Source organism: Taudactylus pleione, unplaced genomic scaffold, assembly GCF_031769625.1.
Source record: "Taudactylus pleione unplaced genomic scaffold, aTauple2 ptg000130l, whole genome shotgun sequence".
In the NCBI taxonomy this organism is placed as follows: Eukaryota; Metazoa; Chordata; class Amphibia; order Anura; family Myobatrachidae; genus Taudactylus; species Taudactylus pleione.
In genome coordinates, this window is record NW_028284532.1 from 3,578,043 (window position 1) to 3,646,572 (window position 68,530).

The following is a 68,530-nucleotide window of genomic DNA, read 5'->3' on the forward strand; positions in this document are numbered from 1 at the left end:
AAATTGTGTACTCTTTGCTCAACATAAGTGTCCTATTTATCTAATCTTTACTAAATACAATTTATTTATAATATAAGTAGCTCCTATTGTACCAATATGTGTAAAATATTTCATACAAATTGGGCAGCAGGGAAATATTGATTCTATCATTGCTATGTTATAAAAATTATACCTAAATACCAATCGCAAATATAATCTGTACCTAGTATAATGAACCACACTAATTGCTGTACCGTATGTATTGTTTGTTACCATGTGTGTTTTTCTTCCCAATAAATATCGTGTTAAAAAAAGATTCCATACCATGACATTTGATAAGCTGTTTGAAATTGCGGTTTTACGTTGTGCTTTTTAAGGAGTAGTTTGCACAGAATATTATTTAAAGACAATGAGAACAAAGAAAGTGAAATATAATATTATTTCATATTACATATGAGCCAATATTGCCTTTGAACAATTGGGTCAAATTAGGTTCCCCACACCATATGCAGATCCAGGCAAAGCATGACAAATTGCTGTGGGATCATGCCCTTGTTGTGGGAGGCCTCATCGTTTTTGGCATTGTCTCTGAAAATCTTAAATGCTGCCATTTTTTATACTATAATAAGCTCTTTGTACTCATAATTGAAGTAGTCCATGAATAATGTATGGTGAACCCTGGGGCACTATCATAATACAATGGCATCAAATTGTAGATATATATTCTATTGAATTGTAAATCCTAATTTATACAGTATCCGTGATAAGAAAAGGGGTCAAGTAGTGCTCTATGGGGCCTTTTATCAATATTTAAATCCATATGATTAAAGCAATCTTAAGAATTGGGGCAATTTAGCAATAGCTGAACCACTCAGCAAAGTAACATTACAACCGCAATGCTTTTGTTGTCATACAGAACTGCAAACTGGAGCAATTTATCAAGCTGGCTGGGTATACACCTGAATGACTTGTAATTGGACCGATTTTATATCCAATTTCCCTTGAGGCCAGAACATACTATACACAGCTAAATATCACATATGATCAAACTATATATTGTATTGTTTGATTGTATACAATTTATCGTTGCTCTCATACACACTAGAACAACCGTCCTTAGGATCCCCTGGAAATGTGAATAATGGGCTGTACAATGTACAATGGGCTGTGCTGTAAAAGGAAGAAATAAGGAAAACGCCATTTTCTCTGTGCAGTATTGCTGTGTGTTTGCTGAGGTTAGGTTATCCCGCGGAACGCTCTGCATAGCTTACTGCTCTGCTTTCTTTTGCCTTGCTCTACAAAGTGCTTCTTTGCTCTGACAGTATGTATCGTTATCGCTATCAAGCTGTGGCTGCCTATGCTGTCATTGTGGCATCACTCCCTGATACCCAGAAGGTTCGCAAGATGAGGAGAGTGGAGAAGGCATGCTGGACCAAGGAGTGGCTGCTGCAGAGAGACTAATTGGGGTAAATTTACTAAAGTGAGAGCTTTTAGAAGTGAGTTTTAGAAGAGATGTTGCCCATAGCAACCAATCAGATTCTAGCTATTATATTCTAGAAGGTTCTAGTTATATATTAAGTAGAATCTGATTGGTTGCTATGGGCAACATCTCTTCTAAAACTCACTTCTAAAACTTTCACTTTAGTAAATTTACCCCCATGTCTCACATACCCGTGCTCATGGAGATTCGTGAGAACAATCCTGATGACTACAGAAACTTGAGGATGAGGAGTTGCTTGCTCTGGTGGCTCTATATATTGAGAAGTGAGACATCAAGTTCTGGAGGGCAGGAATGGGTATAAAGTCCCAGCAACTGAATATCCCAACGCCGGCAGCCTGAAGGGAGAAGATCCCAACAGAGTAGGTAAGTACCCTATCCCTACCCATCTCCCCCCCTAACCCTAACACCCTAGTGTCTAACCCTAACCTCCCCCAGGGGGTGCCTAACCCTTACCCCTCCTTAATGCACCCTAAACCTAACCATCCTGGGAGGTGCCTAACCCTAACCTCCTCCTGAGGGTGCCTAACCCTCCCCCATAGGGGTGCCTAACCTTAACCTCCCCCACCAAAACCTAACCCCGCTATGCTCCCTAAACCTTACCCTCCCTCCCCACGTGGCTAATGCTAAGGGCAACCCATACTTACCTTGATCGGGCTGGCGTCCTTTGGCGTTCCGGCGTAGGGATTAAGAAAGGCATCGGTATTTCAATGCCTCTTAACCACTTAACTGACTAATTCTTTTTCCAAAAACCGCTCCAAAATTGTCGGTTTCTTTTATGATTGAATTAGGTCACGAACATAATTTTAAACTTATCCATCACTATTTTATTTGAAAAAAATATTTTTTTAAAAACACAGTATACCATAAAAATAGCAATTTTTATATTATACTGTAGTGATGGCCATTGACGGCTGTACCATCGATGGTTCAACCATCGTTAGAAGCCATCAATTGTTTTGCGATTGGTCGAGGAGATCTGTGTACACCACAACTGCCGATGTTTCATAAACATCGATTGAGGGTTGCCATCGATGGTGCAACATTGATGGCCACAAGCAATGGCAAACCACTTGTCTTCAGTCAGACCATCGATGGTTTGCAAACCATCGATGGCCAGTTGCCATCCCTAATCAGAGGCTCTGCGATAATCATCGATCGATATATATATATATATCTATCGATCGAACATTATGTATATATATATATATATACACACACACAGTATATATATATATATATATATATATACACATACGTATATATATATACATACGTATATATATACATACATATATATATATACATACATATATATATATACTTACATATATATACATACATTATATATATATATATACATATATATACATATATATATATATTTACATATATATATATATCTATACATATATATTTATTTACATATATATATACTTATATATATATTTACATATATATATACTTACATACATATATATATATATACATATATATATTAGGGGTGAGCGGGTTCGGATTTCTGAAATCCGAACCCCCCCGAGCCCCCCCGATCCGAGGCCGATCCGAGTCAGGCTCGACTTTTCCCGCCTGACTCGGATCTGAAATCGAGGCAAAACGTCATCATCCCGCCTTCCGAGTCTTGCGGGTTTTGGATCCTATATAAGGTACCCGCGTCGGCGCCATTTTCTCACTCGGCTGTGTACAGTGAAGAGGGAGGGTGGGAGTTAGGGCTGGCTGGGCTGTGTAGTGTAGTGTAGTGTAGTGCAGAGTAGTGTTGTGCTGTGCTGTGCTGTGCTGCGCTGTGCTGCTGTTGTCCACTACTTCAAAGTCCATAGGGGCTGGCTGTGTTGTGCTGTGCTGCTGTTGTTAATAGGGGCTGTGTCCACTACTTCAAAGTCCATAGGGGCTGGCTGGACTGTGTTGTGCAGTCAGTTCTCCATAGGGGCTGTGTCCACTCCAAAGTCCTGTGCAGTGTCCCAGTCCTAAAGGGGTGCTGTAGTGTTGTCCAGGGGGTGCTCTGTCCATCAGGGGTGCTCCCCCCAAGTGCTAAAAAAATAATATTTTTTGTGTGTTTGTGAATTGTGTGCGCAGTAGCCGCACGTGCATCAACAAAGTAGTGCCAAGCGTGCGCCTGTGTCATAAGTAAAGGGCCAGCTGGCTTGACCGTTAAAGGGTGCTGTAACCCCCAAAGTACACTCCAGTCCAAACCAAAAAAAAAATTATTTTCTGTGTTTGTGAATTGTGTGCGCAGTAGCCGCACGTGCATCAACAAAGTAGTGCCAAGCGTGCGCCTGTGTCATAAGTAAAGGGCCGGCTGGCTTGACCGTTAAAGGGTGCTTTAACCCCCAAAGTACACTCCAAACCAAAATAAAAAAAATTTCTGTGTTTGTGAATTGTGTGTGCAGTAGCCGCACGTGCATCAATAAAGTAGTGCCAAGCGTGCGCCTGTGTCATAAGTAAAGGGCCGGCTGGCTTGACCGTTAAAGGGTGCTGTAACCCCCAAAGTACACTCCAGTCCAAACCAAAAAAAAAATTATTTTCTGTGTTTGTGAATTGTGTGCGCAGTAGCCGCATGTGCATCAACAAAGTAGTGCCAAGCGTGCGCCTGTGTCATAAGTAAAGGGCCGGCTAGCTTGACCGTTAAAGGGTGCTGTAACCCCCAAAGTACACTCCAGTCCAAACCAAAAAAAAATATATTTTCTGTGTTTGTGAATTGTGTGCGCAGTAGCCGCACGTGCATCAACAAAGTAGTGCCAAGCGTGCGCCTGTGTCATAAGTAAAGGGCCGGCTGGCTTGACCGTTAAAGGGTGCTGTAACCCCCAAAGTACACTCCAGTCCAAACCAAAAAAAATAATATTTTCTGTGTTTGTGAATTGTGTGCGCAGTAGCCGCACGTGCATCAACAAAGTAGTGCCAAGCATGCGCCTGTGTCATAAGTAAAGGGCCGGCTGGCTTGACCATTAAAGGGTGCTGTAACCCCCAAAGTACACTCCAGTCCAAACCAAAAAAAAAATTATTTTCTGTGTTTGTGAATTGTGTGCGCAGTAGCCGCACGTGCATCAACAAAGTAGTGCCAAGCGTGCGCCTGTGTCATAAGTAAAGGGCCGGCTGGCTTGACCGTTAAAGGGTGCTGTAACCCCCAAAGTACACTCCAGTCCAAACCAAAAAAAAAATTATTTTCTGTGTTTGTGAATTGTGTGCGCAGTAGCCGCACGTGCATCAACAAAGTAGTGCCAAGCGTGCGCCTGTGTCATAAGTAAAGGGCCGGCTGGCTTGACCGTTAAAGGGTGCTGTAACCCCCAAAGTACACTCCAAACCAAAAAAAAAAATATTTTCTGTGTTTGTGACTTGTGTGCACTGTGGCTGCACGTGCATCAACAAAGGAGCAGCGCCAAGCGTGCGCCTGTGTCCCATAAGTAAAGAGCCGGCTGGCTCATTTCTTAAAGGGTGGTGTAACCCACAAAGTGCACTACTCTCCAGCAAAAATAAAAAAATATTTTCTGTGTTTGTGTGCGCTTTAGCCGCACGTATATATCAATATAACATAAATGGAGGACCAAACTTTCTCCGATAAAAATAAAATAGGGAAAGATCAAGAACCACTTCCTCCTAGTGCTATTGCTGCTGCTGGGAGTTGTTCATCATCCCAGAGAGGAAGTAGGAACATCACTACCTTTACTAAACAATTGACCCTCCAACAGTCCCTAGCGATGAGGATGAAGTACGACAGCAGTCATCCTGAAGCAAAACGTATAACTGAGGCCTTGACTGCTATGTTGGTGTTAGACGTGCGTCCGGTATCTGCCATTAGTGCAGTGGGATTTAGACAATTGATGGAGGTAGTGTGTCCCCGGTTCCAAATCCCGTCTAGATTCCACCTGCATCCTCAAAGCAGCAGCGACAAGCGTGCGTCTGTCTGTTAAAGGGTGGTGACACCCTCAAAGTGTGCTACACAAACAATTAAAATATTGTTCTTTTTTTTCTGTCTTTGTGAAATGTGTGGGCTGTAGCCGCACCTGCATCCTTAAAGCAGCAGCGACAAGCGTGCGTCTGTCTGTTAAAGGGTGGTGACACCCTCAAAGTGTGCTACACAAACAATAAAAATATTCTTCTTCTTTTTTCTGTCTTTGTGAATTGTGTGGGCTGTAGCCGCACTTGCATCCTCAAAGCAGCAGTGACAAGCGTGCGTCTGTCTGTTAAAAGGTGGTGTAACCCTCAAAGTGCGCTCCACAAACAATAAAAATATTCTTTTGTTTTTTCTGTCTTTGTGAATTGTGTGGGCTGTAGCCGCACCTGCATCCTTAAAGCAGCAGCGACAAGCGTGCGTCTGTCTGTTAAAGGGTGGTGACACCCTCAAAGTGTGCTACACAAACAATTAAAATATTGTTCTTTTTTTTCTGTCTTTGTGAATTGTGTGGGCTGTAGCCGCACTTGCATCCTCAAAGCAGCAGCGACAAGCGTGCGTCTGTCTGTTAAAGGATTACATCGGTGACAGCATCCAAGTAGGCATGTCAGACAGTCCGTACCTGTACTGGCAGGAAAAAGAAGCAATTTGGAGGTCCCTGTACAAACTGGCTCTATTTTACCTGAGTTGCCCCCCCTCCAGTGTGTACTCCGAAAGAGTGTTTAGTGCAGCCGGGAACCTTGTCAGCGAAAGGCGTAGGAGGTTGCTTCCACAAAATGTGGAGAAGATGATGTTCATAAAATGAATTATCAACTCTTCCAGGGAGACCAGCCTCCAGAACGTACAGAGGGACCTGTGGTTCCAGCGGGGACAAATTAATACTCTGTGAGGATGAGGATGTACACACTGAAGAGGGTGAGGAATCGGTGGATGAGGAGGATGAGGATGACATCTTGCCTCCGTAGAGCCAGTTTGTGCAGGGACAGATTAATTGCCAGCTTGTTTTGTGGGGGCCCAAACGAACCAATCATTTCAGCCACAGTTGTGTGGCAGACCCTGGCGCTGAAATGATTGGTTTGTTAAAGTGTGCATGTCCTGTTTATACAACATAAGGGTGGGTGGGAGGGCCCAAGGACAATTCCATCTTGCACCTCTTTTTTTTCTTTGCATTATGTACAGTTTGGGGCCTAGTTTTTCAAACTGCCATCCTGTCTGACACTGCAGTTTCACGCCTAGATGGGTCACGTGTTTGTGCCGCCCACTCGTGTCGCTAAGCATAGTCATCCAGCTACCTCGGTGCAACCTTTTGGACATAAAAACACTATTGTGAGGTGTTCAGAATAGACTGGAAATGAGTGGAAATTAAGGTTATTGAGGTTAATAATAGCATAGGAGCAGAAAAACCTACAAATTCTATGATTTTAGCTGTTTTTATGCTTTTTTTCAAAAAAATACAGATCCAAAACACAAAACCCAGAACCCAAAACACGGAAGGGTGGTTTTGGCAAAACCAATCCAGATCCAAAACACGAAGAAAGATCCAGATCCAAAACCAAAACACAAAACACGAAAAGTGGCCGGTGCACACCCCTAATATATATATATATACATACATACGTATATATATTTTTTATACTTTTTCAAAATGATTTATTGCCCGATCACTGTGGCCAGCAGTGTTCGGGCACATGAGGACGGGGAGGCGGAGCTGAGCCCGGGCGAACATTGCAGCAGCCGCGGCTACCAGAGCCGCTGTTGCTGCTCCTCCACAGTGATCAAGGTGATCACTGTGGTGCCGGAGCCGCAGCGGGAGCATCTCCCGCTGGCGGCCCGGATACAGAGCAGCGGCGGCGGCTACCAGAGCCGCTGCTGCTGCTCCTACACATCACTGTGGTGCCGGAGCCGCAGCGGGAGCGTCTCCCGCTGGCGGCCCGGATACAGAGCAGCGGCGGCAGCTACCAGAGCTGCTGCTGCTGCTCCTACACAGTGATCGATCACTGTGGTGCCGGAGCCGCAGCGGGAGCGTCTACCGCTGGCGGCCCGGATACAGAGCAGCGGTGGCGGCTACCAGAGCCGCCGCCGCTGCTTCTTCACACACAGTGATCACTATGTGATCACTGTAGTTCCGGAGCCGCAGCGGGAGGGTGTCCCGCTGGCGGCCCGGATAGATAGCAGTAGCGGCGGCTACCAGAGGCGCCACTACTGCTGGTCGCTGAAGGGGGTGGATGGCTGCCCGATCACTGCTGGCCACAGTGATCGGGTCACAAAAGGCAGCACTGCTGCTTCTATGGGAGGGGGGCTACCTACGGTGCCCGATCACTGTGGCCAGCAGTGATCGGACATGCTGGAGAGGCAGCCATTCTTGCAGAGGGACCAGAAGGTCCCTCTGATGTAGGTGGCTGCGGGAAGATTAGCTTCCCACAGCCGCCTAGTGGCCATTTTCTGACTGGTCGTATCAGATACGACCATGTCAGGGAAAGCCCAGCCTGGTGCGGTCGTATCTGATACGACCGTGCCAGGCAAGTGGTTAAATCCCTTGTCAGGTTTTGGATGTCTGAATTGAGAGCGGCGGCTCATAACTACATCCCGGAGGGCCATCCCTGCGGTGGAGAGACATGGGGCAACCCTACGTTTCCTTGCTACTGGCAGGTCCCTGGCTGATCTGAAGTTTTAATCTCTCATCTCTCAGTAAGGTTTGGGGATAATCATCCCCGAGACCTGCAAAGTCATCATACATGTGCTGAAACAGCAATACCTCAAAGGTAAGAAAACATGAGTAGACAGTTTGTGTGTTTTTTTGATTTTATTTAAATCTCTGCAAACTATGCAGCGTATATGAAACCTTGCACTAACAATTGCACAGCAAATATTTAACATAAAGGACATTATGTCCAACAGTGTATAAACGGTATAAGTCGGGATTTTGACCGTCGGCATCCCGACTGTCTAATCCCGGCAAGTGTCTAATGACAGGCGTCAAAATCCCGACGCCTGTCATTAGACCTACGCTGGGACCGCGACACTCGGCTTACCGATCGAAGGTAAGCCGGGTGCAGGGCGCGGACAGCTGCAGTGGGGGAGGGTTAGGTTAGGGGCTCCCGGGGGGGACTTAAGGTTAGGCACCCCCCGGGAGGTTAGGGTTAGGCTAGGGGAAAGGGGGGTTAGGGTTAGGCACCCCTGGGGAAAGGTTAGGGTTAGGCACCCCCTTGGGAGACTTAGATTTAGGCAGCGGGGAAGAGTGATGGAATTAGGACTGAACAGGGTTATCATCCTGTGAGCCAAACTACATACTACTTTTTATAGCTGTATATATGGGAGTAGAGGCCCGCACTGTACTGATGGTCTCTCCACCATAGGTGTGGCGTGACCAGGGCCGCCATCAGGGGAGGACTGCTGGTACTCGCGTCCCGGGCACTGGCAGAATGGGAGGGTGCCCGCGCCTGCTCCTACAACTGCTGCATAGCCTGCATCATGGGGTGCTGCTACCGCCTACCGGTACTCACTACTCGATTGAGTGGACCTGCTCAAACCTGAGAAACCTCCCATTCCTTCCCGATGGACTAATTCCCCTCTTCGGTGTGATCGTTATGGGGGCAGAGCCAATTTGACAAAGTGCCCGTCTGATTGTAATGGGGGGGAGCCAATGCGGCAAGATCTGTCACCCGAACACCCGCGAATCGCGTCATTCCAGAGGGACGGGGCCTAATAATGCAAGGTGCCCGCCACCCATTAGCATCCAGCTGGTGCCTCAGAAGTGTAAGTAATAAGTATGTTTGTGTTTGTATATGTCTGTATGTGTTAGTGTGTATAAATGGGTATGTATATATCTGTATGTGTTAGTGTGTATATATGTATGTCTGTATGTGTTAGTGTGTATACACGTGTATGTATATATCTGTATGTGTTAGTGTGTCTATATATATATATTTATGTATATGTCTATGTGTTAGTGTGTATACTGTATATGTGTATGTATGTTTTAGGGGATGCCGTCTGCCAGAACCCCGGCATTGGAATCCCGAACACCGAAACAACACCGGCGCCAAAATCCAGACATGACTCGGGATGCAGACATCGGGATCCTGGCTGAAGGCATCCTGATCATAAGGACCCTGCGGAAAGGTGATTATCAGCCGTGGGGGGGATGACAGGTTTAGGTGCCCCCTTGGTGTTAGCATTAGGCTGCGGGAGGAGGGAGGTTAGGGTTAGGCTCAGGGCATGGGGGGTTAGGTTCAGGCACCACCGGGGGGGGGGTTTAGGGTTAGGAACTAAGGGGGGAGGGTTAGGGTTAGGCACTAAGGGGGAGGGTTAATGTGTGGGGTAGGGAGGGTTAGTATTAGGGTACAGGAAAGGAGAGTTAGGATTAGGGGGTAAATAGGACAGGGGAACAGTACTCACCGTTTCCCTGTCGGGATTTGAACCTTCGGGATGCCACTCTCAGTGTGATGACAGCCGGCACCTCGTCCATTAGTATTTCATACCGATTCCATGTTTTAGTGTGTATGTATGTATGTTAGTGTGGATATATGTGTATGTATGTGTTAGTGTGTATATATGTGTTATATATAATATATACATTTTTGTTATATACTGTATGTATTATATATGTGTGTGTTTAACAAAACACACGCACACATATATATATTTTTATTAGAACCTCCCCCTCAGAAAATCCTGCGTGTGCCCCTGCTCTTGTTTAATATTTTTTTTTTCTTTTGGAGTTGGCGTACGTGACTTCACGCCACTAGAAGGGAGAGGTCAGATGAGTCGCGGACGCGTGTGGAGCTGCGCCAGCCAGCCCTGGAGGAAAAGTAGTCAGAAGGAAGAAGCACAAGGCGATAAGGTAAGTCATAATAAATTAGATTTAGCGGTAGTGCGGGGGGAGGGGGGGCCCTGCCTATTTGTCAGTCCTGTGCCCCACAATTTCTGATGGCAGCCCTGGGTGTGACTATACCATATGTTTGGGGGGAAGTGGTTGGGGCTGAGGCGGCAGTGGTATAAATGTTTGCTCAGGCCTTGTTGGGAGGTTGGTGTGTTCTGTGAATTGGCCAGCTAACCCTTTCCTCAATAATAAATGAAGCGATAAATGTAAAATTTTCTATGGACCAATCAATCTGCGATTGACTGGGTTGTAATGGCATGCTGTGTCTTGCATGGTATGTAGTCAGGAAGCCGGCGGTCGAACTGTCGACCGCCGGCTTCCCGACAGTGAAATCCCAGCATGGGACTAATGATAGGCGTCTAAAGTATAGGTAAGCCAGGCGTCGGGAATGGATAGCCGCGCCTTAGGTTTAGTGTCTCCTGGGGGATTTAGGGTTAGGCAGCCCCTGGGAGGGTTAGGGTGAGACTAGGGGAAGGGGGGGGTTAGGGTCAGGCACGCCCGGAGGGAGATTAGGCTTATGCACCCCTCCGGGAGGGTTAGGTTTAGGGTGCAGGGGGGGTGGGTTAGGTTTAGGCACCCCTGGGGGGAGGTTAGGGTTAGGCACCCCTAAGGGAGGATTAGGATTAGGGGGGGAAAGGGTTAGGGATAGCCTACTTACCTCCCCTTTCAGGATCTTCATCTGCCGGCCCTCTGGCGTCGGTATTTCATCCGCCAGGCTGACGTCCGGCGGTATAACATACCAATTCCGTCTTGCACAACCTACTACACTCTAAAACCCATCAGGAGAGGCCCACTAGAACATTTATGCCTGATCAACTGGAGCACGCAGATGCGGCGGACAGATGGACATCACTTGATGTTTCTAGTGTGCAAACAATGAGTACACATGCAAAGCAGACACAGGAAGACTACATGGCATTTTTCAATGGGCTAGCGTACATCTCTGAATCAGGCCCAGTGTTCATAATACAAGAGTCTCTGCTGCTTTGTTTCCGTCTACCCCGCAGCCTGCTTCCACACACCCCGCAGTGCACCTGGTTGCAGAGGAATGTACTATAACTGCAACACAGAGGAACCAACCTACAGGTAGCAGAATGCCTACTATACCAACTCTATGTTGTGGTGGGAGGGATTGTTGTACAACTATCTTTTTAAATTATATATTATGTGTAATCAGTTATATTTAATCAGTTTGCTGATTACAGCATCAATTTTACCACACAAACACCATACCACAAACTTGAAAATGTGTTTCACCAGTATAAAAAACACGACTAAGTAAACATTTTTGGTATACAATACTGGTGCCAGTGCAGGAAGGTAACATGTATTGAGAATGCAGTGTACAAGTCGCAATGGCAGTGTATGAAACCGCTTGGGGCATCGTGTCTCTTTAATGTTTTGTACCCATAGGAGATACAGGTACCACTAGTTAAAGTCACCTGCTGAAGGCAAATTAACCATTGACAATGTTTTTACATTATAGAAGGTACAATTTTTTATTGGCATAACCCAAAATAACTTTGCTTGTTACCATAAAAGAAAACTCTTATGTGGAATAGACAGAAGACCCACTTCTGCTACAGTATGTAATGCACAATTATTTTGTAGAACAATACTTCATTTGTGAGATGGACTAAGGGAAACATTGTAACAAGTACAGATTCCACATATAAGAATGAATGTATGTGCATTCACACACAACCAATCGGTTTGGGTATGAAAATCCAGGCACTCGGGATGCCTGCTGTCAAAAGACCGACATCTCGATGCTGATAATATACCGACAGGGGAGAGGTAAGTACTCAAACCTTCCCTCCTTAATCCCTAACCCTCCTGTTGTGCACCCTAACCCTTCCTACCCCGCACCCTAACCCTCCTTGTTAGTGCCTAAACCTAACCTCCCCATTAGTGCCTAACCCTAACCCCCCCAGTGGTGCCTAACCCTTAACCCCCCCCGTCCGTAGCCTAACCCTACCCTCTCCGCTACCGTAGCCCAACCCTAAGGGGAGCCTAAACCTAACCCACCCCGCGGCTAAGACCTGAGGGTTCCCGCTGTATATCTAAAACTTGAACTGTTGGGGAGCCTTGAGTACCGTGTTTGGGAACCTCTGGGCTATTGTATGGCCAGCTAAACAGTTGACTCAAACACAACAATCAAACTTTTTATTAACACTTCTGATGTTTCATTAGATAACTACAGCATGGCTAGAGGGATAACTCAACTGCAACAAAGGCCCTGATTCAGAGATGGACGCTAATGCAATTGCAGCTGCCATTTCGCATGGAACGCAGCTGCAATGCTAATGTTTCCAAAGCTTGCCTGACAGTGGCGTCCCTCCCCACACTGACACCTGGTGGTGGGAGGGCTAGAGTGTGCGCGAGTTCTTATCACTTGGGGGTGGTGGTGGTGGGGGATGCCCTGTGTGCAGTGCCGGCTCCCTCACTGTAACAGGAGCCAAGTGCTGCATTTAGTGCTACAGTGCAGCACCTGGCTCCTGTCTCTGAGGGGGGAGTCTGCACCTTCGTGTCACCCCTCCTGCACCTTGTGACGCCACTGTTGCATGAGCATAGGGATGCCCACTGCTGCCTTCTTATATCTGTCCAACGTAAACATCAGTAACATCGACGCAGATTGAGCAGCCAGGCAGTGTCTCTCCTGACACGCAGAGAGCTCTCATGCTGAGAAGGAGATCTCAATAGCTAATTTATGCACGCCCATGAAAAAGAGTTTCAACGGTCAGACACGCCTGCATTTGCCTAAACACCCCCCCATTACCTCCCAGAAGTGCTGACTACCTGTCACTCACTTTGCGATTGAGTCGTCTGTGCAAGCGCAGTTGCAAATCAATCGCTGTGCATGCGCATTGCGGCTCACATGCATGCGCAATGGCAATCGCCCGATCTGCGTATATATCGGCATTGTGCACATCTCTGTATCAGGCCCAGAGTTTGCTTATAACAATGTTCAACATAGTTCCAATTGCTAAAGCCCTTTTTCACCCCCCCCTTACACAAGGTTTGGATATTTTCCAGCCTCTCTTGTCTTCACATTGGTACATTGGTACTCCCATTCCTTCTGTCACTCCCAGACTCACAAGAACCAAGAGCTGCTGTATGCAACACGCCAAGAAGCTCAGACACTCTATAAAAAGCTGACAGACACCACAGAAATCTCTCTGAATACTATGTGAGAGATAAGGCTTGGCTGCTCACAGTGAATATTACATTTGTGAAGATTTAAGATACCAATAATGTTCTGTGTACCAATCAGAAACAACTGCACACCACCTCTAGCTAATCGTAATTCTAAGGGCCTATTCATTAAGCTCCGTTATTTTGCCCCGTTAACGTTAAGTGACATCTGCTGTCACCACTATTTGCAGTGATAACAGGTTAAAGGGGCAATTTAGCATTAAAGTCAAGCCAGGTCAGTGCATGCAAGAGGCTATTGAGGTGATGACTCGCCCCATTAAAAACTCATTCAATGTTTGCTTATTATAGCTGTGAGGATTTGTCTGTATTGGGCATGCACATACTCCAGCCTGTCAGGGAGAAATCTGAATGTCCATCTACAGGGGAAAAAAATTAAATATGTAGCCTATAGCCTACAATGTCTAATGCCATTGAAAGGTGGCACAAAGTAACTTGTCAAAGCTTTGGAACTTGGTATAGTTCTCCTGCTTTCAGTCTTTGCTATATTGTAGAGGAATGATGTTTCCACATGGTTTCAGGGACTGTTAAGCATGATAAATAATATCTGTTTTATGGGCCAGTGCAGACCACTGCTATTCTTACTTTGTATTTTTTAGTACCTCTATTAATGAAAAATCAGTAGTTGAAATAAAATAATGTAATGCATCTATATACTGGGTCGCTAGCTTTGGTGACCACCATTGCAGTTGTTCTCTCTTTCCCCTCCCTTACCTCAATTCTCACCACCCCCTCCTTTCATCATGCCTCTCTCTCTGCCCCTCTCTTATCCCAACTTTCTCCCCACTTGTCTCTCTGTCTCATTTCTGATCCCCTTTGCCTGTCTCTCACCCCCCTCCACTTCCTCTAAATGTATTAGGGTCTTTGGCAGGTTAATTGTTACTAATTATAAAGTTTATTTTGTATTGAAACCCCAGGGCCTCCATGTAGCATTTGGCATAGGGTTGAGCTGTGGGGGAAGGCTGCATCCATCAACATCTGTGAGGAGAGGGAGAGGCGGTATCTCCTTGCAGCATCAGGCATAGAGGTGAGCTGCAAGAGAAGGATGCATCCATATCAGATGTGAGGGAAGGAAAGGACAGGGCCTGCCTGCTGCATCGAGCATTGGGGAGAGCTATGAGGGGAGACTGGATCCAGTGAGAGATGTGAGGGAAAGAAAGGGACAGGGCCTGCCTGCAGCATCGGGCATAGGGGTGAGCTGTGTGTTAGTTAGAATTTGCAGGCTTCCTATGCAGGAGCATGTGTTACTGTAGGTGTCTGACTGAAATGTGAGAGGTGATGGGTTCGAGTTTAAGGTATGACAATTTTGAGAAATGTCAGTTAAATAAAAAAGGTTGTAATTGAAGGTGCACATATGGTCCTGTGCTTGCAGGAACCTTCCTGCCTGGGTATGACTGCTAATAATTGTGTGCTTTAAAATAAAGGATAAAGTAACTGAAGGACAAGGCTGCACAGCAACTGAGCAGTGGTCAGAATCTTGCAGGCAGTGCACATGTTCCCAGATTACCACCTGTCCGGATTATGGACAATTTGGCGGATTTAGGGACTGTCTGGAGTAATCCCAATGGTTGGTAACCCTACTTGCACCCTCCTCGTTGATGAAAGCTTCGGAGATTGGAAAACCAACTAGCTGTGTGGCAGCATGGAACGTCATAAGGTCCTAATTTTACAGCTCAGCTAGAGCATCAGTAGCACCCCAAGTGTCAGCACCCTAGGCAGCAGCGTTAAGATACCAAATACTGGGCCTGATTCAGGTGTGGATGGTGTGGCACAGCCGCAAAGAAGCAGCTGTGCAATACAGTCCAGCAAATATTTAAATGCTGCAGGAGAATGTCTATAGGAAGCAGACACTACCTCACAGCAATTGCGATCCGAGTTCAGCATCCGTAGAACCTGCATTGGATCATCATCGCGTCCGAAAAGGTCCTGTGCATGCACAGACCCCAAACAATCGGATTAGTATGTAAACCGTCGGGTTTATGTACTAATCTGAATCAGGCCCCCTAGCACTAGGCCTGGCTGTGATCAATTTGTTCTGGTCATTACATTGTTTAATCAGGTCATTTTTAATCATGAATTTTCCAAGTCCGGAATAAGGCGAATATTTCACGGAACAGTTGTGATTAATCTGTTCGAAATTAGCATGACTACACCAAACTGATGAAAGCTGATGATTGATTGATTGATTGATTGAATGATTGATTATTGGCTACAGGACATAACTGATCTTTGCCTAAACTCCTAAGGCCCGTATTCAATTTGAGGCGAAAAGTCCGGATCCGCAATACTTTTCGCCATGACGTCATTTTCGCCTGTTTTGCTTTTACTCCGTATTCAATTTGAAAGACTTTCCGCCTAGTCGGAAAGTAAATGCAATGTAATAGGCGAAAAAGTTTCTCCTATGAATAGCAGGCGGAAAGAAGTGCAGAATTGGGGTTTTGGGGTGCAACATTGCGGGAACCCCCATGCAGCCTTCAGACAGTCCCCCAAAGGTAAACTGTGTAAAAAAAAAAAAAAAAAACACTTAAGGAAACCCAAAAAAATTACTTTAAAAAAGGGGGCGAAAAAAAAAAATGTTTGGGTACAAAGTTAAAAACTAGCAAACTTGACTCTGGGGGGTCCCCAAATATGCCCCAGGTGTTTTTTCCATTGCAGGTGTTTGCGGCAGGTGGATTTTTCAAGATTTTTTCAACTTCACTTTAGCAACTTTTAAATATGCTGACCCCCATTTTCAGGTACCCCAAATATGCTGGGAATAAGTTATTTTCTGGAAAAAATACTCCTGAATACTATTCTGCACCATGTATAGAAAAACACTATTTAGCAGCTATTGAGCCCGTTTAAAAACACCAAATACTTTCAGCAAGCCAAATCGGGCGGTACCATAGTAAACCCCCATTTCAGAGCATCTTTTGGGGGGTTTCAGGCTGATTTCCCCAAATCTGACAGTACTTTCCGCCTGTTCAAGTTTTCGCGTACTTTCAAATTGAATACGTGGTAAAGCGGGCACGCGCGCGATACTTTTCCGCCAACAAAACAGGCGAAGTAGGAGAAAAGTCCGGGATGCGAAAAAGTATCGCAGCTCGGTTCAAATTGAATACGGCTCTAAGTGTTTCTAATAATCAGAAAACACACCTTACATCAGCTGAGTAAAAGTTATCTTTGATACTCGTACAATCATCATGTGAATTTTTTACATTTTTATGTAATTCTATAGCACAGAGACTCAAACTCAGCTGTTTGATCTGTATAACATGTCATCAAGAAACTATCCTACAAACATGGGAGTGTCTCAGCTGTCTATAATGGAGGGGGAGGTCATACTTATTCTATGTTACTGTATGTGTAGCACTGTAGTTTATCTATATGTACTACAGATGTATACACTGTTATTCAATCTACAGCAAATAGCCCATCTCGCCGTGACCGGCAAGTGTCTTTCTTGCTTAAATTGTACATATAATTTGCATAATTAAAACAACTGTAAGCGACAAAACTACTTTGCTAGATTACAGTGATCAATGTGATGTGCAACATTGTACATCTGTGTGCGACTGAGGGGCTGATTCAGAGATGGGCCTTGTGTGGATCAGTGCTGTGTCTTCAGTCTTCGATGCAGCTGCTTTATTTCCCCATCAAGTTTAGTTGGGCTTCACCTACAGATACAGTATGTATGGTATTGCACAGCCGAAGTGAGCGGCTGCGCAATACCGTACAATTAATATGCTGCAGGAGGAGTCTGAGGGAAAAAGAAGCCTCTAGCTGGCACCGCAGATCCGAGTGCTGTGTCCAAAGATGCGGCATCAGATAAACATCGTGACCATTGGTTGCAAATTGCAATGTTTGTAGCATCGGCCATCTGAGTAAGTCAAAGCTTACTGAGACTGGCCAGCTTCTGGCGCTTACATGGCTAGGGGATCTGTGTCCCCCAATGCGACACGCCCCCATTTCCTTGAACGCAGGCTGGGGTTCATCTTAAGTTGGGTTCACACTATACAATGTATCATATGATTTATCGTCCTGACGCAGATTGAAACGCTACAGTATATCATACACATCGTCTAGTGAGTACTCTCGATCCGTAGTTCCCGATGGTCGTTCATCGCTTTGTCCCATCTGCTGTCCTGCACGTCAGATGGGATGATGCGATGAATGACGTGGTGCAGTTGCATGCAGCATGTAACGATACAATTATACAGTGTGTACCGCGTGTGCAATATATATAGTTACATAGCATTGCCGCGTCACTGAGTTTCACCAGCGTATATTGTGTTCCCAGTTTTAGGGTTACTCAGTTCCAATATCATCCCATTACATGAATTGTACTCACTTTTTAATTAAAGGTATTTAACACATATATTTTAACACAATTGGACACAATGCTTAATAAATTTATGTAAACATAATAATGCTTAGGATATATTTTGCTGCCATGTCTTAGCTGATCTCCTGTCCTTTTTGAACTGTCACAGTGCGTCGGCCACCGGCTGTCACTTACTGGGTCCGGCAGCAGTGGAGTCCCAGGCTGCAGGTCAGTGGCCGGTTTGTCCCCGACGTCCGCTGCCGATGTGTGTGGCTTTCCAATGTCGCGTTGCGCGGGACACCGGCTGTCACTTGCCGGGGCCGGTGGTGATGGTGTCCCAGGCGGCAGGCAGTGGGCGCTGGGTCCCCGGCGCCCGCTGCTGAGGTGTGCGGCTCCCCCTGCTGTGCGGCTGTCAAGCTGCAGGCGGCCGCAGCTCTCCTAGGAGCGCGCGTGTCGACCTGCAGGAAATTTAAAGGGCCATGTACACCTATTGGTGACGTCACAAGTAGGCACCAGATTCAGGCCTGCCTATTTAAGGAAGTCCCTTGGAGCACTCCTTTACCTTATTCCAGCGTTCTATTATATAGTATCCTGTTCCTGACCTTGGCTTGTTTTCGTCTGATTCTCCTGGTACTGCGTTGACAATCTGGTTTGGCCTTGGCTATCCTCTGAGACCTGTATTCGTCTGCCCCCTGGTACCGTCTTGACTGTTTGGTTCTGACCTTGCTGACTACGCTGAAAGTCTTCCCCGCTCCATCCAGAGTTCACCAGCACCTGTATAGGTGAACCTATTCTGATGACTGCGACCTGTGTGTCCGACGCAGCCAAGTCCAAATCTTCTTGTGAGGGTTCCCTGGTGAAAACCTCCGGCACATTAGACTCAGCGCCTCAGAAATAGGTCTCACCAATCCATAAATATGGGTTGCATCCAATATCTACCCGAGAGTTGCGACATGAACTTTCTGTGAACGGATCACCATCTATAAATAGTATACTTGTTCAGAAATTCATCCTGCTAATTAAATGAACTGTGTGAGCAAACAAATTGATTCATATGAAAATGTATTAACCGTAGAACCAGTGTTGGAATGGAGCATGAATGGCCCACCAGGGAAATGCAATGGCAGGGGTTCACTAAAGGGGCATTACCAGCCATTGGGTCAGTGTGGTCATCAAATGGAGGGGTGTGGCTAGTGTCAAAATATTTCATGAAGCAGCTAGTAAATTACCAATGAGATTGCCAAAATTATATCCTGGTAATGTTATTAGAAAGTATAATTTGTAAATACAGTGCTCCCGACACCACAAATGTGTTGAACACACTGTAGTGCCTCCAATTCACATGAAGCTACTTTGTAGTGCTCTCAGGGCCTGATTTAGAGCCGCTCGCAAAAAGCGAGCGCTCGCTCTGAATCAGGACGGCCGCTGTTTTTAAAAAATCTGGCCTCCAGGCTGCTCGCCTAGCTGTGGGTGACCCACAGCTTTTACGAGTGGCCAGGTGATGGTCGCGATGGTCGCGACCATCGGGCTTGCGACGAGACCCTTCTGCAAGCCCCAATGAGCCTTCAGCTCTAATAGAGCCGGAAGCTCACCACTAACATCACTCATGATGTCAGTGGGGCCGCCCCCAAACGGCAGGCGTTCCTCCAGGAACGCCTCCGCTTGTCCAGCCAACCCCCCTGCCCGCCTCCAAAACGGGGCGGCTGTCAACATCGACAGTCGCCCCTTTTGGATGCGAGTGCCGGAGCGAGTGATTTCTCGCTCGTTCCGGGGCTCGCGCATGCGTGGTGCACGCCGCGCATGCGCACTGCCCAGCCATCGACCCACTTGTGAGCGTATAGCGCTTGCGAGCGGGTCTGAATCAGGCCCTCAGTTCACAATGCTATTTTGTAGGGGTCCCCTTTACACATTATTCCACATAGTGTCCCCAGTTAATTTTCGGCCATATAGTGCCTCAGTTCACATTATGTCACACTGTGCCTCCAGTTTACAATAGCGGCACACAGTGCTACAGTATTGATTAGTGCCAGAAAGTGCCCCCAGTTCATATTAATACCACATTGCCCTTAATTCACATTACTCCACACTGTAGTGTCACCAGTTCACATTATTCCACACTCTAGTGCCCCCGGTGCATATAATGCATCTCCACTGCTACACACTTCCCTTTGTGTGGCTGGCTCCTGCTGAGTCAGCTGATTAGGTCTCAAATATTGCAACCTGCAGGCTGCAGCAGATCTCTGAAGGAGCATCTGCTACACTGCGGCAATAACACTTGTGCCACCCAAGAACCTTCTTGTATCCTCCAACCCACGCTGACAATGTTGCCTATCTCTGCATCATTTGTTGCCGCCTGCATTCCTCCTCTCACAATGTTAGTACCATGCCATTCAGAGGCTGGTGTCGCTATGTGTGCCTTATATATGGTGGCCCCTGGGTGACTACCCCACCAGTTATCCACACTGTCTGAGAGGCTGGGTACCATCAGTCCTTGGTAGAGGGCAGGGCTGGATTAAGGGATTGGTTGCCTGGGGCAGTTAAGACAGAGAGGCTCATATTGTCCAGGATCACAGAGACATGCACAGAGTCACATAGACATGCACAGAGTCACACAGACATGCACAGAATCACATAGACTGTAATAGCAAGGTGAGATCCAGGTGATAATTAGTCCAATAGGGAAAACAGTGTCAAGGCATACATGCCCAATCCGTAATTACGAGGAAGGGGCTTCCTGGTCTCCTGAAAGAGTTGGCCAGTCTCCCGGTGCCACCTACTTTCAGACTGAACTGGATGGCTGGGAGGTTGGATCACATGATTCTCTTTGAATTGCGGAATCCTAACCGCACCCCACCCCCGCTATAAAATACAGTGATTCGTGGCTTTAAACAGCAAGGGGAGGGTTTACAAGAATGTTTCCTTCCAGTATTTTACAGGAAGGAAAATACAGTATTACTGGTGTTTCCTGCATAAAACAGACACAGGGCCTGCTTCAGACCCACTCGTGAGCGCACAGAGCTCGCAAGCGGGTCGATGGTCCCCCACTGCGCATGCGCACGCCGGAGCTGGCTCCGGCGTGCGCATGCGCGAGACCCGGCCAGCGACGGGCGCTCCGTCGCTACGAGTCTCGCACCAAAACTGGGCGGCTGTCGATTTTGATTGACAGCTCGCCCCGTTTTGGAGGCGGGCAGGAGGGGTGGCTGGCCAAACGAAGGCGTTCCCGAAGGAATGCCTGCCGTTTGGGAGCGGCCTTAGTAGTGAGCTTCCGGCTCCATTAGAGCCGGAAGCTCAAAAGGGTCTCGTGGCAAGCCCGATGGCCGTGACCGTCGCGACCATCACCTGGCCGCTCGCAAAAGCTGTGGGTGGTCACCCACAGCTTAGCGAGCGGCCAGGAGGCCGACACCAAAGAAAAATAATTCCGCCCTGATTCAGAGCGAGTGCTCTGAAAGAGCGTCCGGCTCTGGATCAGGCCCACAGCGCCCCTAATGTCCGAGTTTGTGACAAAGGTATCAGCCTATAAAATTGCATGTTAATATATGTTTTACCAGTTTCTAACTGATTAAAAATAATGTTGTAAATATATTTAATCATTAAAGGTAATGAAATGAACATCTTAAAAAAAATGCTAAGAATGCATATGTGGACAATAAGTTTAGTGTCCATTTATATTTTGTTTCTTAAATTATATGTGAAAAATATTATATGTAGGGCTCAACCAAATTCGGTACGTGTTTTCGAATGCGAGTTTGTTTCATGAAACTCACATACATTGCCCGACTGCTAGATCCAATTAGAAATGGCAATTCTGAGATATCAGGACAATATAGAAGGCTGTTAGTGGCCTATGGGAGGTTATTAAAAGAGATTTTTAAAAGATGTCAAATGGATGATTTTTGCACTTTTTATTAATGGTTGAAAAATTATAGCAAGCAAGTGTTTCTCATCAAATTAAATCTTTCCAGCAATATGGAGTGCAGAAAAATGTCTTTATAGTAGTTTTTCAGTGTTTTGATATGTTTGTAAATAGAGTAAACACTTTTACCTCTCACCTGCATGTTCAAATACCCCTCTCCCATCAACACACCTCCACATACCTGTCCCACATAATTTACACCGCCAAATACCTGTCCCACCAAATTTACACCTCCACATACCTGTCCCATATCATTTACACCTCCACATACCTGTCCCACATCATTTACACCGCCACATACCTGTCCCACATCATTTACACCTCCACATACCTGTCCCACATCATTTACACCTCTACATACCTGTCTCACATCATTTACACCTCCACATACCTGTCCCACATCATTTACACCTCCACATACCTGTCCCACATCATTTACACCTCCACATACTGTAACTGTCCCACATCATTTTCACCTCCACATACCTGTCCCACATCATTTACACCTCCACATACCTGCCCCACATCATTTACACCTCCATATACCTGTCCCACATCATTTACACCTCCACATACCTGTCCCATATCATTTATACATCCACATACTTGTCCCATATAATTTACACCTCCACATACCTGTCCCACATCATTTACACCTCCACATACCTGTCCCACATCATTTACACCTCCACATACCTGTTCCACATCATTTACACTTCCATATATCTGTCCCACATCATTTACACCTCCACATACCTGTCCCAAATCATTGACACCTCCACATACCTGTCGTCCCACATCATTGACACCTCCACATACCTGATGTCCCACATCAATTACACCTCCACATACCTGTCCCACATCATATACACCTCCACATACCTGTTCCACATCATTTACATCTCCACATACCTGTCCCACATCATTTACACCTCCACATACCTATCCCACATCATTTACACCTCCACATACCTATCCCACATCATTTACACCTCCACATACCTGTCCCACATCATTTACACCACCACATACCTGTCCCACATCATTTACACCTCCATATATCTGTGTCACAGTGCGCCGGACACCGGCTACCACTTACCGGGTCCGGCAGCACTGGAGTCTTCGGCGGGCAGCGGGCGTGGAGTCCCCGGCCCCTGCTGCCACGACGCACCGCTCCTGGTCCCCCGCATGCCTGTTATCCTGCTCTTGACCTTGGCTTTTTTGTGATCAGAATTTGTCTGACCCCTTGTACTGCTCCTGATATCTGGTTCTGACCTTGGCTGCTCCCTGTGACCCTTTTAGGTCTGCTCCCTGGTACCGTCTCATCTGTTTGGTTCTGACCCGGCCTGTCGACTACGTTTATTCTTCTGCACCTCATCCAGTGTCCATCAGCACCTGTATAGGGGAACCTAACCTGAGGGCCGCGACCTGTGTGTCGGACGCAGCCAAGTCCATACCTTCTTGAGAGGGTCCCTGGTGAATACCGCTGGCACATTAGACTCTGCGCCTCAGGCATAGGTCTAGCCAATTCCCTAAATACGGGCCGCATCCACAATCCATCCGAGAGTTGTGACAATCTGTCTCACATCATTTACACCTCCACATACCTGTCCCACATCATTTACACCTCCACATACCTGTCCCATATCATTTACACCTCCACATACCTGTCCCACATAAATTACACCTCCATATACCTGTCCCACATCATTTACACCCCCACATACCTTGTCCCATGTAATTTACAACTCTACATACCTTTCCCCATCATTTACTCTTTCAAATACCGGGTCCTACATCATTTATACCTCCTCATATCTCTCCCATATCATTTACACCTCTACCTATATGTCCCACATCATTTACATCTCCACATACCTGTCCCACATCATTTACACCTCTACATACCCGGCCCACATTATTTACACCTCCACATGCCTGTCCCCCATCATGTAAACTTCCATATACCTGTCCCACATCATTTACACCTCTACATACCTGTCCCACATTATTTAGACTGCTACCTGTCCCACATCATTTAACCCATGTTTGAGCTATTTATAGAAATTCCCCATAGAACTGACCTACAGTGGTGCTTGAAAGTTTGTGAACCCTTCAGAATTTTCTATATTTCTGCTGAAATTTGGCCTAAAACTACCTCAGATTTTCACAAGTCCTCAAAGTAAATAAAGAGAACCAAATCAAACAAATGAGACAAAAAAATAGACATGTTCATATTTTTTTTGAGGAAAATGATCCAATATCACATATCTGTGAGCGCTAAAAGTATGTGAAAGTATGTGGACAACCTGTTTGTGGAAGTGTATCATTCCACGAACAAAGGAGATTTCTGAGGACCTCAGAAGAAGAGTTGTTGATGCTCATCAGGCTGGAAAATGTTACAAAACCATCTCTAAAGAGTTTGGAATCCACCAATCAGCAGTTAGACAGATTGTGTACAAATGGAGGAAATTGCAGACCATTATTACCCTCCCCAGGAGTGGTCAACCAACAAAGATCACACCAAGAGCAAGGCATCTAATAGTTTGCAAAGTCATAAAGGAATCCAATGTAACCTCTAAGCAACTAAAGGCCTTTCTCACATTAGCTAATGTTAATGTTCATGAGTCCACCATCAGGAGGATACTGAACAACAATGGTGTGCATGGCAGGATTGAAGGAGAAAGCCGCTGCTCTCCAAAAACAACATTGCTGCCCGTCTACAGTTTGCTAAAGATCACCTGGACAAGCCAGAAGACTATTGGAACAATGTTTTGTGGACATATGGGTCCAAAATAGAGCTTTTTGGTTTAAATGAGAAGCGTTATATTTGGAGAAAGGACAACACTGCATTCCAGCATAAAAACCTCATACCATATGTGAAACACGGTGGTGGTGGTATCACAGTTCTGCCTGTTTTGCTGCATCTGGCCTAGGATGATGAATTTTGAATTATACCAAAATATTTTAAAGGAAAATGTCAGGACATCTGTCAATGAGCTGCATCTCATGCAGCAAGACAACGACCCAAAGCACACAAGTCATTCAACCAAAGAATGGTTAAAGAAGAATAAATTTAACGTTTTGGAATGGCCAAGTCAAAGTCCTGACCTTAATCCAATCGAAATGTTGTGGAAGGACCTGAAGCGAGCAGTTCATGGGAGGAAACCCACCAAAATAACAGAGTTGAAGCTGTTTTGTACGGAGGAATGGGGTAAAATTCCTCCAAGCTGATGTTCAGGACTAATCAACAATTACCGGAAACATTTAGAAGCAGTTATTGCTGCACAAGGGGGTCATACCAGATACTGAAAGCAAAGGTTCTCATACTTTTGACACTCACAGATATGTGATATTGGATCATTTTCCTCAGAAAAAAAAGAAGCACGTCTAATTTTTTTGCCTCAGTTGTTTGATTTTTGGTTCTCTTTATCTACTTTGAGGACTTGTCAAAATTTGAGGTAGTTTTAGGGCAAATTTCAGCAGAAATAATATAGAAAATTCTGAAGGGTTCACAAACTTTCAAGCACCACTGTATCTTTATTGGCCAAATTATGCTATTTAAACCCCTCCAAGTGCATTATTATTCAATAGGAGGGGCGCATCAGAGGTTCTGCAGTATGTCCCAACATTTTACCTTAAAAGAAAGATTTTCCCTACTTTTTCACCTTCTCAGGGGGCTGCGTACATAAAAAAGCGAATTAGAAAAAGCAATGTGAGTTTGCAGTTAGATTGCAAATGTAATTCGCAGTGCGAGTTCACCGTGAGAGCAGCTCGCAGGACCCAACTTGGACCCAATTCATTTTATTCTTGTATATTTTTGTTAAAGCTTGTTTTTATAGGACATTTATGTCTTTTAAAGATAAAGGCATCTAAACATGTTTTCTAATAGCGATTGTATTTATTGCAAATGTTTTGCTTTGCAAATGATGGGTGTACAAATAATGCAAATAAATGGGCTGCTAGGTGAAGAATGACTGACAACCACTGCATTACATCATACATAAACAGTAAAGTCCTGGGACAAGTCATCTCATTATCCACATAGACAATGTTACCAATCACTATAGACCAGGCTACTGTCTAATTCAGGGGGGAGCACGATCTTATGATTTCACGTTACTCTGCCCACATAAACTTATTCTCAGTAATCATAACGGGAACCTGGTGTAACTGACACCCACACGCTGTCGCTGCTGCCTTGTGGACCATGTATTGATCTCTTGCCGGCGTGTTGTGGGCGCCCCCCGCCAGGCTGTGATGGTGTGATCGGGTGACGTCACCTTTCAGCTGTTGTGGCCGGGGAGAGACTACTGGGGTTTGAGCTAGTTTGAACGTGGTCAGTCACATCGCTGTATGGGGGAGATGGAGCCTGTAGCGCTGGATTGGGACCCTCAGATAGGGAGTTATCATTAGTTTAGTTATATCCAGCCGCCTCCCGTCGGGAAGTGCTGCTTTGTATTGGAAGCTCTCTAATAAGGGAGACTGAGCCTTCAATATTGTAGAGTTGCAGTTCCAAGCCGCCGCTCCCCACCCCCTTCCCTCTCTCCGATCCCTGGCCCCCGGAGGAAGTGACAACTTGCTGCATGCAGAGCATCTTCCACCGACCTGCAGCGATCTGGTAAAGGAGTATGCTATGTACTATAATCCTAATGACCTCTTCCCTCATGTGCTTCTCCTTACACTTTCTTCTACTCCTTATTCCTCACAAGGGCACCTAACAAGTCTCTGCCAACTGCCTGCTGCTTATTGTGAGTGTTTTAATCACTATTGCAGCAATGTATATAATGTCCTTCACTGTACTGTAAGTTACTTTTTTTTATTGTTTTTTTGTTCACTTATTAGTTTTATGTACTACGTAAGGCGCTGCGGAACACTTGTGGCGCCATATAAATAAAGGATGATGATAATAATGATGTGTAAGGTGACCCCTGGGCTGCAGAGGTGACTGGCTATGGTGCTGCTGCAATGGTCCTTCCTTGAGGAGCTGAGTTTGTCATGTTTGTGTCATTTAGTGACTGTTATTCACCAGGGTAAGGATTCTGTTCTATAGTTTTAGTAAAAGATTGAGCTAGTGCTATTATGATATTGTCATAATTCACTCGCTGTTATCCATTTTGATCTGTGTCATATATAACTTTATTTTCTTGTGTCGCAGAAAAATAAACTGGTTTATGTAATGTGAACGAAAGCTGATTGTGGTATTGTAACCAAGAGATTTGCTAAAAAGAAATATGTTTATTTTAAATATTGTTTTTGTATTTACTTTTATGCTATTTTTATTTAGTAACACTACTACAGTCCCTGACACTCTGTTTATTAGTAAAATACAAATCTCTAAAATAACATTTGCAGTAGAAAAGCCCTGGAGCTTTCTGCATATCCCATGTTCTAGTAGTATCCAAATACAAGCATAACATTGATGTAGCCTTTTAGATTACTTTTTCAGGTCTGTCCTCCAGATAATCCAACATGTTTGGAGAGTTTCAGTGTGAAAACCTAAGGAACAATTTCTGGCCAGTCAGTTTGCATCTCTGATTAAGGATATCCTGAAAACATGGCGTGTTGGGAGACTTGAGAGAGCTGTGAAACTCTGCTTTGTAATCTATTGCACCACCCTCTCTCATTAGCCTATGTGATATTTGCATATTTTTGCTTTACAAATGTTAAAGGATGTTTTGGTATTTGCTCATATGTATACACTTTGCATCAAGCAAATGAGTTAGAGTCTGATCAGCAGCCTTGTTGTAAGAAATGACCATGATGGTAGGCAGGGAGGGCATTCTTCTCTTTGGTGAACTCTCACAACATTATCTGGTGTGTTACCTGTCTCTTGCAGTGCTATACACAGCTCCCTGCATAGCATGAGTCTCCAGAGACTTGTACTACTGCTTAAAATCTGTAGGAAAACCATTCTATGACCAGTACGTACTTTAAATATTACACTTGTTGCAGGTTCAGCCTTTATATACGTTTGGCACTGTCATTTTAAAAGCTTCAGGACTTAAGATTACTCTACAATTTGGTGATTAAAGCTTGAAGGTGCTACAGCAGCTCACGTCATTTGCATGTTGCTTTGTCTAATGATTGATGGTCTGGCCAAAAGCTGTATTCTGTTTCCTGAACTATGGCCCTCATTCAGAGCCGCTCGTTAGCGGCAGTACGCTCGTTCCGAGCGATGTTTGCACATCTGCGCATGCGTACGGTTTTTAGTACGCATGCGCGAACCAGTCAGTGCGGCCAAAAATCGTTGGTACGCAATATAGCGAGTGCCTGCTATTTTGAGTGACAGAATGAGGCGTATGTGGGTGGTAACAGGGGAAGGTGCTTGAAAATGGGGAGTGGAGATCCGAACGCAGGCGTGCTTAAAGGTCAAAACGGGCGTTTTATGGGTGTGTATATTTAAAACAGCAGCGTCATTGTTCACGTCACTGGGTTATTTTATAGCCAGAACTGCTCGCAAATTTGTGGTAGCAAACACCAACCACAAGAATAGCGAGCAGTTCATACGCTGGTCGATGTACTCGATTAATCTAATAAATAGCGGACATGACGTAGGATGCGAGCGGCCAGGGGGCGTTTTTAACAAATAAACGAGCGTATGTTTTGCTCGCTCGTTCAGACTTAGAGGTGTGAACAGACTACAATGTGCGTACGGATCAATTCGTTTAAAAACAAGGGGTGGCTATTCAAATGATCCGTACGCACATTGTAGTCTGTTCACACCTCTAAGTCTGAACGAGCGAGCAAAACATACGCTCGTTTATTTGTTAAAAACGCCCCCTGGCCGCTCGCATCCTACGTCATGTCCGCTATTTATTAGATTAATCGAGTACATCGACCAGCGTATGAACTGCTCGCTATTCTTGTGGTTGGTGTTTGCTACCACAAATTTGCGAGCAGTTCTGGCTATAAAATAACCCAGTGACGTGAACAATGACGCTGCTGTTTTAAATATACACACCCATAAAACGCCCGTTTTGACCTTTAAGCACGCCTGCGTTCGGATCTCCACTCCCCATTTTCAAGCACCTTCCCCTGTTACCACCCACATACGCCTCATTCTGTCATTCAAAATAGCAGGCACTCGCTATATTGCGTACCAACGGTTTTTGGCCGCACTGACTGGTTCGCGCATGCGTACTAAAAACCGTACGCATGCGCAGATGTGCAAACATCGCTCGGAACGAGCGTACTGCCGCTAACGAGCGGCTCTGAATGAGGGCCTATGTCTTGTATTTAGCACTGCATTACTTATAATCTGTGACTGGATGTATGAGTCTGTACCATTAATAGTGTGGAGAGATTGGGCAGCTCAAGTGATTCTCTAAGCATGATTCCGAAGTGGACGCAGTGGAGCGATGTCGGATGCTAGAGGGTGATGTTTTCAGTCTGCGTCCATGTCGCACTGTGAATGCGTCCTGATGGTTATCGCCAGGGGCTGCTCAGAGAATTTGGATGCAGAGAGAGGCAATTTCAGCAGGCCTCCCTGGGTGGTGACTAGCCAGATGGGGGCATGATGCGGGCAGTGACTGCATCTTCTTCTGCAGTTGCACTGATCTCTGCAGCCATGTTCAGATGGACATTCTGCACCTCCATAGGGCTGGTGCAATATACAATGATGCGTCTTTTTTTACGCACAGGGGCGAATTAGCAAAGCTCCTGCTGGGCGTCAAAGTAAGAAGCCCATCGGCATAGGGTTGCGGAAACAGAAGCAGTTGCATCGGGCCCGCTGTATGCTATAGTGTTGGACTAAAGAAAATCTTTTCAGGGTAACATGGCTAGCAGGGTTTTAATACAAAGTTCTGTTGCACAGCGTCACTTATACCCCTTTTCCACTGCCAGCAATGACCCGGGTTTTTGCACGTGAGCGCGCAGCAACCCGGGTTATTGTGCTGTGTGAAAGGGCAGGGTTGAAATAAGCCGGGTTGAGTGACCTGACATTTCAACTGGGGTCACGAGCAGGTTTGAACGGGGGTTCAAACCGGCTCGTGAAGCAGTGTGAACAGGTAACCTGGGGCGATGTGACCCGGGTCCCGTTCTCTGCACAGGAAGAGTCGGCGCTTGGAGATGAAAACATCTCCAAGCGCCGGCTCATCATGTGACGCCAATGGTGTCATCGATCCAGTGCCTGGTTGGGCCGCCTGTCTGACAGGGGTCTCAGCTGGGTCGCTCCCGGGATGGGCGCGTGAACATCATCCCAGGTGTGACCTGGCAAACTAGTGGAAAAATGAGTATCAATTTTGTGTATTGCGTTTCCTAACAAATGTATACAAGAAAACAATATGTACTTGGATGTTAAGGCAATGGTAGGCAACTTGATACATTTCAATGGCCGTAGTTTGGCCATATAACCTTTTTAAAATGCCAAACAATAGGATTGGTCTCAGTAATACATTTAAAAGTATACATTTAATCAAACAAAGATACCTTCTAGGTAATAACACAACAGCAGGCATTTTAATGTAAGATAAACGTTACCAGCTATAGCAAACAAATTTGACAAGTCAATGTCAGCTCTGTGTGACCAGATTTTCCACCAACTTTTGAAAGTTAGGCGCAATACTGGAACCGGTACAGCACGGTTCTTCATCCGTCAACCTTTTGCTCTAGTTGTTAGTTTTTTTTTTTTTCTCTTCATGTGTAAGATTAAGGAAAAATAGGCAACTTTGTAGCACACTGGTGCCTAACGGAGCCTGCCTAAATATTCCTCCCTTAAATAAGCAGGAATTGGATAGGATGGTGATAATGTAGTCCAGATCAGGAGTCCCCCAGAGAGAGGTTAGGGTTAGGGGGGGCTGTAAGCACCTTTGCTATGGGTCCCCCAAAGAGCTTGTTACGCCCCTGATACCGCAGGTAGGTGCACAGCATGGCATAGCCTGGATGGAATCCGTATGTTTGACCACCGGACGTGAGCCCGGTGTTCAAATCCCGACGCCGGCAGCCTGATGGAGGAGATCTTGACAGCGGAGGTAAGTTTACTATTCCTAACCCTATCCCAACCCAACCTTAGGGTCACCTAACCCCCCCTCCCCCCAATCCCCGGCTACATAGATACTTACCCTCGGCGTAGGATGATCGGTCCAGCGTCCTGTCAGAGTTTCGGCGTCAGGATTAACATGGGCGTCAGAGTTTCAACGCCTCTGTTAGATCCCTTGCAGGGATTACACTGTCGGTATTGAGACCGGCGGCCATGCGTCTGGATCAGCCATTATTCATACAGCCAGACTGCCCCACATGCTTTTGGGAACTTTTAAAGGCATCCCAATCAATTTCCAGTCAACAAAATGGTGTTTCAAAGCTCAAATAGATTCACTTTATTCTATTCATTTGAGCATTTGAAGTTCGATTTCCGTTTGATTTGCAAATCGAATGTTTGTAAATGAAGGGATCCTGTATTTTACAATGGAATACATCGATGTTTTGCCTATATTTAATTTTGAGTGAAATTCAGTTTTCTGTTCGATTTTGGCTTTAGTAAATGTCCAATATAAAAATCTAATGGGAATCTAACCAAATTCGAATGGCAAATTGAACAGAGGCCCTGATTCAGAGCCAGACACTCTGACAGAGCGCTCACTCTGAATCAGGGCCGGGCTATTTTATTTTATTTTTTTTAGAGCGGCCTCCTGGCCGCTCGCATAGCTGTGGGTAACCACCCCCAAAGCTATAGCGAGCGGCCAGGAAGATGGTCATGATGGTCAAGACCATCGGGCTTGCGACGAGACCCTTGTGGTAGGGTCTCGTTGCCGCAAGCCCCAGAGAGATTTTGGCTCTAACAGAGCCGAAATCTCTCCCACTGACATCACTCGTGATATCAGTGGGGCCGCCCCCAAACGGAGGCGTTCACATGGAACGCCTCCATTTGGGCAGCCACTCCCCTGGCCCGCCCACCAAAGGGGGCGTGTTGGCACTCAACATCGACAGCACGCCCCCTTTGGTACGAGACCCGGCGCGACGGATTGCCCATCGCTATCTGGGTCTCGCGCATGCGCATGACGGAGCCGGTTCCATTGTGCGCACTGGCCCACCATTGACCCGGTTGCGAGTGCACAGCGCTTGCGACCCGGTCAGAATCAGGCTCAGAATCCCAAATTGATCTTTAGTGTGTTTTAAAAAAAAAAAAAAGTGTGTGTGTATATATATATAATGTGTGTGTGTGTGTGTGTGTGTGTGTTCCATATCGAGTGGCACTACACACCAAAAAAGGCCCTGGTGCCCTCCGTCAGAGACCAACTCGAGAAGGTCCCAATATATCATCCACACCGGTGGCACTCGGGTACATAAAGGCGTCTCAACACAGGGGTATATACTCTCTCTCTTCAACCCCAAACAGAATCTACTGCTCACCAACGCCATCTCTGGTGACACTGCCACTACATACATACATACATGTTTCTAATTCAGCAGCATCTATAGGATCAGGCACTTTCTCACACTGGATGCCACCAAGAGACACATCCAGATATTCCTCCTTTCCCATGGCCCTATTTCCTCTTGTTCTCCCCTTAGCACTAACCATACTACCTGTGCTCCTTGTCTTTTGTCTCCAAATCCTGCAATGCCACTCTGATACTGTGTGTGAAGGGTCTTCTAATGGGCAGTAACTGTCTGACCCTGCTTAGCCCATTATCATGGTGAAGCAAGTCCAGACACCAGCTTCATGTATTAAAAAAAACTTTTGCCGAAGAGGGAGAGTGTTAATTCTCCTCCTCTATGGCGAATTGCACTCTCTCTCCATCGGCATCTAACCGGCGCCTGCAGTGAATCTGCACATGCGCTGTCAAAAATTCTCAGCGGCCCTCGTGGTTTAGAAAAAAAAAACAAAAATATATATATATATATATATATATATATATATATATATTATATACACACACACTTGCTGTCGGGACAGACAGGGGACAGTGCTTTGTGGTGCGGCAACAACAGCTGCCGAAATCGATGGCTGCAGTTTTTGGAATGGTCAGTGTCACTGACTGTTTATACATTAGGATAGCGGCGCCAATAGTGACGGATGCATAGTGGGGCTTGGCCTCGTGGGTAGGGGACGTAGCCCCGCGGCTCGAACACCCGTTTTAGTCACTCTGGGAAATACAAAATGATGTTGGATAACAGGGAGGTCTTGTCTCTTTTCCCTGCAATGGGTAACACAATTTCTCATGTCACCCTGATCCAGAGGCATCCTAAGAGTAATGTGGAATCTTGTCCCACCTGGCACAAAATGTGCTTCCCATATCAAATTGGTTATTTGTTGGCCAAATAATTATTGACTGATGCCAGACTTGGTTTTGTCCTCCCTCTGATCCCTATGTAAGCGTGGGAATGGCAGCAGCTGGTGAGGAGGTTTGGCATGTGGTAGTGAGTGGTCACATTACTCCTTCCTATATGAGTTCCTGCCCTGTCTGTTCCTTGCATTACTGACAAATAGCTGTCATACTTTCTTCCTTTTATTTATTTCTCTCTTCTTTTTTGCCTCTTAAGCTGTTGGCACTTACAAGTAAACTGTCTTTGTCTATACATGTATTTTTCTCTGTTCCGTGTCTATCATTCTGCTCTGCCATTCATCCACCTTCAATCTCTTTCCAGGTACTATTCATTCTTTGTTTGCTGTGCCCACATTTAGTTTAGCATATGTTTCCCTCTGGCTTCTTACAGTTCCTATTTTAACCTCCCATGAATGCTTTCTATCTGCTGTATCGTGTTACGTTGGTGCCTCTATAAGCCTTCATGATCAATGGTGCTGGGAAAAACACACGCCTAAATATTGTCTAGCATTAGGACTTCCAAGAATCCATACCACCCATTGACGTGTTACCTGCTTTCATTGGTCCATGTAAATAGACCTCAAACATTTCATGGATAGCCATAGTCCTCAGTGTTCGTCCTCAGTGCTTTAGTTGTAGATGAACATGCATAGTGGTGTAGAAACACTTCTGCATACCCGTAACCGTGCGTGCACCCTTAGGAGAAATGTTAGATACATATGTTACAAGCTACAACTGTTTTCCTTTTGCTATCTGTCAGAAAATATGGTAGGGCTGAAGTGAGCGTGCAATTTAGAACTTTAAAAGTCCAAGTGTCTGTCAGTAGCAAAATATATTAATAAAATAACCTGACTTGTTGCTTTTACTGAACTAAGGGCCCTATTTATCAAGCCACAATTATGCCGAAATGACTGTGGGCCTGATTCAGAGTTGTACGCTAACCCCATGGTTTGCATACAACTCCGATGGCAGGCGATCACTGCATGTGCAAATCAGTGGCTGTGAGATCGCGCTCAGTGCTGCCTAACCCGCAGCATGATCGATTGTTGTGGCCGTTTTTGGGGACGGGGAAGGGGCGCCGATGGCAGTGTCCCATGCAAGTGATCCGATAGCTGCGATACATCTCGTATTCCCTCTGCAAGTAGCCATTTTGGGGGGGATGTAGTTGGCATCCCGGCATGCGGGATGCCGACTGTCTGTCAGAAGACCGGTGCCGAAATCCTGTCAGGTCAGGATCCCAGCACCAGTATCCTGACCGCCGACACCCCGAAGGTAAGTATCTGCGAGGTTAGGCATTAGGGGGGAGGATTAGGTTTAGGCACTATGGGGGAGGTTAGGTTTAGGCAAAGGGTAGGGGTTAGATAAATACTTCTGGCTGTCTGGATGCCGCTGTCTGTATTCTGACCAGTTGCATCCCGACAGCTGGGATTTCATACCCAACTCATTTGGGGGCTTATGCTTTTATAGTTATCCCTTAAACTTACAAGGAACTTTGGTATCACTGAGACATGGGGTCCTTGGCTTTAACTCTTAGCAAATTCATAGGCTCCATATTGGCTGAATCCAAGAAAAAGGCTGCCTCTGTTGTGCGTGACAAATCAGGTTTATTTTCTTATTAAAATCTATAGCCCAAAATACTTATTTTCCCATAATTTAACTCACAGTAAACAGATGTAATATGTTAATATATTGGTTTTACCATATTTGGCTTTTAATTTCAAAATGATGGGAAGATGTGTGTGTGTCCTGCATATTAATTTCTGTCACGCTTCCAGTGAATGATGAGAGAAGGGCTTGTTAGTATCGCAGCTAAATGGAGTTGAATGTTAATTCCCCTTTATTTACTGTCTTACTTGCTTTGCAATTTATTTGGCTTCAATAGTTTTCTTTTTTGAAGGGTGGAAGGAGGGTTTTTCCAGCTCTAGTCTCATAAAGAGTGATTAACATCTCAATGTGAATAGCCCTGGTTGCTGCAGCAATTGTAAACTAACAGCCGGTCTATTTTATAGAAGAAGCATATGAGACGATCTAACATATAAGAAAATAGCAGCTTGTGCACAAAATCCGTTGGGGAGAACAGATGCTACCATTGGCTGGTTCCAGTTTGAAAGATGCGGGTGTTCAAAATCCAGACCATGAGCAGCTGCGATAATCTGCTGGTTAACCCCTAATCCAGCATTGCTTGACTCTACTTCACGGCATGTCCCCCATGTCCCCCCATAAGAGCACTATGGGAAGTGAAGGAGTTAACTGTCATCCCTAATAAGAGCCCTTCATAGCTAACAGCTAATGGAACTGCCAGCCTTCTCTGCAAATATCTTACATTCAGCTGAGGCCAGCGGGTCAGGGCTGAATGTTTGTAGGCAGACTGGAGAAAAGAGTTGGGGTTCAGGGAGGACAGAAAAGGGGGCAGTAAGGGAGGTGCACGGGGGCACACAATTAGCACTTTCTCTTTCTTTCTGGAATGCAAGGAGTGAGCATGACCTAGTTATGAATAAACATCAATTTTCTCTCACGAATGAAAATATAATTTAATTTTAGGCATGTTCTGCTGCCTCTAATATTCTTCCCAGCGACAAGTGGTTCCCTTCAACTCTAAAACTCCAATAATGCAGAATAATGTTGTTGCCTCACAGGCTGTATCAAATAAAGCACAGTATTATATGGTGTAGAAGATAAATGGATATACTTTTAGGTCATGTGTGTGGTTTTTTTTTTTTTTTTTTTTTGTAATTGGGCTCTTTCTGTAGTGATAGACTTTGTACACAGATATTTATCATGCAAAGTTTTCTTGTCGCTGAGTTTGGATGCATTTATGCCCGAATTTGCAGATGTTAAATTTGTTCACTAACGAGGCTCAACTGCGGATATATTCAGAGCTGCAGGATACGTGACTCTTTGCTCCAGGAGCCTATGCATCAAGGAATACTTCAGATAAACTGACGTCCAATTCTTTTGCTATTCAATTAAATTACACCAAGCCTCTGGATCACATCGGGTATAACTCTCAAGTCTGTGTAGGAGGAAAAAAAATCTTCATTAAATACATTCACAAAATCCTATAATAAGTGCAACTTCATCTGTGAATTGGCATCAGCCAATCAAAAGCAACTAGCTAGTGCTGGCGACCATCGTCATCAGCCTGTATCTGCACCAGTCATCAGGCACTCGCAATAGATTTGGCTTTGACAGGTGTATATTGTGCCCGCTAGGCTGTTTTAGTGTGCCCTGCCCTTTTAGCGGCGCTCCGCTAAAGCAGCCACTCTGTGCCGTGCCCACCTGTGGGCTGCAGTGTGCCGCGGGTGGGAAAAATTGCAGTTTCTGAGACCCGCTGGGTGAATAAATCTATTCACAGTGAAGGGAGAGCTTAGGGGAAGCCCAGCATCTCCGTAAGTGCTGGACTCTCCCCCAAATGTGACAAATGGGGGGGCGTGTCACGAGGACATGCCCTCCCAATAGGCCACACTCCTTTTTGGGAGCGCCTTCAGGAGCACATGCAGTAAATCCCTGCCCGCACCTCAGCATCCTGCCCCACCCCTGGTCTGGCGGGTTCACTAGGTGTACAGTATGTATCTCTGTGCGGATCTGCCTCTGGTCCTAATTAAGCAAAAATGCCCTTAGTGTTGCCCGCCTACGTTAGACCACCAACTTCCTTCCTCACCCCACAGCTCTAGTTGCAAGTGTCAGATGCACGCAAATCAGCATACTTGCATTTATACAGTGCATCCGGAAAGTATTCACAACGCTTCATTTTGGAATAAGGCTGTAACATAACAAAACAAGTGGAGTGAATTCATTTTTGTCCTCAAAATGCTACACACAATACCCCATAATGACGTGTAAAGTTTGTTTGTTTTTTTGAGATTTTTGCAAATTTTAAATAATCACTAAGAAATCACATGTACATAAGTTTTTCACAGCCTTTGCCATGAAGCTCAAAATTGAGCTCTGGTACATCCTGTTTCCACTGATCATCCTTGAGATGTTCCTACAGCTTAATGGGAGTCCACCTGTGGTAAATTCAGTTGATTGGACATATTTGTGAAAGGCATACACCTGTCTATATAAGGTCCTGCACTTGACAGTGCTTGTCATAGCACAAACCAAGCATGAAGTCCAAGGAATTGTCTGTAGACCTCCAAGACATGATTGTCTCGAGGCACAAATCTGGGGAAGGGTACAGAAAAATATCTGCTGCTTTGAAAGTCCCAATGAGCACAGTGACCTCCATCATCCGTAAATGGAAGAAGTTCAAAACCACCAGGACTCTTCCTAGAGTTGGCCAGCCATCTAAACTGAGTGATAGGGGGAGAATGGCCCTAGTCAGGGAGCTGACCAAGAACCCGATGGTCACTCTGTCAGAGCTACAGCATTCCTCTGTGGAGAGAGAACCTTCCAGAAGGACAACCATCTCTGCAGCGATCCACCAATCAGGCCTGTATGATAGAGTGGCCAGACGGAAGCCACTCCTTAGTAAAAAAGCACATGGCAGCCCACCTGGTCTGATGAGACAGATTGAACTATTTGGCGTGAATGCCAGGCGTTCTGTTTGGAGCAAGCCAGGCATCACTCATCACCAGGCCAATACCATCCCTACAGTGAAGCATAGTGGTGGCAGCATCATGCTCTGGGGATGTTTTTTCAGTGGCAGGAACTGGGAGACTAGTCAGGATAGAGGGATGGATGAATGTATCAATGTACAGAGACATCCTGGATGAAAACCTGCTCCAGAGTGCTCTTGACCTCAGACTGGGACGACTGTTCATCTTTCAGCAGGAAAACGCCCCTAAGCACACAGCCAAGATATAAAAGGAGTGGCTTCAGGACAACTCTGTGAATGTCCTTGAGTGGCCCAGCCAGAGCCCAGACTTGAATCCAATTGAATATCTCTGGAGAGATCTGAAAATGGCTGTGCACCGACACTTCCCATCCAACCTGATGGAGCTTGAGAGGTGTTGCAAAGAGGAATATGCGAAACTGCCCAAAGATAGGTGTGCCAAGCTTGTGGCATCATATTCAAATGGACTTGAGGCTGTAATTGCTGGCAAAGGTGCATCAACAAAGTATTGAGCAAAGGTTGTGAATACTTATGTATGTGTGATTTCTTAGTTTTGCGATTATTTATTTATTCAAAATTTAATAAAAAAAAAAAAAACTTTTCACACGTTGTCATTATGGGGTACTGTGTGTAGAATTTTGAGGACAATAATGAATATATTCCCATTTTGGAATAAGGATGTAACATAACAAAATGTAGAAAAAAATGAAGCGTTGTGAATACTTTCTGGGCGTGTGCAGACCCATTTTACGTGCTTTTTTTTTTTTTTTTTAAATTCAGCTTGGTATCATTAGTGTTCTGAACTTGGGGGCTAATAGTGGATGCTATAGCCCAGCAATGCAGCGGCTGTGTGAAACTAAGTCGCAGGAGGAGTCTTGAGTAAAAAGATGCCCACCGCCGGCTTCTCTGATCTGCTCCTGCATCTGAAGATGCAACATCGGATCAACTGTGTAAACATCGGACATCTGAGTAACCCTCATGTTACTCAGGATTTCTGGTGTAATCACGCTGCCGGGGCCAGTGAAGCTGCATCCGAGGACAAAGCCACTGGTTTCGGCATGCCCAGGAAATGGGGCTGACACTCCCCCCGTTTCCTGGAACGCTGGCTGTTGCGCCCTCAAACACCAGCAGTCTATCATTCAATGCTGCGGCTTTTAGCACACTGCGACTGACTTGGCAGACACAGATATGCACTTGCGCAGTGTGGCAGATCCACAACCATTGGCCAACTACGAAAATAAAACAAAATAGCGGCCACCTTTAAATCTACTATGGTCCAACTATGGAAACTGTACTATAATACATTTTTGCTGTTGAACTCTTATACTATATAAGTTGAGGTGCATTTGTTAATTCTTTGAGACTGGGTGCACTCCCAGATGATCGCCCTTTTCCACAGTCCTTTTAACCCCATCGCTGTCTCTAAATATATTGTTATATTAATAGACCGATCGTAATATTACTGAGGATTTCACTGAGTATTTCTGTGCGGTATAATATCACTGAGGATTTCTTGGCAAACCTATAAATACGATGATTGCTTTTGCTGTGGACAATTCTTAGCACAATGTCTATCGAGGCACGTTATGGAGTCCGTCTTACAGATCAGCGAGTTAGTGAAGTATGCTGCGGTTTTCTCATCAGCACTTGCAGCCTGTCTTTGTACATCCAGTGCCAGATGTTTTGGAGAGGAACAAGATACTTTCCATCTAGAGCCTTAATAGACTTGTCACATTTTCCACCATCCGCATAATCCGTGACTTTTCCTAACTATTTAACTGCTGGAGAAAGTTAAATAGAATGGAAAGCATCATGGTCATCCAGCATTTCCTCTTTGGGAGGACTGCAAAAGGGATATGCCAGACAGTTTGGCTAATACAGATCTGCACACAGTGCAATTGTAACTACGCCGAGTTGGAAATCTGAGTCTGACCCAGCACGGAGAAGGCAGGGGCAGTTGTTAGTAATTTACTATACATTATATGTGTTTTTAAAATCTATATCAATATAGGCCTATATAGATGTTAAAGATGGTCGTGATGCATAGTTTTGGTTAGTCCTTTTGTGCAGTATTTTTATGTGACCCAAATAAAGTATATATTATTACAATTTAGAAATTCGTATTAGAATGGTGCTTTGTGTAGTTTTTTTTTTTTTTTTTTTTTATTTAAATGAGTATTTGTTTTTTAAACTACAAGCTTATTGGGACAGTAAAGTCTACTCTTTCATGCACTTCTATTATTTTGCATCTTTAGTCCAGGGGCATATTTATAATGGGTGCATACCCTGCACTCATATTTAGTTTATACTCCCCTTTCCGCGGTCTTTCAAGTGCTGCTCTGCATTCGGGGTAGGCAAAGCTCTCTTCAGCAGCAGCCACTCTGCCTTGTCCGTGACAGCAGCGCTGTCACAAACAAGCGGCTCAGCGGTACCGGCGGTAGGTGGTGATTTAACTCTCCTCCTTTTGGGACTATCCCCTTTGTTGCCAGCAGTCCAGTCTTCCTCTCGACTGGGATCTCTTAAGGCGGCAGCAGGTGGGAACGTTTTACAGGGTAGGCTCCTTCCTTTAAGTCCCGGCAGCACACGTCTCCTCCAGGGGTCTTCTGCTCCGCGGGCACTCCTCCCGTTAGCCCTCAGCCGATGGGGTCTTCCTTTTAGGGTCCTCCGACAGTTCAGTAGGCTGGTCCTTCCCAGCAGCAGCTTCTCTCCCACTGACCGTTCTCCAGGATCTGGACCATGGCAGACTATACCCGGTGGCGGGTCCTCTCTGCGGCTTATAATAGCAGGTGAGGAGCTGCGGCACAGATAGGGTCCCGTCCCAGGGCAACAGGCCGTCTTCCCGGAGACGGGTATCCCCTTTACATCAGCGGCATTCTCCTCAGCACGCAGTCTCAGTGGCGCCGCTCCTTCATAACCAGATCAGCAGCCCACCCCCCGTCCTCCCAGGAAACCGTTATTTTAATCTTCATTGCCAACAAACCCAACTCCCCGGCTTGGTCCAGAAACCGAATTGGCTAGGGGCCCCAGTAACAGCCCGCCACGGGACAGATGTCCCCGTGAATAAGGCGCAGGCGCCATTTTCCCGGAGATCTGCCTATGCTCAGTAGACTTTGGCATTAAGCCAGAATCTAATGTGCTGCCAGAGGAGGGGTCTCAAACGGAGGCTGCACACTGGCCCCGTCCTCTCTTAAAATGCCCCTGCTTTAGTCATTGTTATGGGAGCTACAGTGATGAACTGTAAATTCACTTTTACAACTGATGTGTAGAGGTGGTGCTTGACCTATCTGAAGGGCAAGATTTGTATTAAATGTACTTAAAATGCAGCTCGAAATGGTCTTCTCCCACAGAAGTGCAAGTGGAATACATAGTGCATTGTCATATTTATAAGGATGATGCCTGATTTATCCCTTATTTATATGGCATCGCCATATTACACAGTGCTATCCAGAGAGAATATGTATCATTCGCATCAGTCCCTTGCCACTGGAGTTTACATTTCTATAAATGCAAGGGTACATTTTCGTTGGCAACCAATTAACCTACAAGTATGATTTTTGGATTATGGGCCTGATGCAGCAAGGATCGCAGATGCAATAGCTATTTCGAACGCAGTCTCACTGCAATCATATGCTAATCCACTTCGATCGCTATGCTGTCACAGCACAACATAAGGACGCCTGCTTTACCTTACACACATCCATAATACTTACCAATGGTTTTATAGTCTTGCTAACATCGAGTACCATCGCAGTCTCACGCACACTTGCACTAGGTCAGACCTTATTTCAGAAACTTCTAACCTTCTGGTTACGCAGTGAGAGCTCAGGCTGTGTGTGGCATCGCAGTGGAAGGATCTCCGTTGGCTGACAGATTTCCTGGTCTCTTGCTCGCAGCTGCGACGGCCGGCTGTGACCCCATGGGTCACTTTAGCTGGCCTATGGTCTGTAGAGTATCCGATACTGCGTTGGACATTGCAGCTTGGATATGTAAGGCAGCAGGGGGCCTGATACCTCCTGCTGCATTACCATATCAGCACGGACTGAATTGCTAAGCTGCTTGCGAGCAGCTTGGCTATTCCGCCTGAAGCTGAATCAGGGCCTTAGAGCGCTTGCGAGAGCCACCGATTGTCATTAGTTTTGAGGACTGGACTTAAAAGGGGCAGTAGTACATGCAAAATCAGGCGTGTTTTGTGTATATTACTATTTCCCTTTTAAATACAACTCTCGATGCCAACGATAGCCTAAAAAAAAATCTATACTAAATATACCCCTCGGTAGGAATGGTCTTTATTTACTTAACTCTTCGCGTTGGCCAGTAAAACACCCCTGACTATGGCAACACTCTGATCAGCTCGCGCATTCATGTGTTTGAACGCATGGCAGACACTGAGGGCAGTTGTAGGGATGCAGAGGGGCTGGGAGGTGCCTCTGCCGTTGGTGGCTGCCGGAAGTGTGTTTCAGACTTGTCACACTGTTCATGACCATGTCTGGTAGCACACCGCCTGTTGTGGTCACAAATAATTCAACCATGCCAAGTAAGTGGTTAATCATGTACAGGTGAGTTAATCTATATTGCTGGGTCGGTAAGTATCCCACCTGCTTCCACAGATAGAAATCCTCAAACCATGACCTGTTGGGCTGAGGTTAAGAACCACTGATCTAAAGCATCAATAGGCAACTTCATAGTTTTTAAGTGAGTCACATATGGTCACACAATTTATTGGGCGGAATTCAATTGTTTGAGTCCCCCTTCGTGCCCTACGGTGCTATTCAATTGTTGCTACTGTTGGGTGCGATCACCCGCCGGCGCCGGCATTTCAGGTCGTACCCGTCGGGGGGGGGGGGGGGGGGGGGGGGGTGCGAGCTGAAATGCGTGAAAACTGACCCATTTGGTCAGGTATAGTTGTTTTACGCGGCTAAACCCGACCTCCCATGGGTGCGATAATCTGCATTAATTGAATAGTGACCTACAATCTCCCGTCACTTTAGATGGTAGATCGGGCATTCTAAAACGATTGAATACAGCCCATTGACAGATGCTGGAGATATTGCATATACCACTACATCCGTAGAGCATCACTGTTGAATAATCTGTTTCTTATGATATGTAAAAGTGGAAATAATGTACAAAAGCACTTTCTGGTTTGGAACACTTTACTTACAGCTTTGACGGTATGCTCAGTCGACATGACTCTTGTCTTTCATTTTGTGAATGTGATATATTGAATTCCATGGTACTGGAGATGGCTCATTAGATTCTTTCTCCTCTTTATTTCTAGATGTTCCTGGCCTCTGAGTGATAAGCCACTAAAAGCTACTACAGAACAAGTTCGGTGAGTACTGGTACTTTGTCTAAAGGGAGTAAAACCTCTTGTGAGCAGGGCTACAGGTTGGCTTTGTGTTGGTGGCTGTTATGTAGCGGTGGTAGAGATGTCCTTATTCCAGCTAAACATCTGGAGGTGCTTCTACTACACAGTGCCTCCTGTAATACAAAATGCTGAGTAATTTTTCCCTGTAGACTTCTGCAATTATTTTGAAGTTATTTATTTAACACCTACACATTACACAGCGCTTTACAGAGAATATTAGTCTGTCCCATTGTGACTTGGCCTCTAAGGGGAAAATGTATCAAACCTTCTAAAGAGTGGAGACTTTACCCATAGCAACCAATCCTTCTTTTTTTTTTTTTTTTTTTAATAGAATGTACTTGATAAATGGTAGAAGCTGATTGGTTGGTTGCTATGGGAACTTCTTCGCTTGTCCACTTTTCCACTCATTAGAAGGCTTGCTGCTTCTCCCCCTATATTCCCTAGCTTACACACCAGGGTGAGTTTTGGCAAGAGCCAGATAAGTTGCCCGTATGCTTTTGGAGTGTAGGAGATAAATGGATCACCCAGAGGAAAACTACACAAATATGGGGAGAACATACAAACTATGCACAGCTAGTGCCCTGGATTCCGTCAAACCTATTAAACTTGTCACAGGTTTCATAGGTTTAATGCAATCCAGGGCACTAGGTTGCCTGTGCTGTGAGCTAGCGATGCCAACCACTGCGCCATAGTGATGCCAATAAACGGGATGAAATTTATTTACTGGCATCCGGAATGCCGGACGGGGGAATCCTGACGCGTACCGACTCCTATCTTTTGCCAGACGCCGAAACTCCGGCATCCTGAAAGAAGCTAAGCGGGGACTGCTAGCTGTTAGTCGTGGGGGGGGGGGGGTTAGGCTAGGTTAGGTGCCACTGGAGGAGGTTCGGGTTAGGCAGCCCCCCCCCCCCCCGGTAGGGTTAGAGTGCGGGAAAGAGGAGTCAGGGTTGGGCACCAATGGGGGGGAGGTTAGGGTTAGGCACCACTAAGGGAGGGTTGGGGGGGGGCTGACAGGGGATGTTTGAGTACTTACCACCCCAGTTGGGATCCTGACGGTTTGGGCTTCCAGCGTCTTTATTTAGTCTGCCGGCAATACATCCAAAGGCATTACATACCGATTCCGATAATATACCTTGTGCTAGCTCTTCCACTTCCCTGTTGCATTCCATAGTAACTGTACTACTTTCTTCTGGTGAATTACATGGTGATGAGTTTACTATCTGACTGACTTCCTTTGTTAATAAATGTTATTTATTGTTTTATGCATTTTTCTTTTTTTTTTCTTTTTCATCTTCTAGCTATATATAACACACTGGAAGTCTAATACTTTGTATTTAGAAAATGGAATGTTCATATCCTATATAACTTAATCTATGAATAATATATCCTGGAGCAATTCACCTATGCTTGTACTGGATTGCTGTGCTGCTCTCTAGGGCATATATTGTGTTTCAGGGCTGTTACTAGCTCTCACGTTTCATGCGGGGGGCTGCCCACTGGTCCTGCTTGTGCACCAGATGTGTAGCTGGGATGGGCTCAGCAGCACACACACACTGTTGGGATTCCCAGCTGCTACCTTGTTCTCCTTTTTCATATCTTGAACACAAACATGGACTTCTGAGCGCCGCTAGAGTTTTTATATCCTGACGAAGATTTATCATAGTTGTCAACTGTCCTTAACTTCCAGGTCCTTGAAATTAGTGGTACCTGGAAGTGTCCGTGTTTTCAATATTGACCAACCCACACTGTTCAAATCATGCTGTTTGCTATATTAAATGCAATTCAACGTTCTATTATTTTTTCCTAAGTTTAATAGGTTTACTATAGAGGAATATTTAAAATGCAAAAGAAACAATAGCTCTAGCAACTAGTCCTCTTGTGATGGTGATTGTAGTGCACTAGGGGCCTGATTCAGACCCACTCGCGAGCGGCTGTCTGCTCGCAAGTGGGTCGATGGTGTGCACTGCGCATGCGCACGACGGAGGGAGCTCCGTCGTGCGCATGCGCGAGACGCGATGAGCGAAGGACTTTCCTTCGCTCGTTGTGTCTGATCAAAGGGGGCGTGCTGTCGATGTTGATTGACAGCATGCCCCCTTTGGTGGGTGTGCCGGGGGCGTGCCTCCCAGACGGAGGCGTTCCCAAGGGAACGCCTACCGTCAGAAGCCGGCCCCACTGACATCACTAGTGATGTCAGTGGGAGTGATTTTGGCTCTGATAGAGCCAAAATCACTCCGGGCCTTGCGGTTGAGAAACTCAAGCGCAGGCTTCGGCTCGCAGTGGCGATGGTCAAGACCATCGCGACCATCATCCTGCACGCTCGTATATGCTGTGGGTGGTGACCCACAGCTATACGAGCGTCCAGGAGGATGCTCCATATTTATGGAGGTGGGCCCTGATTCAGAGCGAGCGCTCTGGTCAGAGCGTCCGGCTCTGAATCAGGGCCTAGATTATTTATCTATACCGTACCACAAGTCATATGATTTAGATACGTCTGCCAGGTAGCAAAGTCAGAACCTCTGTATCCATTATGTTTGGCGTATCCCACTAAGAGGACTAGTTCTTACACCCACTTTCCATAGAAACGTAACAGAATATCTTCTCTTCCAAGGCGCAAGATTAGCACTGTTTAGTAGGCTAAATTAACCAAATTGCGGAATGTTAAAGTTTTTACGGCTCTTACTACTAACACATGGATATCAAAATTAGCGGCCATAAACAGTCCAGCTAACCTGCTAACTCGTTTCTAAAGGCAGTAGGGGAAATAGAGGCTAGGTCCAGTCTCATGTATGGACCTAAAACACTTCGTCATACAGAAGCGAAGCAAGACTACCGTGTAAAAGTTACTTCTACTGGCAATTTGAACTCTGAGTTAAAGTAACATGTGGGATGGTCCACTATGTAAACCTAGTGAAATGGCATCAATGAAATGTGTACAGCTGTAACAGGCGGCAATGGGGACGTATGCTGCTCCTCAAGCTTACACTTGCAGGCCCCAGCTCCTTCCTGCTTTGTTATATATGTTTGTTTTTGGTGGTTTTTTTTTTTTTTTTTAGAATGCTTGTTTAAAAGGCCTGCTGGTATATGATTACATATAGGTGTATTTTATTGCTTAAATGTTTTCATGTAACTTGCTACTTAGATTAATAGTAAAGTGCGCCCATTTTGAAGGCTATAGGGAAGCCGTGTACGGCCACCTAAGTGTATCGTGTTGCCCATCACTGGGGCACAGCCATGTTAGATATTGGTGAGATGTTACTTGAAGTAACCTTGGTGAGGAGGAATAGATCAGCATAGTTAAACATACCAAAAAAAATCTTAAAAGTGCTGCATATTACACAGAGAAAGTTATTCCAAATACTGTACATATACATACTATTTTAGTAAAAGTGGAACATGTTGCACTTTACATAATTCAGGTGATATGCAGGTTAAGGAGATACACTACTATTATCCACAATTTTTGCATATTTTTTGTATTGTCACATTGGGTCAGTGCGTCCATAAATAGTACAATCTGTATACATGACAGTATAGCTCTAATCCATAATGAAAAAAATACTATAGTAATCATTCGCTAACCAATGTAATTAATTCAAGGAACAGTTACTTCAAAATCTGAATTTAAAGGTGATGGTATTCAAGCTATGTATCCCATCTCATTTCAGGCTTTGCTTATTTAGATTTATTATTTTTTTTTTTTTATGTTCTGGAATAATTTAAACTGAATTTTATTTTTTATATATTTTTTTTTAGGTGAAAGCATTTTCATGATTAGTTTTTGAGGATTTTTTTTTTTCTGTGTTTTTATTTTCTAATTCTGTCCTCCTGGAAGGATTTCAAATGAATGCATGCTCTCATCTAAGCCCATGTTGCACATTCAGTGATGGCGTTTGATTCTTCAGCCTTTGTCCTGCCTGGCGTACTGCAGCACTACAATATTCAAACTGTGGACACTGGGCAAGAAGACCCTTTCATGGACTTGTGTAGCCTGGAAAATGGAAGGCATTACGATGTGGTTCCCACAGTGGTGTGCTCATTATGCTGCCTCTTTGGGCTTGTGTATACTTTTTTTGGTAAGCTAGAGAACATGTAAAATACTGTTATTATTTCGATAATATACAGAGAAGTGTAGTTCATCGCTTGATAAAAGATCTGTGAGAAAGCATTGTCGTCATAGTTTAGGTTCTCCAGTGAATTGTATGCTGTCATGTCATTGTCGGGAGTTCCATAGCCGCTGGTTCAAATCCTGACGCCGGAACCCCGAACACTGCAGATACCGACAGGGCTCAGTGCGTTGACAGAAAGGAGGGGGCCCAAACGGAGGCTGAACACGAGCCCTCTCCTCTCTTAAAACGCCCCTGGATAGGGTACTTACCTCCCCTGTCAGGATCTGCAGTGTTCGGGGTTCCGGCATCGGGATTTAAACCGGTGGATAATAAGCCGCCGGTATTTCATACCACTCCTGTCTGAGCAGAAGGTTACACTCAATAGGAGGCAGCGTAGTAGTGTAGTGGCATGCATTCATGTCATTAACATTATTTTTAGAGTACAGTTACTACTCCCTGCCACCCAAATGGTGTAATCATGGTAAGGTAACTAGTATTTCATGCTTTATTGCTACTCTTCATTTTTTTTTTTTTTGGTGCATTTCTTCTCTCATGTAAGCAGTGTTTTGGAAGCAGTTCTTAGTGTTGATAAACTACAGCAGTTCACTAAAGCTTACGGGATCTGCTCTCTGCTGGCATGGTTTCCCAAGCGTTAAATGCTACAGGTTTGCATCTGGCACATATTTTAAAAAAAAATAATAATTCTACAGAAATATATACTGTGTGTATATGTGTATGTGTGTGTGTAAATATAATATATATTATTATACATTTAAAAAATAAAGGCTTTCTCAAAGTACAGCTGTGAAATCAGCATTCTACTCATTTGGTTATATTTCAGCATTGATTAGTGTAATCAGTTCACATCTCATAGTATTGTGTGGTGGTGGTGTTTATCATTATTATCTTTTATTTAAATGGCGCCACAAGACTTCCATCGGGCCGTACATAAATAGAGTATGCAATCAAATTACATAATACAGGGTGATCAAACAGTACAGAAAAAGTTCACAACTTTACATCTGTATAATAACAAATAGCAGTAGTTTAGTTCTTGCTATTGTTAAAGGCCTTATTTAAGCTTAATAATGTGATTTTCTAGCTTTGAGTATTTGTAACCATAGCTTTTTATCCTATCTCTTTGCAGGTTACAGGTGCTTCAAAGCCATTATGTTTCTGTCAGGCCTGCTGGCTGGTTCAGCGGTCATCTTTTTACTTTGTTACAAGGAACGGATCATGGACACACAACTGAGCCTGGAGCTCAGCGCAGGCATCGCCTTGGGCATTGGCCTTCTCTGTGGACTGGTCACAATGCTTGTGCACAGCGTGGGCTTGTTCATGACAGGTCTGCTTCTTGGACTGCTGCTGGCCACTGCCTGCCTGGTGGGCCTGGAGCAGTTTTACCACCCTCCTACAGCCTGGATTCCAGTAGGAGTTATGATGGGGTCTGCTATGCTCTTTGCTCTGTTGAACCTGCAGTGGCAGAAACTTTTCACTGTGATATCCACTGCCACATTTGGAGCTACCATCATGACTGTGTGCGCAGATTATTTTGTTGAGATGATGCTGCTAGTACAGTATGTATATGACCGGCTTCGTCTGGAAGCCTCGCACTCCCTCTGCTGGTTCAGCTGGGTTGTCCTTGGTATGTGGCTAGTGTTGAGTATTCTAGGAATTGTGGTCCAATGGAAACTGACGGCTGAAGGCTTCTCTCATACTGATGGTAGGTACACCATTGCTCATTTAAGCCATGAGAAAAATGTGCATGATATCTATTTGTAACAAACTTTCATCCATACGTGATTTGGTCATTTAAAAACCCTTCCAACCTTCTTAACGTTACAGAAACACAGCTTACTTCCTACATGTCCATATTCCCAGTCTCTGAAACAGACATGGATGATGGAGTAGTCATTCTTCTTTCTCCATGTTGTACTTTACAGAACCCTCTCTGTCTTTAGCTTCCTTTTGAAGTCACGCTATCCATTTGTACTCCTTTCCACACTTGCATTGCTGTCATCTATAGCCCTCCTCCAGCAATCCCAGGTCCAGTTTCCCAATTCCTTAACAACTTTGTGGAAGGGCTCACTTATTTTCCTATACTTTGACCACATACTAGGTGATTTCAACAATTCCATTGATATCCCCACTGCTGACACAACAATTCTTTCTTTTGGGGAGCGAAAGGTAGACTCCTCTTTTTTGGGTGGCACCCTGTTCTTCTCCACGTCTTTCACTCCATTGTCCTTTGTGACACCGATCTTTAGTGTCTCTACCCACTAGCACGTCCTCCTCCACTCCTATCTGTTGGGACTCACATGGCGATGTTCTCGGCTCACTTTTTTTTTCACTGTACACCACTTCTTTTGAATAACTAAAGTGCCCATTCAGTACCACCTTTACGCTAGCGACGCTCAAATATACTTCTACTACCCCTACCAGTCCTCTTCTATACTGTCTTGTGTAACCATCTGTATCCCTATCTCCACTTTGTATGTCCCAACACTATTTAAAGCTCACTATGTTCAAAACAGAGCTCCTCTTCTCTTCAACTCTCCCAGAATCACCACCTTCATTCTAATCTCCTCATGTAAGGTCAATAACTCCACAAGCCTGCTGCCTTGGTTTTGTACTTGACTATTAGGGGTATATTTACTTAAGTGCAGATTTTTAGAAGTGCAGATGTTGCCCATAGCAACCAATCAGATTCTACTTAACATTTATCTAGCACATTCTAGATAATAGCTAGAATCTGGTTGCTATGGGCAACATCTCCACTTCTAAAAACCCGCACTATAGTAAATATACCCCCTTAGATTCTATTTCTGACCTGCCCTCACCTTGTCTCCGGTAACCTTCTTTCTCCCGTCTACAAGCTTTCGCACATGCTGTTACCCAGTTTTGGAATTGCCCACGCCAAATGAGTCTCTCCCAAATCTCTATATTAGAGCTTACCCTACTCCCACCTATGCTAACCACACTAGTGCACCCTCACAGCAGTTCCAATCTCTACTCGCATCTCTTGTTTTGACTTACAACTCAACAATAAAGATATATGAAAAATACATCATTCTGGTTCTGCAACATATTGTATTAGCTGAATTGTCTGAGATAAAAAGGTGTGTTATACCGAGTCAGTCACTAAAACACAACTGTTGATGGCTAGCGCATTCTCTGGTAGTGCGTGACTTTAAGGTCAGAACCAAGTGTTTAATATACTGAAAATAATGGAAGCGCTAAAGTAGTTTCTTTGTTTTCTTTCCTTACCATAGTAATGGTACCCTATGTTTTGCCGCAAAGCCATGCTTTAGGCTGGCTGGTGCTAAGTGGCTCACCCTGTACAATGAGTATGAGATCTATAGAGACTTAAACCTGTTCCCAGCCGATAATGATCAGAGCTGGTACTCTTCATAAACCCTTTACTGAAAATAAGATATTTTTTATAATATTGATGTGTGTTTGTTTTCTCTTCCCCATGGTCAGGAAAAAAGAGGAGGCTGCTGTTTACCCCAGTGTCCCTGGAGGGCCACTGGGCTATAATGTTAGCCTTTCTACACTGTATTGAGTTGCAGGGATGGCCATAGCCATTTGTGATGGACAGGAAAAGCTATTGGAAGTTTTAACTTTGCAGTTTTATATCAATTTGTTTTATGAAAAGTAAATTAACAATCATTATTATCGCTCAAACAATATGAAAGTTTGAATTGTCCTCAGGGCTCATAGCTGTGTTTTTATAGACTGTTCTGACATGTAAATATTTCTTATGCTATAATGTGCTAATTGTGTCTGCAAAATATAAGCTACATACTGTATTCAGTTTGTAACAATAAGCTCTATTACATGGGCGTCTGCAGACCATGTGATACTCATGACTGAGTATTGAAGTTTTTACGGGTTAGCGATTAATGTGAGGGGATAAAAAGCTACTGACCTTCTGCTGTAAGACTTCCATTGACCACTAGACCTCACATATTGTACATCTGCAACAATTCACAATGAATGTATGCAAGATTTAGAAGGGGGTTAGACAAAATCTCCTGCTCATTGCTTGGGAAATTGCTGACCACCCATTTTGCAGTAAAAACAATCAATCCATTTCTAAAACTAAAGACTTCGCTGCTGACGCAAATGCCACTAAATTAACCCCTTGGAATTAATAAAGGAGTTTTTAAAATTTTCATTGATGTTCACATTGACCATAATGTCCTCGGACTAATCTATCATAGTTTCTTTACATACAAATGTCCTGGAACTTACTCGGGTATTGTTGCTCTGCTTTCCAAAACTGTACATTCTTGCTTTCTGGTACCACTCAGTCTTTTTCTTAATTTGACAGTGATACTAAGCAGACGCCAGAAACGACTACAGCTTCTTAGAATTCGTCAGAAAGAGGCCAAAAAACGCCAGAACGTTACTTCACAAGACGGGTCGTACCGACGAAAGGCCAGCACTATGAAAAGATACACTGGGGACATCCTTGCACCGGTGAGAGAATCCGCATGCTCTGATTTGCAGCTGAATTTTCATTCACCTAATGAGACCTGTCTGCAAAATGAAGGCTTTCTAAGCATTCTATATACCTGCATGCATTACTTTCACATTCAGACACCACATATACAAAGGAATACCAATGAATATAGTGCCATAGAGCAAGTCCCCATAACAAAGAAATATTTTCTCTTCTCTGTCGATCTTTGTGTCTGTGACGTAGAGAATAAATAGCTTACTAGTGCACAGTGCTGCATGTGCTGGGGTACACTGTAGTGCAGGACGCACATATTGATGGAATAAATAAGAGACCGCTGCTGCACAGCTGATATCGTACCCAAGGGCTTCACACCCCTTTATCAGTAACAGAAATAAATGCACAATATAGTTTCTGATATGCCACACTTATTGCATTCCCATAGCATTTCTCTGCTACTTTTATTGAAACCAGTAAATGAGGAGCCATTCGGTACACTTGGTTTTAGCTTTGCAGTCCTTTTTTTTTTTTTTTTTTTTTTTAATAATTATTTTGTTAAAGCAATCTAGCACAGTCTCTGCATTTCACACTTTAAAGCAGTTCAGCCCAGTGTATGACAAACACTTTCATGATGATAATTCTTCTTGGGTTGAGCTTAATATAACTAGATTCTAGCAATAGTTATCTAGTAAGTAATTAGGGGGTGATACTTGCTCTCCTACAGATTGTAAAGTATGCAAACTAAACACACAATTCCTAACAGACAACTTTGGTGTCATACATAGTATATATATTTTTTTTCTCGTTCCACTGTTCTGTTTACAGCTGATCCTCCTTTAATGTCACATTCTTATCATTATATAGCTTTCGTTACCTTACAGATTACTGAGATTGTTTCCTCTCTGTTACAGAGTTACTTGCAGAGCCTAAGAGAGCGTCAGACTGGTACCGGCACTTCCATGAGCAGCCTAAGCACAAACATGCAGACTATTGTGGACATGGACTATGAGTGCGGCTCCACTGTGCCCCTTACTGCCACTACTCCTGTGATCCGTGTCTGAGGTTGTCTCCCTCTTCTCTCGCACCCAGGGAGCACAGCTATTATTGCTGTATATGTCAGGGCAGCATCTTGTGCCTTACACGATGGCTTTTCGTACATCTCGTCCTCTCATTTGCCAGAGCCACTGCTCTCATCTCCTGAAGACTCCATATGAAGGAACAAAAGCCCCAGCAGTTTGAACTGTGTGCGCAATCTTACTTTAGTTTAAATTTTATATTGTGCCTGCCATATAGACAAATGTTGAATATGTGCCTTTTGCAGGATCAGCACAGAACTTCCTCATGGACCCGTGAAAATTAGGTCTACCTTCAGGTCAAACAGTGTTCTCCAGGGCACGTCTTAGCTATAAAATAGTCAATTTAACCGCAACTCACTTGGTGGCAGATTCTTTTGAATACTACATTTTAATCCCATACAATGTACTGTAGGTGTTTGAAAGGGAGTGAAAACTACAAGTTTCTGAACCTCTATAGAAGTCTCTGAGCTCTAATACACCCTTGAAGGCTGTTAAAGGGCTCTCTTCCGTTTATGGCCAAGTCCAGCTTTGTGGATGGGAGGAGGGGGGGGGTTTAATTGTGGTATATTTAGTTAATTTGTTGCTTGGCTATTTGACGGTTAGGTACTCTCTGTAATAGTGTGTCTAGAACCAGTTATGGTTAGGATACCGGATCCCAACACCTGTAAGTATCCTAACCCTACCCTTAGACCTAACTCCAGCAGCCTAACCCACCCACCTCATGCAGCGTAACCATACCCCCTTGTGATACCAGGTCTCTGATGGAGTTGGGATTCCGGTGCCAGGAATTCTGAGCACCGACAGCCAGGGTGTCAACTACATCCCGTTATCCACATTTATGGGCAAGAGAAAGCACAACTAGGTGGTGTGGACAGGATAAATATTGTAGATTAATTGTTCAGCTCATACAGTGTTCCCGTCTCAGTAGGCACATGTTTAGTACTGCTTGGGTTGAGAATCCATGGGGCTTGAACCCAGCTAATTCTGCACTTCTTACAACAGGTCAGGAATATATATCGGTAAGGGTGAAATTCCAGAGTTGCAGAATGTATATTTGGAGGGGGTTGTTTTTTCTTTTAGATTTTATGAGTCAAAGGACTTGCTGTGCTGACATTAACAGTGCATTTGATACAGGATTAGATCCTCAGATAATGTATATTTTATGTGAATAATTAGTTAATGTAGGTATATTTTAATTAAGGCATGACATCAACCCACTCCAGTGTATTATACTATTCTATAGATAACCAGGCATGGTGTCTTGGAATTGTAACAATATTGAAACTATTGCACTTTATTAAATATCAATATGAAGTTAACTAAAATAAGAGGGAACACAAAATAAGTAGTATGGTCAATCAAATTGAATTTATCTACAATAAAAAAATTTTTTTTTTTTTTTTAAGGGCATGTCCACCTCTGCCAACCCAAATCCCCAACCCCTCAATCCAGTACACAATTGTACACCGGAAGTCCTTTCCTCTAACCAATTCCCCTACCTTACTAATTGGTGTTTTGCTTTTGTTACATTCCTTCTCGGTAGCTGTAATAGTTATGGGACATAAATGGTTCCCCTGAATATGCTATTACCTAACCTCACAGAATCCAAAGTCAAATTGCAAAAAGCTTGCAGTAAGTTTGAATGTGGGGTGTTGTGTAAATGGTGTTGCCGGGGAAGGGTTTGATCTCAGGACCAGCTTTCTGCAGGAGGCAAAGGCCATTTAAACCTGTAGTGTAGCTATAACTAGAAAACCCAAGCAGACCGAAATCATGGTAGCTCAATGTACTATGGGGGAGATGTAGCAAACCTTCTAAAGAGGACAAGTGGAGGAGGTTTCCTTAGCAACCAATCGGCTTCTAGCTACTTGTCCTCTTTAGAAGGTTTGATACATCTCCCCTGCAATTCAGACATCTGTTATAATGGGCTGTGTGTCAAATACAGAGACACAGGTATTCTTCATCTTTTCTATAACTGACTGTAAAAACCTTAGTGATGGAATCCAATTAACGCAAATGTTTCCCCACTCCCATATTTAGGTGGTTGTATATATGAGCTATGCCAGCATGTATAGAGAAAGGAGTTTGATGATTACACTGCCAGGGTGCTGGAAAATGCCATGTATTAGCTCTGTCTAGTGTAATATAGGTAAGCCCCAGTGCAGCTGTGTGCATTAGCCTGAACTTGGTGTCCCTGGGAAGGGAAGGGAACAGCACAGCATTCGTAAGAGCCGAGCTGCTGCCTTAGTGACAGATTAAAGTGAAGGGGAAATACTCCTGTTCTGTCACACAAGGGAGAATAGACCCCGCAGACACTACATGCTGAAACTCTCATATAACAGTAAGGAGCGTTCCCTCTTAAACCTGTGTTATTGGTAATATTTTAGCTGTTATGAATGCGGCACTGTTCTAAGTGCAGGTGCCATCGCCCAAAGGCTGATAAAATAAAATCATTTAAACAAGTATAGATTATTTCTGAGGATATGTTGTATTTTTTAGTGTCTTTATACCTCAAATCTTATGAATGTCTTTTTTTCTTAAAAGGATTATCATTAATTTGCTCCTTGGCAGTTTTATGTCTTGTGTGTTTTATTATGCATTTTATTCATCATATTTTCAGTGTCTTTGAGGTTCTACCAAAGAGACAAAGGTTGAACAACCCTGACTCTGTGCACTTACAGTACACTGCATTAGATTCTGGCTCTGTTGCTGGAATTGACGATTGATCGGTGGTTACAACAGTGTTCCAGGCACACTGGGGCTTTGATGGTTGTCCATCTGCAATTTTATGCAAATGCCACTACACAGCCCTTCCCTGGCGTACATCGGTGCATCTGAATGTCCAAGGACTGAGACGCCCACTGTCAGTTTTCATAGACTCTAAACTATTACTTGGTGCCTCTTTGGATGCATCATTGGTCATACAATTGAAATTTGCACCAGCCCTATGCCAGGTGCAGTTTCTCCGTCCAAGTATGGTCTCCTATGTGAGTGGTTCAGCGTCTCTATGCAACCACTTTCATTGTTGTCTGCAACACACCCATAATACCCCCATAAAATGGAGCATCCGCTAAGCCCACCTCCCTGTCATTGCCCAGGAAAGCTCTGTACATTTTCAATACCTTTCTGAGACAACGCACTTCAATCGCAATTCTGACCATGTGCGCACACTGTCTGGATGCATGCTCAGTAGACATAAATCACTCCGCTGCCTCTGACATTGGCAGTGTGTGTGTGACTCAGGTCCTATATACTCTTAGTAACAGATACAGTTTACCCGGTGGCTCACAAATGTTAACTGCTGTGGGCAGATTCAGCTTGAAGCTTTAGGAGGTGTGAGCAGAGTCCCAGATAAATGGGCAACGCAAGCTTCTGACAGCAGCTCCTGGCTAATGAATACACCTCATACTGTTCCTCAGTGTCTGCTTACAAAAATTAGAATTCTGAAGGGATTTTATATAAAACTAGCTGAAGTACCTGGTGCTGCCTGGGTTTATATTAGATTTTTTTTAGGGTTATTATGTGATGTCAGCCAAATCCATCCAGGGGAAGGCACAGAACAGGCTCCCTGGTTCAAAATTTTACCCGGCGCACTCTGCTGCGTGGTCTGACCCGGACCCCAATCACTCCATTAAGCATCCCAGACCTATTGCCACTTCTCTGATGTTTTCATCCAAATCCATCCAGTGGAAGGCTTAGAACAGGCTCCCCTGGTCAATGTTCTGCCCAGAGTACACCAACAGGAGGTCCGACCGGGACCCTAACCCCCCCCCCCCCCCGAAAAGCTGGCCAGGATCCAACTGGACCACCTCGCGTTGTTTCATCCCAATCGGTGCAAAGGTGTCTGAATGCATAATCAGACAGACAAATAAACAGACCAATGAATTTTATATATAATAGATTTTCACTAGTTATGTACTCGCATTTCTTGTGTCTTTTCAATGGGGCTTTCCTGATTTTTGCTGTCCTTGTACATGCACAATTGCTATAGACCTCTGTGGATTCCAATGTACAGTAGTGAGCTGTGTTGTATCCTGGGGCAATAAAAATATAAACTTTCTATATAGGACAAATGGGTATTTTATGGGGGAGAAACAGTTTCTCTATGGGCAGCTGTCAAATGTACAAGTGTTAGCTAAAGCATATTTGGTCTTCGCACTAGTTCCTTTCATACAAAAACCACTGCTAATGCCTTCTGTAAAGTGAATACATTCAGAAGTGTATGTATTAAACTTTGATTCTCAGCTTTAATGTCCATTTCCAAGGCAACTGTAGAAATTATATCTGTTATTTATCAACCCAAGGGATGATACTTTACATAATGTTACATTGTTCAATAAGTAGCATTTTATATGAAGGTATACACTGAATACATCACATTTACATGGTAATGCTGTGCTCTGTTTTCCAGCTGAGAAGCTAGATCTTTTATACATCATAACTAAATCGTATACAAGTGTGTTTTCCTAATGTATTGCAGATTCTTCAGGAACTAAATACAGATACACAATAGATATAGCATCTATTCTGGGCTGGCTTCTATTGATCTTTTTTTCCACTGTAGTTGATGATTGATAATATTTAACAGATGTTTAAAATAGCTTTTAGCCGTGATTTATGCCTCCCCCTTGTGTTCAAAATGCAAACGGACCATGGGCATTGAATCTATAAAATGTTATATATTTTTTTCATTTATACTTGTGCTATGCGATTAAATCTGAACACCACAAGCCATCCATAGAGTAACACGTATGTAGAGATTTTTTCTGTTTGAAGTTAATTCTGTTTCTAGATTTGGCACAAAATATAATAAGTTGAAATATTTTTCACCAGAGATGCCTAAACCACCGCAAAGTCTTACTTGAAAAGTCTTGCTCTGGAGTCCTGTACAAAGTTTAATGAAAGTTTTAATAGGTCTGTTTACATGTCATTATTTTCTGTACAACTGTAATAAGTTAAAAATTAAATGTTTTTGCTACGTGTTTATACTTTGCAATTCCTAAACTGGCTTTGCAGTTTTGTATGAACAGATGACCCAGCCCTCCGTTTACACAGGTAGATGTTTGTATGGGACACACAAATGCAAGTGTACCCAGAATCCTTTCTAAATTGGCTTTTGACACCAATGTGGCATAAAGTGTACAAAACTGTATATAATATGTATTTTTGTTCGTCTGCAGACCTGGCAGAAAAAATCAGTGTATTGAAGGATCGTTCTCTGACTTTTCTGCGAATGCAGTCAGACCCACGCTTGTACTATTTACGGCTTTGGTGAGCTGGGTAATGGCCCACATCCCACATCTCTCTACCACCTCCTTACCCTCCCCAGTATCACACATGGCTCCTCTCCACGCTGCCAGTGTACTTTCCTCTCTGGTTCCTTTCCACTGGTTATGTCGTACCGCTAGAGGAAGCAGAGAGCCGGGAGCCTTCATGGACGTGTCTTGCATTCTTGGTGTTTGCGCCAGTTGCACCATCCTTAATACGGCCTTGCAGTCAGATAATGTTCTACTTTTAGCAGCAATTCCCAGAATGACCAATACTAGATGATTTAGGAGTCTATTTAAAAAAACAAGGGGGTTTTCTCCAGCATTTTAGCTGGAGAAAACCTGGAACCATGCATGTGCAGTTGTGATGTTGTTGCAGTGGTAATATGCAAATGCTAGTTTCAGCCTTTCCCTTGTGTACTAGTCTGCACTGGACAGTGCAAGTCCTCAGACAACCACTTTCAATGCCTGTGGACAGTGCAAATCTACCAGCGGTTCCGGTTCCAAACACACCACCATCCGCACACCATCGCCGTCACCAACGACACTTGTGTCTCATTCTGAGCCCTGGCTAAACATGGCCTCTGGCTGCTGCTCTACTATCTGAGAACGCAGCCACGTTCACTAACACGCCCAAGACACACCCATAACACACCCATGAGACGGCCTTTTTTTGCAGACCTTTCAGGCCACCTCCCAGGAACACCCATGTGTTTGCCTCACTGGATATAATGCCAGCTCCTCCGTACGCAGCAGCAGACTCTGTAATGCATGCGCCATAGGACTTTTCGCACATGCGCAGTAGCAAATAATCACTCAACTGCGCAAACTTCTGCATTGCATCCACCTCTGAATGTGGTCCTCTATCCCTATATTTAGCATGGAAAAAAGTGCACAAATGAATAAAAATGCAGAGAAAGTCACTCAGCCCTGCAGCCCCCATAGGTTTCAATGGGGGCTGCCAACAATTCATATTTATATAGATGGGAAAAGTGAAGCTTCTTGCCAAACCATAGCCCCATTGCTGGATGGTGTTATGTCTGACTGCACTGGAGAAAACCAGGGAAGAGACTGTTCTCTTTGTACTGGAGTGCAGGGTTTCCGCAGGTCCCTCAGACACATTCTGTGCATGGGCTAGGAGGCGCACGTGCACGGTGTGGATTGAAAGATCCTACGGCCGTGGCCAAAAGTTTTGAGAATGACACAAGTATTGGTTTTCACTGCTGCTTTAGTGTTTTTAGACCTTTTTATCAGATATTACTATGGTATACTGAAGTAAAATTACAAGCATTTGATAAGTGTCAAAGGCTTTTATTGATAATTACATTAAGTTTATGCAGAGAGTAAATTTTTGCAGTGTTGACCCTTCTTTTTCAAGACCTCTGCAATTCGCCCTGGCATGCTGTCAATCAACTTCTGGGCCACATACTGACTGATGGCCGCCCATTCTTGCCTAATCAATGCTTGGCGTTTGTCAGAGTTTTTGTTTGTCCACTCGCCTCTTGAGGATTGACAACAAGTTCTCAATGGGATTAAGGTCTGGGGAGTTTCCTGGCCAAGGACCCAAAATTTCGATGTTTTGTTCCCCAAGCCACTTACCGAAGTTATCACTTTTGTCTTATGGCAAGGTTCTCCATCATGCTGGAAAAGGCATTGGTCGTCACCAAATGGTTGGGAGAAGTTGCTCTTTGAGGATGTTTTGGTACCATTCTTTATTCATGGCTGTGTTTTTAGGCAAAATTGTGAGTGAGCCCACTCCCTTGGCTGAGATGGACTTCACTGAAGGATATCTTTCAGTGTGTACACCCAATATCGTTTGTCCTGCACTACAGAAATTTCATGGGAAATCTTTCACCAATATCATTCATACAGCACATCTTCTAGTATGTATGAGCCACAGGCAATAGGTCGACGGACTAAAGGTTGACACACAAAGTCGACATGTATTAAGGTCGACAGTTACAAATGGTCGACAGAAAAATGTTCAAAACATATTTTTTCCTTGTTTTTCTAACGCTAATCTTCACCCTAAACCTCCCCTCCCTCCTGGTGCCTAACCGTAACTGTCGGGGTCGGTGCCTGACCCTAACCTTCCCTTCTACTGCCTAGCCTTAACCCTCCAGTAAGTGCCTAACCCTAATTGTCGGGCTAAGTGCTTAACCCTCCAGTAAGTGCCAAACCTTAACCCTAAAAAAAAAAAGTTTCAACCATTTTTGGGTCTGTTGACCATTTGTACCTGTCGACCTTACACGTCTACCTTTAGTGTGTTGTCCTTTTTTCCCTGTTGACCTATTGACTGTCTAACATCCAGTGTCTATCTAGACATTGTTGACCTTTTTTTTTTTTTTTTTAACTATAGATCTATAGACCGGATCCCCAGGTGCACTAGGACAAAAGTATATGATGTCTCTTGCATTTGTGAAAGATGTCAAATCAGAACTTATGGATGGTGCCAAAGGATTACCCAAACTTGCAGCCAGTGGAGACCCCTGAGGGGAGGGGGAGTGGTTGCTATAAAAACAAGGTTTTCTCTGGTGTTGGAAGGGTAATGTAAAGCTTAGTATGGGAAATTGTGTTTGTGACACATGAATGGTGGAACTGATCTCTTTATCACCAATTTGCTGAGCTATATAAATGAAGACTGCTTAACACTGATTTATTGGTCATTTATATAGCTCATTAAATTGGTGAGTAAGAGAACTGTTCCACCATTCATGTGTCACAGACACAATTTTCCAGACTAAGCTTTTAATTACCCTTCCAATGCTGCAGAAGATCTTGTTCTGCTAGCATTTGTGAAAGATGGCAACTTTCTCCTATTGGGACAGGTCCTTTTGACTGTCCTGACAGGTAATTCAACATGCAGTAAGTATAGAAAAAAAAACAAATGTCAAACGGCTGAAAATGATCTGCTTTCTGTAGCTGAGTTTACTAAATAGACACCTTAAACTTTGTGTATCCGTCATCTACATTAGAGGGATGCATTAATTTTGTACTAATATTTAGTTTATCAATTCACAAAAAACTGGTGATATAGCTGAAGGATTATGTGTTTGGGTGATGTCTCATAGCAAGTGAATTCACTGGCTGCATTTCCATAACCACTGGGTTCTGTCTGCAAAATATCCCCTCCTACTTTCTGTACACTGTAAAAGTAATTGAATAAAAGTGTGTTGGAGGGCTATGTAATGAGTGTGGCAAAGAGCTGATCTAAATAAAGCATTTATTCATTACGGATCGCTAATGCGATTGCAGCTGCGATTATGTATGCAGACCCGCTGCAAAAATATGCTAATGACTGCTATGACACAGCCAGCATAGAGACGCCCACTACTGCTATCTCACATCCGTAATGCCGTGCAGTCCTGCGACCAATGGTCAAAGACCATCGCGACCATCGGGCTTGCGACGAGACCCTGCGGTAGGGTCTCGCTGCCGCAAGCCCAGGAGTGATTTTGGCTCTATCAGAGCCAAAGTCACTCCCACTGACATCATTACTGATGTCAGTGGGGCCGACTTCAGACGGTAGGCATTCCCATGGGAACGCCTCCGTCTGGCAGCCATGCCCCCGGCACGCCCATCATAGGGGGCGTGCTGTCAGTCACCATCGACAGCACGCCCCCTTTGGTGCGAGACCCGGAGCGACAGCTTGGCTGTCGCAGTCCGGGTCTCGCGCATGCGCACGACGGAGCTCCTTCCATCGTGCGCATGCGCATTGGGGTAACATCGACCCTCTAGCGAGCGACCGCTCGCGAGCGGGTCTGAATGACCCCCTATGTTAGACCTTGGAAGTTTGCACAAATTGGCCACTAGTTAGCAGACCTACAGTGAATTCACAACGCCGCAGAATAAATTGAGAATAGGTATTTTATCGCTTTTCATAAACTATGAATTCTGTGTCTGGCACTAAAATTACCTGTGCATTTTGCCATTCAGCTTATGGACTTTCTGCACCTATTCAAATGAATTGTCAATTGAAATGAAAGAGAAATCTCCCTGCAGAATTTCAGGCTAGCTTGACAGTCCAAAACCAGCTAAAAAAGGCTCTGGTCTGTCAACACTTTATTACATACATAAAATATATGAAAATATTTTGTGGAAATCATTAAAACACAAGAATACACAAAAGAAACAAATTTTAAATTACAAATTAAAACTATACAAAAATAAACAAGTGTATATTGCACCTAATGATACTTCTAACTAGACAAATAGTATGACAAGTACCTAAGACCCTAGAACAATATGTTCATACATAGATACATCTAATACCTCACAAAGATATACTAATAAAATTACTTGAAGAGTGCCTCAATAGCAGAGAAGACTTAAGCTTAAATATCTACTATCTGGACTGATGCTAATAACAATAATAAAACCTACACCGTAGTAAAAAAGAACAATGGAAACTGCCCCATTCAATTGCAACATAGCACTTTAGATACTCGTATTGGCAAGAATTGTAACTGTTTTTAAAAATAGTTCTGTGTCCTTGTTTGAAATAAATATTTTTGAGGAATAGATAGTTTCAGTAAGCCAATAGAAACAAAGTATCCTTATGTCTGTGTTGGCTCAAGCAGATATCGTTAGTAAAGTTAATAAGTTAGTAGCTCAAGCAAAAGTAAGTCCAATATTATTAGGATGGTAATCGGACTTATAATAGCAGAAGCTGTGGATTATTAGGTGTGAGTAGTAGGGAGAGTTTAGAATAAGGTATCATGCATGCACAGTAATATCTGTCCCAAAAACTTGGATATTACTGTGGTTGCATGCATGTTATCTTATTCTAAACTCTATTAAAATTGTATTTTCTAATTTTCTCACAAAATGATGCACTTTTTCTATTTGTATGTATTTAGGGAGATATTGGGGCTGATGGAGCACCCACACTGCTCTGGTCACATCCGCACAGCACTGGTCACAGCTCCACCCCTTCTTATTATAGGACTTTTCACATTTTTAGCCCCAGACCCATGTGGCCATTAATTGGCAATATGGATACTGTGGTGGAGGGTCAGACCCATGTATCAGTGATGTGCCGTGAGGTAAATGGATGGGGAGGAACTGGCTAGTATCCAAGCCATAGTTACAGATACATAGGTTCATGTGGACATTAGACAAAGGGGCAGCAGTACATAGTGCTGGAAATTTGGTGTTTTGATCAGGGATGTGTGGAAAAGGTAGACGGGGGAGGCAGTGCCTCACCTGCCATACACTTTTTACTTCAGAGTTTGACCATAACAATAACAATGATTAGAATAATACAAAGATGATATTTATATTTTCTTTCATTTTGTTTTTATAGTCAAAACACTGGAGTATACTGAAGTGTGACCGGAAAGGCTCTGTCTCACCTGACCACACATCACTGCCTTGTATGTCTACCTGAATTTCAACCATATTCATTTCTACCTTGGTTCCCCAGCTCTGTATACCAGTACACAATGGCTTCAAGGTCTGATGTGTGAGACTTCTGCCCATGTGTGAACAAACCTGTTCATGCTGACCTCATTTGTTACTAGTGACTCATATCCTTAGTCCTTATCAGAAAATGCAGTTTATTAGATGCAGAATCCAGCAATTGTATCAGACACTGGGTGAGACCACATAGGTATTTTGAGTGTGAAATAATTTCTGATTTCCATTACTCCCTCACTATTTCTATGTGTTATCACTTGCTTTGTAGGTGATCAAGCCCAAACACCACACAATGAAGGCTGCCTAAATCTTCTACTCTACATTGATAATGGTTGCCGCTGCCTCAAGGTGCCCATCCACTACTAGACATGAAAACGACTGCACGATTACGACATTGTAATCGTGCAGTCGTTTGTCAGTATGTGATGAGCCTGCACTGAGCGAGCAGTCATTCAGTGCAGGCTCATCAATCATCTGCAAACATGCTGAATCTGATGATATCGTCAGATTGTCCAGCATGTTTGCACGATAATAGATGTCTAAACGACCAGCGGGCACACGTATCGCTGGTCGTTTAAGACATTTTTACAAACAATTAGCAAGTGATTTGCAAACTATTTATTAACAATTGAACGATAACGATATCATTATCATTCAATCGCTCACATAAATCGCCTAGTGGATGGGCACCTTCAATGTCTTGCATAATCTTTAGCAATGAGTTATTTGTCTATTTGACTATTACATGAGTTCTCCCAGGGGAACCCAATATGAGATTGCATACTGGGGCCAGACCCACATGGGTCCATGACCTCCAGTCCATTTGGATAAGATTCCATTTGGATAAGGGCATGTAATGCAGCCTGCTACCTGGAACTTCTGTAATGCTGTTTCTTCAACAGCTGGTTGCTATATCATTGTTGCTGATATGTAAGGCTCTGCAGTGCTGGACAGCAGGAAACCTGGGCTTCTGCAAACAGGAAACTACAATGTAGAACAAATTTAATGCAGTTGTGAAAACAAAGGGAAACAACAACAGTCTCACTGGAGTTAAAGCCACCAGGATGCAGTGTAAAGCTGGGTACACACTAGACTGTGTGTACCCAGCGATGGCAGATGCGACTGGACGATATATCGGGAGGTTAGTACACAATGCAGGATCTGGTTACGAGCATCTGATATATCATTCCCCCACTGCATCCAGAAACATGGTGTCGTTCCTCGAATCCCAATCTGAGGTGCAACAAATGTCGCGCGGGAGTGTGCAATAGTGCTTTAGGTCCAGAGTATAATCCCTCTGCTCTGTACTTGGGGATCTACTTGCAGCAGCCTGAATATAGCTGCAAACCTTTCACTGACTCATACAGGGTCCATGCAAACTCTTCACACAAGAACAGTAGCACCAAACACCGCTAGACCCACCAGATCCACGTTCTTTTGACTTTCTTTTTCACATTGTTTTATTTTTAAACACTTGTATGTTATTATACTGTATATGAGGTGCACTGAGCTGGTAATAAACATACATAGTAGGTATGACGGAAGGTTGGCTCATCTCTTTGATTTTTAGAATTCTTGTACTTTGGGCCTGATTCAGAGCCGGACGCTCTTTCAGAGCGCTCGCTCTGATTCAGGGCGGCTTTTTTTTTTTTTCTTTTTGAGAGCCTGCCTTCTGGCCGCTTGCTAAGCTGTGGGTGACCACCCACAGCTTTTGCGAGCGGCCAGGTGATGGTCGCGACCATCAGGCTTGCGACGAGACCCTTGTGGTAGGGTCTCATCCATCGCAAGCCCCAATGAGCTTCCAGCTCTAATAGAGCCGGAAGCTCACTACTGAGGCCGCCCCCAAACGGCAGGCGTTCCTTCGGGAACGTCTCCGTTTGGTCAGCCACCCCCCCCTGTCCGCCTCCAAAACGGGGCGAGCTGTCAATCACAATCGACAGCCGCCCCATTTTTGTGCGAGACCCGTAGCAACGGAGCGCCTGTCGCTCACTGGCCGGGTCTTGCGCATGCCGGAACCGGCTTCGGCGTGCGCATGCGCAGTGGCGGAACATCGACCCGCTTGCGAGCACTGTGCGCTCACGAGCGGGTCTGAATCAGGCCCTTTGTTAACATTTCTCATGTTACTTTGTGTGTAAAATGCCCTATTCATCATGCTGTCTTGACATTTTACTTACACAAGGTTATACATATTAAGGAATATCTTAAATAACATTATACCAGATTATACTGATGAATGTCTCCAATTTAATTATGAACCCATTACAAGGTAATATAATCGGAACAAAATACCAACCAACCGTACATGAGTCAGTCATTGGTCAGTTTGGAAGGCTATAGCTTCTGCTATTCACAGTTAGAATCTCTGCACTCTGCTTCACAAAGACCCAGCAGCCAAGAGATGCACTAAACAAGCTGCCCCCATAAGCCTGCCTGGAACCCGCCGTACAGGTCTGAAGCCACATTGATCTGCAACCATGCCTTGCAATAATGGGGTGGAACGGCATATTCAATTAGCTGCGGGGTTTACCCTGTGTCTAATTGTCACGCCGCATCTATTCAATTAGCGGGGATTCCTCCCGTGAGTCCCCGCAGTCAGACTTTACCTCGCAGCTCATGGAGGTGCGAGGTAAAGTCCACGTAAAAACAACCAAATCGGGCTCGCACGTGCGGAAAAACCCATTGATTCCGCAGTTTACGCGGAATCAGTGTGTGTTTCCGAGTGTGAGTCCCGATTTATCGGCGTGGGAAAAAGGCTACTTAATTGAATGGCTTTTCCCGTGCCACAGAGATTTGGCCGCCAATTAGTTGCAGGGGAAACCCTGCGGCTAATTGAATATGCCATAAGGTTATAGTAGGTACCGTTGCTTACCTACTGTACGCCTATCCTAAATCAAAGCATGTAGCAGATTCTCATTTGATAGCTGTATCCGTTAAAGCCTCATACCCACCAGCATCACATTAACATTTTAAATGCTACTGCAATGCAACAAAATAGATCTGAAAATGAAAAACCATTTCTTTCAATGACAAAATCCCCACTTGTGATTATACGTTGGCGAATTTAATGCTTTGCAACAGGTTAAACACATTGGGGTCAATTCAATTGGGGGATGCAATGGCAACTCGCCCCTAATTGAATCATCCCCCTCATGGCCTGACCGCCCCCTGGGCTAGCTGATATTTGTACACACCCCTATGGGCTCTGAGTTCGGAGCTACTGTAAGTGTGGCATATATTGAACCCTTTGAGATCAATGGATTAATGACCAATTACCTCTTAAATTTAAATCAGACAAATGTGGGTGAGACACCAGCTGATACCCGGCTTAGTGTTTGCAGTATCTGTAATTTGTTATCTCAAGTACAATATTTATATAGTATCTGCAGCATCTTATTCCAAAAATGTAATGTACAAGGGAATTTAGAAATAAATAAGTGATACATGTGGATCAATGGGAGAAAAATATTCAGAAAGTAGTAAGAAAATGATTACACTATATTATTGTGCCTTTATATTTGTGCATAAAATATGTGCATACATTCCATATATGTGTAATAATATATTTACAAGTGTATATAAAATGTGTGTGAGATGCATAAATAAAATTATACCGTACCGATTGTTCTATAAACACAAGTTACTAATAAATTCAATATCTATATAATGGTGTGTAAGCCATCACAAATTGCAAATATCATTTCATTATCTCACACACCCAGAAATTATGGCCCTCATTCAGAGGCGGTCGCAAGAAGCAAGCACTCGCTCTGAATGAGGGCGGCCGCTTGTTTTTTCAAGTGCGGCCTCCTGGTCGCTAGCTAAGCTGTGGGTTACCACCCACAGCTTTAGCGACCGACCAGGTTGATGGTCGCAATGGTCTAGACCACCGCGACCATCAGGGCTTGCAACGAGACCCTAAGGTTGGGTCTCGGCAAGCCCCAGGGGGCTTCCTGCTCTGATCGAGCAGGATGCTCCCCACTGACATCATTGCTGATGTCAGTGCGGCCGCCCACAAAATGGCAGGCGTTCGTTAAGGAACGCCTCAGTTTGTGAAACCACCCCCCACCACGCCTACAAAACGGGGCGAGCTGTCGATCAACAGCCACCCCTTTTGTAGTGAGCTCCATAGCGAGAGAAATTCTCTCTCGCTCCGGGGCTTGCGCACGCGCAGTGCGGCTGCTGCGCGTGCGCAGGGCCTAAACATCGACCCGGTTGCGAGGGCTCATCGCTTGCGACCGGTTCTGAATGAGGACCTATATTTTCATATGGTGGTGTATAAAATATCATCAATTACAGGTATAATTAAACTGGGTGAAATGTAAAACTAACCAAGATACATGACATTTACATATATTTGAGGCCTACAGGTGTCATATAATATTAGTCATAAGAAATATCGGTCTGGCTTCTCTTTTGGGAGGTTCACATACAATACTTTTTAGTTTTCCTACTCTAGGTGGTATATGTACTAAAATGCGGGTTTTTAGAAGTGGAGATCTCGCCCATAGCAACCAATCAGATTCTGCTTATAATTTATCTAGTAGTGGCGGCTCTAGAGGTGGGGCTGCAACGCAGTCCGAAATTCAAACGGGAGCCACACCAACTGCCAGCGAGTCTCAACCAGCCATGTTTGGGTGGGTAATTAGTGTGGCTCACCTATTTGAATTTTGGACTGCACTACAGCCCCACCTCCGAATCTGATTGGTTGCTATGGGCAACAACTTCACTTCTAAAAATCAGCACTTTTGTAAATCTATGTACTCTTAGTACTTTAGTTTTTTTTCACTGCAATTTTAATAAAGTACCACTAACTTTTACGTGTTTATTAAGTTAATACAAGTTAAATTTTTGTGTGCCTGATTCAGACCGGCTCGCAAGTGGAGAAATCACTCGCTCCGGGGCTCACTACAAGACGGGGCGGCTGTCGATGTTGATCGACAGCTCGCCCGTTTTGTAGGCGGGGAGGGGGGGTGGCTGCACAAATGGAGGCGTTCCCGAAGAAATGCCTGCCATTTGTGGGCGGCCCTACTGACATCACTAGGCATGTCAGTATTAGACTTCCTGCTCTATTAGAGCAGGAAGTCCACTCGGGCTTGCAAGACCTGAGACCCTACCACAGGGTCTCCTCGCAAGGCCGATGGTCACGATAATCGCGACCATCGCCAGGTCGCATGCACACGCTGTGGGTGGTCACCCACAGCTGTGCGAGCAGCCTTGAGGCCGGTCAAAAAAAAAAATAGGGACGCCCTGATTCAGAGCGACGTATGCCTCTGAATCAGGGCCTAAATCTGCAAGATAACTGTGCACTCTGTT

The 68,530-nt window shown here is 44.5% G+C and overlaps 1 protein-coding gene across 6 annotated transcripts; it reads left to right on the forward strand.

Moving 5' to 3' along the window:
* The first annotated feature begins 25,988 nt into the window (after positions 1-25,988).
* LOC148523510 (transmembrane protein 198) lies at positions 25,989-57,225 on the forward strand. Of its 6 annotated transcripts, none has more exons than XM_088473093.1 (7): positions 25,989-26,316; positions 26,408-26,446; positions 42,799-42,852; positions 46,642-46,961; positions 48,142-48,717; positions 51,331-51,479; positions 52,371-57,225. In XM_088473093.1, exons 4-7 carry the CDS (start codon positions 46,772-46,774, stop codon positions 52,518-52,520), a joined length of 1,065 nt encoding a protein of 354 aa, XP_088329219.1. In that variant the 5' UTR covers positions 25,989-26,316; positions 26,408-26,446; positions 42,799-42,852; positions 46,642-46,771; the 3' UTR covers positions 52,521-57,225. The 6 variants fall into 6 exon arrangements, with proteins under 6 accessions (XP_088329219.1, XP_088329222.1, XP_088329223.1 ...); XM_088473096.1 differs by having other exon boundaries at positions 46,721-46,961; XM_088473097.1 differs by having other exon boundaries at positions 46,770-46,961.
* The last annotated feature ends 11,305 nt before the right edge of the window (positions 57,226-68,530 follow it).

Excerpts from the sequence above, each read along its gene's own strand:
- LOC148523510 (XM_088473093.1), top strand. The coding sequence starts at position 46,772 with ATGGCGTTTGATTCTTCAGCCTTTGTCCTGCCTGGCGTACTGCAGCAC. Across the intron at positions 48,718-51,330 it reads AGGCTTCTCTCATACTGATG|TGATACTAAGCAGACGCCAG; the intron begins GTAGGTACACCA and ends TTAATTTGACAG. Across the intron at positions 51,480-52,370 it reads CTGGGGACATCCTTGCACCG|AGTTACTTGCAGAGCCTAAG; the intron begins GTGAGAGAATCC and ends TCTCTGTTACAG.